Below are 72,089 nucleotides of genomic sequence, written 5' to 3'. Positions count from 1 at the left end.
ATCAGATATTTCTTCTTTCACCACCCCGAAATCATCGTCCATAGACTTGAAGAAGAACTTTGTAGTTGGGTGTAGTTTGATTGTGGCTTTAAGGGGGCATTATTACTTAAAGGGGATACTCAACGGTATTTGTTGCTTGGAGGGAACACTTCAGATATTGAAACTTTCATAAGAGCATATCTGGCAATATTACTTGCTAGGTAGCACAGTGGGGTCTTTACTACTTTCTATGGGACGCTATTATTTTGATAGGTCCCCTCTATCTGGCACACAGTGTTTGTAGCATTAATTGGTGGAGGGTAATCATAGTAATGACATAATTTTTGAAGTCTTGAGGTTCCTATTCCACGTGGGAAGAGCAGGCAGCATGGGGAGGTTGTGCAGGGTGGGAATAGATGGGGACGGTGCTGGAAATGTGAGAAGTCAGATGGTCTTTGTACAGGGTGTTTTTTATGTAGAGGCAATGGTCATATCATAATACTATGTACTCACTGTGTAGTGTTGATGGTAGAGGGCATTGTGTAGCGGGATTATTATTGCCTTGTATAGAAGTAATTTTGGGAATATTCTTCTTTCAGTTGTGTATTTTAGGTTAGCAACAATGGTGTACTGTAATTATATATGTATAGGTCCTCTTTTAAGTGGCGGGGAGGTTGTATGGGGAAACACCTAGTTTGGGGCTTTGGCCCCTGATCTTTTAGGACCCCAGCAACGTCCCGGCATACAAGGGATATCGGGGGGCACAAAGTGTTCTGGACGTTTCCTTTACAGTATGAAGCATTTTCCACACAGTATCCTTCCTCTGTAATATACTCCAGGACTGGTGAGGCGCACTGTCGCTCCCTATTTCGCCATAACTCGGCCTCAGCTCTGCAGTGCTGATCAGCAGGTCTGCTTACTTGTTCTTCGGTTTCGCGCACTATGTCTTCCACTTGAACCCTTGCACTCGTGACTCCCACTAGTACATCATATTCAGTGCTGCTTTGGGGTCCGTAACTCGGCGTCCAATCCAAGGACCCTTCTCTGTAAGGCCACTCTGTCTCATCGGTCCAAAAAAGTCGGGCGCACTTCATGGCCGCCTCATATAGAATGAATGGAGCAGCATTTTAGCATGCGGACCACCGTTCCAATCTAAAGGGGATGAAGGTTCCTGTAGATTGGAGCTTGTTTTCATTGGACAACCCCTTTAATCTTTCACACACTGTTTCTGCATTAAGTCTATTTTTTGGTAAATATTCGATGACCTGGTGTAATTTGTGATGTGTTGTTGTTCACCTGAGGTTGTATTGACCTCATTTTATAACTTCTAAGGACCGGACTTTTTTTTAATATATCCTGAATAGAACACAATAGAATTGTATGGAAAACATTATTGTGTTCTTCACAATTCAAGGCAACGTGTCCTTATGAGATCTTTTTCTTGAAGGTATATGGCCCTCAGGTTCTTTATCACCATGCAATCTGAAGAGCCAACTTAGACTAAGAGTGGCCACCACTGGGCATACACCATGGTGCAACAAGGGCTAGCAATCTGTCCCTCCAATTGTGCGGGTACTTATTGCTTAGGGAATGTCAGTCCAATTCTTCTTTTTAAGAGGGTTCACTGTCTGTGCATCTCTGTGCCCGAAGAATATTAACCAGGTGTTACTGTATTGCTGCTGTTCCAAGTGGCAAGCACATGGTTCTCTTAGAGACAGGACCCTTGTTTAAACCCAAGTAGACTTGAATTGGAAAGGCCACTGGTCTGGACCAGGACTCTGGTTGTGGACGGTGATGGCGGCATGCACGGTTTCTATGGACGTGTCTGTGTGTAGTCAGAAAAGCATTTCAGTGGTGGCCTAATAACTGCCAGGAGCGACGGAGGTGTTGGACAAAGGTAAACGAGTGGCTGCAGAACGGTTGGTAAATGTGGCCACTTCATGCGAATATTGGCCACTGATGACTGAGGCCTCCCTCCTGGTTTGGTCCTGGAGCCCCCCGGCCACTTGTTGAACATCTTTCCTGTTTTTTACTGTTACACAAGACCCTGTGTCTCCTGTATTCTGCGGCTGCGTCCCGCTCTTCAGTCTTCTTTCTGTAGCATGGTGTGTACGACGTCCTGGATACAATGTTACTGCTCCATCACAGACTGAACCCCAGAACAATTGTCATGGAATTTGGTGCCAGAGTTCTCTCTGTGTATGGAGCCCCCATATTTTGTGATTACTCTTATCATTCTCACTGTGTAAGGTGAAATCCAGGAAAAAAACACACAAAACAATATATATATATAAAATAAATTTTTTTATTGAAATAGCAATAAGCAACATTGTAATGAAAATATTACTGGTCCTTTAAGAAATTAAACTATGGTCACAGTCACTCTCAGATTGGCCCTGGTGGAGACCACAAAATGAGCTGCGGTCATTGGGGACCACCTGAGAGTCATTGGGACCCAAAGATCCAGAAGAAGGCAAAGAAACCCCCCCAAAAGAATTCTGATTCAGGGGGGAAAAAAATTCCTTCCTGACCCCATTTCTGGCGATCGGATATTTCCCTGGATCTCGTGTGTCCTGCTGCATATCGCTGTATATAACATAGGCTTACGTCATGTGAACAATGGCCAAATAGCTGTTGGCTGAGAACTCGTCCTGTATGATAAAATCTGCGATGGAGGTTCCTAATACGGCTTCCAACGAAGATGTGACATCATCCAAATGTGTATAAGAACTAGCGAGTGATAAAGAGACAATGGCTGGTAGGTAATAAGTCATTACCTGTCTGCCAATATCTTCTTCTGGAAGACTTCAAGATATCATGTATTACATATTACATATTATTTTGAAAGCGAACCATGTAATACCACATGTGTCCTGGAGAGGCCGCTACGTCCAGCAAAACACAGCTGATTGCTGAGGGTGTTCACTGCCGGACCCCCGACTATCAACTGATCGCCTGCAAGTCCTCATTTGGGGGCAGGAGTTGTTCACACTTGGCATATTTTGTGATTCATGAGGGGAGGACAGTAGCCGGATATAGACTTTTTCTATAAAGTCAGATTAAAGGGGTTTTCAGGAATGTTTTTATGTAATATATAGGAGGTTCCCAGTGGTGGAGAAAACACACAGAGCTTTACTTTCTCCTGCTGCTCCAGCTCTGGATCTTCAGTGCTTCCTGTGCTCTATTGTGACAGGCTGCAGGGGTGATGGCTCAACTTCAGCACACATCATTGCTGCAGCCAATCACTGAGCTTAGAAGCTCTGTCAGCATGGCCCACTGAGCCAAGTGATTGGCTGCAGAGCTGCAGTCATGATGTCACCCTTGAAGCCTGTGACTAAAGATCAGCGGCAGCGGTGAAGTGCTGGAGCTGGAGCAGGAGGTAGTAAAGCTTCATCTCTTCTACTTAAGTGACGATTTATAGGATTTATATTTAAGTGATGAAAAATAATTTGCTTGTGTCGCCACTTTCCGAGATCTGAAAGCCGCGGCGTTTTCATGTTTCGGGAATGGGGCTGCGTGAGGGCTAGTTTTTTGCCCCACAAACTGATGGTTATATTGATATCATTTTGGGGTATATACAATGTTTTGATTGTCTGTTATTATATATTTTTTTCTTGTTGCAACGACTGAAAATCTGTAATTCTGGCATTTTATGTAATGTTCTAGTTACGCCGTTTACTAAATGGATTAATTTATTTTAGATTTTGATGGATCTGACTTTTACAAACGCAGCGATACCAAATATGTGTATTGTTTAAATGTTTTATATTTCTTAATTTTTAATGGGGGAAAACTGGGATGATTTGAACTTTTATACTTTTTTCATTTTTTTGTTACTTTTCACTGTATTTGTTCGTCTCTTTAGGGGGCTTGAACCTGCGATCATCTGATTGCTTGTGCTATATACAGCATTGCTATATATAGCAGAAATCACGGTCTCCTATGAACACTAGCAGCAGGCTGGCTGTCACAGGAATACAGTGATGACAGACACAGGGATCTTCAGTGATCAAGTCACGGGTGCGCCAATGAAGAGATGGAATGGTGCGCCCCCTGCTGGCGCACATTAAATGCCGCTGTCACACACTGATAGCAAGATTTAATAGGCTAACTGTCGTGGGCAGAGCTCCGCTCCACCTGCGACTGTTAGAGGCATATGATTGCTGAATAACACAGCCATCATCTGCCGAGAAAGATGCAGACTCGGCGTGTGATCCTGCAAGAAATGCGGGGAGCAGAATTATGACGGATATAGTCCTTCATAAGTTAAGATGCATTTCTTAGTTAAAGAGTGACCGTCATTAACTGTATTTTCTAGACTATATGACGCACTTTTTAACAACAAAAAATCTTGCTCAGTATTGTGTGCGTCCTATAGACCAGAAGCAGCGTCCTATCAAGTATGCTTATCATGTGCCTGGCACCTGCCGGAGCAGATTTCAGCTGATCGTGGGGGTGCCAGGTGTCAGACCCTCCGATCTCATACTGATCAGCTATCTTACAGATAGGTCATCAATTCTTAAGTCCCAAATAACCCTTTAAGGGGACTGGGAATGAAATCACCACCAAGGCACCAACAGAATAATAAATATGTCCTTGTATAAACTGTTGGATCATTATAAGCTCATTGTCTACACAATGCAGAAATGAATGATTTATACAGGGGCATCTTTATAAACTCATTACACAGTGGTATTTCACAATGGTGGTGGTTTAGGGGCCTGAAATGAAGTGATGGGTTACCTTTAATACATACGTGAACATTCACACACATACACACTCACCTCAACACACACATACAGACACACACAGACACAAATACACACTCACCTCTATACACATACACACACATACACACACACAGACACACACACACACACACACAAACTCACACATACACACACATACATACACACACACATATACACACACAGACACAAATACACACTCACCTCTATACATATACAATAAACACACGTGCACACTCACCTCAACACACACATACATACACACACAGACACAAATACACACTCACCTCTATACATATACAATAAACACACGTGCACACTCACCTCAACACACACATACATACACACACAGACACAAATACACACTCACCTCAACACACACACACATACATGAACATTCACACATATACACACTCACCTCAACACACACATACACACAAACTCACACACATACACACACATACACACACACACACACACACATACACACACACACACACATACACACACTCATTAAAAAAATAATCTTCATGGGAGGGCTTCTTAAATTCTGAGGAGCAAGAAGTGATTGTTTCCTCGCAGTCCGCTGTTCCTTTTTTGATCACCTCTTAGATTTGTAAGTGGACCCACTAGTCTAGTGTCCATAGAGCACCATACAAGTTTTCTGCTGGGGATTTGTTTTCAGGGCCATGTTCACACACGTCCATGTTGCCGGACACTGCTGTTTCTGTGGCATGTGCATGGATTTATACACTCGCTATTCTCATCAATCTGACTGTGACATAGAAGCTTTCATGAAGCCCGCACCTACTAATTCTCCGCTTTCTCTCTTTTAAGGTCTCTTAGAATAGTTCACATAGAAGACGTTGGTTGTTGGACCCCAGGAAGCACATTTTCTGTATTTCTGATTGGAAGGTAACAATGATTGTTCTCCGTTCTGTTGATAGATTATCTGATCTGGTTTTTTTTTGTACAATTTAACTCCTATTGTTCATTTCGCATCGACTCAACTCTGTATCTGCTGTAGGATACTTCTAATATTTGTTGCTTTCTGTTACCCATATTGGAATGGTTTATATTAAATACTTCATTTCTGTGAATTGAGCCTTTTACTCAGTAAATGAATGATTTGTGAATTCCTCATTCCTGACGTCATTTCACGCTTCTGTACATACAGAGCCTTTCAGAAATGACAGCGTGTTGCTGTACTCGATGCCCATGGACCATATGATGGAAATACACTGAGCACAAGCCGTAGCAATAAACTTGTGGCTGCTTCCTTTTGCTGAACTTTCGCTAACAATTATTTGATATTGATTTATTGCCTTTAATGAGAGCTACCTATTGACAATTAAAAAAATTACTGGGTACGGAAAGTATTCAGACCCCTTTACATTTTTCACTTTGTTTCATTGCAGCCATTTGGTAAATTCTAAAAAGTTCATTTTTTTCTCATTAAAGTCCACTCTGCACCCCATCTTGACTGAAAAAAACAGAAATGTAGAAATTTTTGCAAATTTATTAAAAAAGAAAAACTGAAATATCACACGGGCATAAGTATTCACACCCTTTGCTCAGTATTGAGTAGAAGCACCCTTTTGAGCTAGTACAGCCGTGAGTCTTCTTGGGAATGATGCAACAAGTTTTTCACACCTGCATTTGGGGATCCTCTGCCATTCTTCCTTGCAGATCCTCTCCAGTTCCGTCAGGTTGGATGGTGAATGTTGGTGGACAGCCATTTTCAGGTCTCTCCAGAGATGCTCAATTGGGTTTAGGTCAGGGCTCTGGCTGGGCCAGTCAAGAATGGTCACAGAGTTGTTCTGAAGCCACTCCTTTGCTATTTTAGCTGTGTGCTTAGGGTCATTGTCTTGTTGGACGGTGAACCTTCGGCCAAGCCTGAGGTCCAGAGCACTCTGGAAGAGGTTTTCATCCAGGATATCTCTGTACTTGACTGCATTCATGTTTCCTTAAATTGCAACCAGCTGCCCTGTCCCTGTGGCTGAAAAACACCCCCATAGCATGATGCTGCCTCCATCATGTTTCACTGTTGGGATTGTATTGGGCAGGTGATGAGCAGTGCCTGGTTTTCTCCACACATACCGCTTAGAATTATCACCAAAAAGTTCTATCTTCGTCTCATCATACCAGAGAATCTTATTTCTCATAGTCTGGGAGTCCTTCTTGCGTTTTTGAGCAAACTCTATGTGGGCTTTCATATGTCTTGCACTGAGGAGAGGCTTCCGTTGGGCCACTCTGCCATAAAGGCCCGACTGGTGGAGGGCTGCAGTGATAGTTGACTTTGTGGAACTTTCTCCTATCTCCCTACTACATCTCTGGAGCTCAGCCACCGTGATCTTGGGGTTATTCTTTACCTCTCTCACCAAGGCTATTCTCCCACAATTGCTCACTTTGGCTGGACGGCCAGGTCTAGGAAGACTTCTGGTCGTGGTCCCAAACTTCTTCCATTTAAGGATTATGGAGGCCACTGTGCTCTTAGGAACCTTGAGTAATGCATAAACTCTTTTGTAACCTTGGCCAGATCTGTGCCTTGCCACAATTCTGTCTCTGAGCTCCTTGGGCAGTTCCTTTGAGCTCATGATTCTCATTTGGTCTGACATGCACTGTGAGCTGCGAGGTCTTATATAGACAGGTGTGTGCCTTTCCAAATCAAGTCCTATCAGTTTAATTAAACACAGCTGGACTCCAATGAAGGAGTAGAACCATCTCAAGGAGGATCACAAGGAAATGGACAGCATGTGACTTAAATATGAGTGTCTGAGCAAAGGATCTGAATACTTATGACCATGTGATATTTCAGTTTTTGTTTTTTTAATAAATTTGCAAAAAATTTCTACATTTCTGTTTTAATCACACGCTGATGACCTATCTTATGAAAAGAGTCAAGTCCCAGACAACCGTCTTTTACTCTTTACTGCCATCTTCCCCATATTTAGGGTGGATAGTGTAGGGCGCCCATTGTTCATACCCAGAATCTATGCCTGTTCCATGTGCAGGAGGTGTGAGTTGTATATATTACACAAAGGCCAACATTGGAGATGAACTCCAATCCTGACCTTTTTAACCCCTGTGATCAATAATGACTTTATTAGTCAATAAAGACTCATTCAGACGTCCGTGGTAATCAGTCCATGCACGGACTTTCCCGACCCTAACGTGACTGCTTTATATATTTCTATGAAGCTGTAGACACTCCTGACCCGAGGGCATGTCATTCTGTACGGGGAGTTGGGGAGGAGCGTCAATGTCACTTTGTAACCGCACAGATTTATGTGTCATTTATGTCCATTTTATAGTATTGGGGTAATTCACCTGGGGGATCTAATAAATTCCAAATCATCAAATATTCTGAATTATTACATATCCGTCATAAAGTATACAAACCTCCCTTGATTGGTATAGAGAGCCCAAAAACAAGCTGCTAATTCAAAATGTTATCAGGGTAATTTCCTAATTTTCTGCTCAGTTTCTTGCTTCTGATCTTGTAAAATTCCCCATTCCATTGCTGATCTGTGCCAGATTATCTGCTTCATTAACCCTCAACTGGTGAGGTGGGGTTTTTGTCACGCAACTGGTGAGGTGGGGTTTCCTATACCCCAGTGTTTAGAAATCTCTTATTTTTACAGAAAATGCGAAGATCACGTTTGTTTTAATCGTTTTCTTATTGGCGATTGATTGCATATGAGTGTAACAAATTTTTGACACCCACAAATGGATGGAAGCTAGTGAGACACGTATCCTCATACCAGCATTTTTCAATGAATGGCAGCCGAACAAAAATTCCCTGGGGTGTGGCAACCCCCACCTCACCAGTTGAAGGTTAAAGGGATTTTCCTTTAACCCGTTGGTGCAGCTGTTTTTTGTTTTTTTTTGTAACTGTGCACTAGTCACCTTCCTTGGGTCCAGCACAGGGTCTCTGCCACTGCTCCCAGTGTCTGTTACTGTCCTTTGGCCTCACGTCGACAGCGCTGCAACCAATAACTGAGATCAGCAGCTTTGCCCGAGTTAACGGCACTACTTGCTCAGAGTCACTGAACTCACTGACTGGCTGCAGCGCTGTCAATGTGACAAATAGCTGACACTCTGCATTAGACCCAGAGAGGGTGAGTAAAGTATTGCTTTAAAAAAGAAAAGAAAATTGTATTAAAAAACCTGTAGTGTAATTCTTTAGCATCTTCTATAAGTGCAGCACAAATGACTGTAATGCTATGTCCGTAAAGGACAGAGGCCCAATCTAATCTATACACACCAGCACACACAACACAAGGGAGTTTACAAAAATATTCTAATTGCACATTACGGAATAAACTACTTTACATACGTACTTTGTACTGATATAGTCACAATTAGGGTAATATTGCTTGACAACATATTTTAAAATATCTTAAAACAAAAATCAATTTCTGCATATAAATTACAGCCAAAATATGCAACACAAAATAAAAAAATAGATCATGATTTTATTATACTCGTCACAAAAATAAGCGATGATGGCATCAATAAATAAACCATAAATAATATATATAAAAAAACACACAAAACCCTTTGCAATCAAGGAGAACTCCCAAAAGACCTGCGGCTCCACCGTTGGGGTTTGTTCACACACAGCGCTTGTGCGGAATTTTTTTTTTTAAATCTTTGTACCATAAATAGCCACAAAATCTCATTCACATGTTGCAGATTTGTTTATTGACCCACGGTGCGTTCTCAATTCAGGAAGAAGCATGCACCTTTTCATGAAGCGTGAGCGTCTGTCTGACTCCAGCACACCTCCTCATCAAGACCAATGTGAACAGCGCCGCTCTTGATGACTCTGGCCCCATCTCTTTTAGGATCATGTTGAGACTGGACAAGAGTAAGAGCTGCTATATTTTTTGCCCTCATTCATTTGGAGGATTAGTGTCCCTTTAAGAGGCTTTCCCTTTCATTGTTTTTGGGAGTTCTACTTTTAAAAGGGTTGTCCTGGATTAGAAAATGAAAACTCTATTCCCCACCTTCCCCCGCAGACACGGCCCCATGTCTGTTACTGCGGCTCAGCCCCTACATGGCTGGGCTACCACCCCAGGCACCGATCATGGGAAGAAGACGCTGCTTCTGACTATCACGGACCTCACTTATAAGCTGCATCTTCAGGAGATTTTGGAATCTGCAGTTGGGAGGGACGGTCATTTTATGATGATCTTCCTATTACATCTAGGAGCTTTGTTCTTGTATTGTAGCACTACAAGCGCTTGTAAACTCCTCTATAAAACCAATATGATATTGGTCACAATGAGCCGACAAGTCAAGAAGTGAGAACAATTATTCTGGTAAGATTATCCATGCAATTTACAAAAAATACTAATAGCAGCTTCAATGAGCATTCAAGATGGCAGCCGTCCGCTATGCAGCAGGCAGACACGTAAAGGATGGCGGGGGGATACTACACAACATTGACTCGTACCATATTAGTACTAGCCCAGTAATGTGACGCTGAGACCCCACATGGAACTACCTTGCAGCACGAATATAAAAGGATCAGTACGTTTCCTGAAAACCAGTGTCGGAAGCACTTAGAGAGACCCCTATGGCTCTTAGCCCCCAGATAAGATGCAAGGATTCAAGTACGCGGGACCCCGCTAATCCGCTGATGGGCCGGATATCTGCAACGTACAGAGCTGGAATTCCTACAGAAATACAAAAGTGACCAGTAAATTCTGGACTATAAATTCTTATTATCTGCTTTTATTTTCGCTTTTCAAAAGTGGTATCTTATTTTTCCACCCCAATGTATTCTCAAAAAAGTGATGGGAAATGCAATGTGTAGGGCCATCCTATAGGGACCACAGCTGATTTTTCAATTTCTTTGGGGTTACTGCTCTACCTCACTTATATAAGTCAATAAGAAAGTCTCTCCCCACTATATTATGGAGACCTACATAAAAGTGCCAAAGCTTTTTGTTTTTTTTTCTTTATTTCCTCCAATATTGTATTCATACAGGAATGCTTCCATTAAAGTTTGCAACATACTGTACTTTTTGGCATCTGTTTGAAGGATGGACCTATTTTGAAGTTCTGAAAAGTCTAATAGATCTGTACCGATACCGATTAATAATTAAAGGGGTTGTTCCGGACTTTAACATTGATGGCCTTTCTTTAAAGAGGTGGTCCACTACATTGTATAATGACCCCATCGATTTACACATGTTAACTAAATAAATGTTTTTGTAAATACCTCCTGCTTCCATATGTACCTGTGGGTGGCGCTATTGCTGACTGCTCAGTCTGCATCACGTGACCCCGGCTGCAGGTATTTAAAAGGTGTCATTTGATGGGGGCATTATACAATGTAGTGACCACCTCTTTAAGATAAGTCATCAATGTTTGATCAATTGGGGTGCTCATTAGCGGAGCTGCACTGCGGAGCTCTGTGGAGGGAATAGTGGCTGCGGCTGCGTACTACACATCTGCCCCCTAATGATTTGAATGGGTGGGCGATATGTAGTACTCCGTCAACAGAGCTCGGCACCTGAGCATTTCTGGCCACCATTCACACAGGAACAGCTACAGCACGCACTATCAATCAGACATTGATGATCAAGTATAGGCCTTCAATAAAGTCTTGGACAGCCCCTTTAAAGTCTCCAAATGAGATTCTGAAGTTTTGTTTCATTGGCAGTCTATGTGGAAACAGTATAAAGTTACAGAAGATCGGACCGATGCTATACCATAGCACAAAACATTAGTCTTTAAGGGATTATTCAGCCATAGACATTGGGTCATGGTTTTAATCATGTGACGAAAATCACATTGTTTTACTGTAAATTGCTGTGGTCACAGGCCAAACAGTTTATGCTTGCGTCCTTTTTTTCGAACTTTTCTCGGCCAGGTGGCAAGAACCTTACATGTGATAGTCATGCCTAACATAACTAGGAGGTAGGGAATTAATACCCAATGTCAGATCCTGGATGACCACCATTAGTCTACCAGCAAATTACACAGAAGCAAAGCACATTCAGATCTTTCACACAGTGGACCTAAACCCGAAAACCATGTAAGTGTCCATATTTCCAGTACAGGGCACCTTTGTCAATGGCACACCTTAAATATACAAATATATTGGGACAGGATTCATGCTCCACGGACATGTGGTTTGAAATCATGAAAGGAAACAAAATGCATTATAAGGTTGGCTCTTAAAAAAAGATAACTGTTTCTGAATATTCCCGGAGGCTGCAGACACGCACTTAAGGCGTAGAGCCAATAAACGATGAACGAGCGCTCATAGGAATCATTCCAACATACGATTATTGGCCCATCTAACCAGGACCACAATCGGCAGACAAACTAGGAAAGCACCGTTTCATTGGGTGCGATACATTTTATGCATTCATTAAAATTCTTAACGGCAGCACATTACTCAGTGTAAACAGGAGACGTGCTGCTGATAACATGATACCAGATTATTAGCGATCATTGTGTCCCCGTCATTGTTTCATCAACCTGTGTATGCACTTTTCCAATTGTCAGTCGTTCAATTGCCTGGATCAGACCGACTATATAGGACATTAGTATCTGGTCTCCGCTGCACAAACTACCACTGATACATGTGAACAAAGTCGATATGTTTTTTTTTCCCCCAGTATATCCCTCCCAGCTTACATCACTCCCTATAAATAAATAGAAGCACTAATATAATAGCAAGTGGTTAATAAGACCTCTAAGCAGTCAGGAACACTGCTTCATCTGAATCGGGATCCTTCCCACTGTCCTCGCTGGGTAACGAGTCTCCACCACTCGGAGACCGGCAGCTCAAGTCCTCCACCCCAGATTCCTGGTCACTGTTAGCCGACAGGTCGGGGTCCGAGCTCTTCAAATGGTCCTGGGTTAGGATCAGGGCCGAGTCCTCCTCACCTTGGGATGGACTACGAGAGGGATACGGCTTCAGGTTGGTGCTGTAATCTTGGGGCGTATTACCCGGAGAGTGTTTGGTGATGCATATCTGGAAGTTGTGGATTTTTGGCTGGTCATTGAGATTCTTGTAGGTTTCATTTGACTCTCGAGTTTCCAGTTTTGTTAATCTCTAAAGGAAAAATTGTTAGACAAGAGCAAAAGTTACATTGGGTTAGGGCATGTTAATGTAACCTCTACATGCAAGTCGATCAGCAGTGGTTTAATGGTCTGTTTAGTAAGGCCGGCCGCACTTATGTTATCGTCAGCACATTTCTCGTTTACACAGGACAATGTGCTGCTAATGATAATTTTTAAACTTGCTCAAAAATTATCACACCAATGAATGTTTTGCCCCTCCATTGGATGTTTGATGGCCTGTTTAGGCAGCCAACAGTTGGGAATGAGGGAACGCTCCCTAACCCAATTATTGGCCTGCCTAAATGAACCTTTACTTGAAAACTTTATACCAATGAACAAACTTCTCTGGTGCAATAAGAAAGCCATAACGCCACAGTGCTCAGGCATTACTGACATTGAAAAGACACAAGGTAGAGACCCTGGTTACAGTGATGTGTCACTTAATGGTCTGATTGCTGTAGTTTTTATAAAATCACTATTTTATCAGCAAGCAGATTATCATTGGGGACTAGTAAACCTGCTGCCAGGTAGTCCTACATATTCATAAGCTCTGTACAACCCCGCCCCCATCACTGATTGGCAGCTTTCTGCAAATGTAGTATACACAAAGTGGCCAATCAGTGGTGTGGGCGGGGTTATACAGAGCTCAGCAGTCAGAGAACTGCCAATCAGTGATGTGGGCGGGGTCTGCTGCAGATAACACAGTAATTTTATCAAAATGACAGCAGGTAGCCCAGTAAGTGACAGATTGTTGGAATCAGGGCCTCTGCCCCTATATTGCGCTGCAATCAGATGGGTAGCAAAAATCTGGTAACAGATTCCCTTTAATGGTGCTCTCTTCCAGTTATTGTGTTGGAGAACACCAAAGACGTAGGGCATCGGCTAAAAATGATTGCCTCTTTTTTATCTTGTGCAGGGTTTCTATATATAATCATTTAAAATTGTTTCTCAGTCACCATTAAAAGCTGAATTGGTTTACACTGAAACCTAAGCGGAGGTATAAACATCAAAAACATATAGGCCAGGAAGCTGGATTTTCAGTATTTCTACCACACCTTCTCCATGAACTCCATTTCCTCCTCCAGCTGCTGCGTCTCTTCTTTTACTGCCTGTAGAAAATCAGTGACTGACTGGCGAGGGTGCATTCCTTTCTCAAATCGGTTATAGAGGCCCCTCCAAAACCTTCCATGGTGAAAAATAAGTTTGAAGAGTTAGTATATGCACAAGTACAGAAGATTATCATCGAGCAATTCTCATGATATATGTTCTTAAGACGTGCTAGCTCATGGTACACACATGAAGGGCTAGCTCACAATGCTGTATATTCTCCCATGCCAGAGAATTGGGCCGATTATGCTATTGACACTCTGCTTTAACTCTGAGTGTGATCCAATTTTCTCGCATGGAAGAATTGCAGCACAGGTGTGGAGAAGATGGAGGACTTAATTTTTCCATCTTCTCCATTGTCTCTGTGCACATACATCAGACTGCACTCGGATAACATAGTATATTATTGGTCCGAGTGCTATCCGATAAAACATCTGTGGCACCCCAGGGGTCTGGTTTCCACAGTAACAGCAATGTTATGTCTGAGAGCAGGTGGGAGGTCTCTTGGTCAGGAATCCTATGCATGCCACACCTCCTGCCCAGTCCTGGGAGGGGAAGAACTTCCCCTGTATAAACCTGGGGCTGAGGCAGGGTTAGAGAGTTGAGAGGGAGAGTTCAGCCAGGAGGGCTGACAGGGAGCTGTGGCTCCGGCTGGGCCCAGCTCCTGGGCCATGCCAGAAGTAGAGAAGAGAAGCAGCATAGGAAGAAACAACAGGAGCTCTGTGGGAGCAGTGTTACAAAGAGTCAGGGGCTGGCAGCTGCAGAGCTCGCCCTGACTGAGAAGATTTCTTACCGGACCCGGAGTCCGAGGCTGTGGGGACTAACTCCTACCCAGCAGCAGAATCCGTCAGGCAGAGGATTTCAGGTCCTCTGGCCAAGAAACCCGAAGGCACGGTCACACGCATGGGACCAGCACCGCCGTCGTGGAGCGGAAGCTACTAGAAGGCCCCGAGTCACCGGCCATACGGGTGAGCACCACACGGTACACTCAGGGACGTGGGCTACTTATACTCGCTTCTAGCAAGGTAGCCAGAAGAGTATCGTTAGTTTGGGAGGCCTACAACTCCGCCTGGCCAGGGGAGATCCCATCTGCTCAAGGACTGACCAGGCCCCAACCGCTAGCCAGTACTCCGGGAGGGTCTATCTTTGTCACCAGTAAAGACCCTGAACTACACCGCATCGTCTCTGAGTGGTTCCTGCTACCCCCATCATCCACGTCGGCTGCCCTGAGGCCATACCCCTCCCGTTGGGGGTTATACCATCCACGCTGCACCATCCTTCCACCGGCCTCAGCGGTCTGCCCTGCAGCGGCAGCTCCATAGCTGCATTCAACGGGTGGCGTAGTCGTCCATCATCTACCGCTGATACAGCGCCACTTAGTCTGACTCCCTGGGCACGGACCGGATCACCGCCACGAGACTACAACCCTCAAGAGATCCGGCTTCGGGTAAGCTCCCGCGTGCGCAACGCAGCGCGACACAGGCCCAGGGGCGCGTCACATCACATAGCACTAGCACTCGGCCGTGTTACGTGGCAATGTGAGCGAGTCCTAATGAGTCCCTCAGTGGCTGATCTATGGCTGGTGACTTCAGATCAGTGAAAATATGTGGTGGCAAGTTGGGCCTCAATACTCGGACAGCACACTGACACATCCTATCCTTACACTATTCACATGTCCGTTCTGTTATTTTGCTGACTGATGGTCTGTATATAAACAGAGACATCCCCTACATTGACCTTATTTGCGGACATCCAAGCTGCATCCTACTGCTATTCTTCATTTTCACTGACTGGGTACTTGATGAAGCTTGGGAAACCTCTGTCACGTTGTTTTTGCATATGGCAAAACCATTGATAAAAACGGACATGTGGACTAAATATGCCCGAAAATTGGATCTAACACACTTGCAAAATTGGTCTGTTTTGTACAGGCAAACAAAAAAAAAACAGCTTTTGCCTGGATTCACACGTGTGTTTTGCGGTCTGAGTATGCTTCAATGCAAAGACTGGCTTCAGGTCTCCTGACCCAAACTCGACTTTATATTATGAGTTTATATAGAAAGTTCCCGATCAGGGACATCCGCATGCCCTATTAAAGGGGTTGTACCAAGTATATAAGTAATCCCCTATCAACAGGATTTAGGAATTGATCGCTAGGGGTCAGTTCCACAGAGAATGAATGGAGTAGAGATGTACATGCTCCCCCTCTGCTCTGTTCAAAGCTTGCTCTACAGAACCTCCTGGGGATTGTTGGGGGTCCCAGCAGTCTGACCCCCAAAGATCAATACTTTATCGCAGTCTAAATATGTGCAAAATGAATCACCGTGTCACAAGCTGTCATAGATGTCAGTAAATCTGTCTAAAGTGAATTGATTTGTGCCAGGCAGAAGATAGAACTGACGAGTGAGCTCTGACGCAACCCCTAAATGTAGACCATGGTTACAAGTGGGAAGAGTGTTGGGCCTTGGATTTCACCACTGAAGGACACATTGGGCTCATGATACGTCACCCCGCTTCTTTCACCTGTAAAGTTAGGGTTGATGTTTCTATATATGAATGATAAGTATATGGTGTGTTAGAGTTCTGCTGCTTTATTCAGTGCAGAGGAGGAATCAGAATAACCTCTTACCTGAAGTGGCATGGAGTGGTGTGTGGTCTCAGAGTTCCTTGGGTCTGACTGTGATCTGCTCTGTACAGAGGGTTCATGTAATCCAACCGCTGCTTCCACAGGTAAGACCAGAGGGAGTAGGTCCTCTCCTGAATTCTGGAAGATGATGATTGCATCACTGATATATTGAGATTATGAGAGCTGCAAGTATACCCGTCACCACTGCCACCTGCACTAACACTAAGGGCTCATTCAGACGTACATTTTTTGTGTACGAGTCCTATTTGTGTTATTTCCAGATAGCACTTGTACCTAGAAGAGTGAATGGGGCCATTCACATATCTGTGATTGTTTGAGAGACGGAAAATCGTGGCAAAATGTACGATAGTTATCTGAGTGTCAGGTCAAAATTAACAATGCACATCCATGGGTCAGTGGAAAAAAAAAATCGGCCAACAATTAATTGCCATCTGAGCGCTGTCCAGTTTTCCAGGTCTGTTTGATGGAAAAAGATGAAGAAACTGAAGCTCAGGCCAAACTCTAATGATAAAAACTGACACTGACCAAACTGGTGAAACTGTGCCTGATTCTCTTATATGAATGAGCCACAAGTTCTATAGCTTTCAGTGTTTCTTTGCATAGTAGCTGTGTAGCTTCATAGTCAAAATTGGAAAATCCGGTTCCAAAAAGTAGATGGAAAGATGCACTGAACTGCTTGGCCCCACCACGGTGCACCGAGCGCCTGTACTTGATTTGAACAGTCCTTCTGTACTGACAGTCCCTTTACAGCAGTGTTCCCCAACTCCAGTCCTCAGGACCCACCAACAGATCATGTTTTCAGGATTTCCTTAGTATTGCACAGGTGATGGAATTATTGCCTGTGCAGGTGATGCAATTATCAACTGTGCAATACTAAGGAAATCCTGAAAACATGGCCTGTTGGTGGGTCCTGAGGACTGGAGTTGAGAACCACTGCTGTAAAGGGTTAGGAGATAACTTTCTGAATGCTGGAGGTCTGACCGATGGGACTTTTAGCGATGCTGAGAATGGGGCTCTTCAGTGATCAGCAGAAGGCCTCATTCACATGTACAGGTTTAAACAGGTATGTGAAAAAATGGTATCAGTGTGTCCATTTTTACCATCATTGTGTTATCAGTGTTCTTCTCGTATGGATAAATATGTTATAAAGTTTCTCCAATGCTTTGTAATGTTAAAGAAGTAATCCAGTACTTTATATTACCCCCCCCCAATGTATCCCCCCGGGGCCCCTAAGACTTCTTGTAATTAGCTTGCGTTGCTGATAATGCCTGTGAGCTTCGCTATCGGTGGCCGCTCACAGTCATCACGTGACCCCACGCTGATGTCACGACAAGTGAGGCGTGACTCAGCGCTGGGGTCCCTACGGTGGCTGCTGGGTTGTGGGCAGGGTTACACCTCCTCCCCACGCGTCACACCCAGCATCCACCGCGCTTTCCCAATGAATGGGGAGAGGCAGAGCGTGCGGTGGATGCCGGGTGTGATGTGGGGGGGGGGGTAACCCCGCCCACAGTCTGGCATCCACCTGGAACGCGGAAGACAGAGACCCCCGGCTGCTGCCAGCGACATCGGCGGATGTCAAAGCCGGCTGCAGCCGGGGGTCACGTGATGCCTGTGAGCGGCCAGTGATAGCGCCACTCACAGGCATTATCTGCAACGGAAGGTAATTACAAAAATCCTTAGGGGCCCCGGGGAGACACATTGGGGGGGGGGTAATATAAAGTACTGGACAACCCCTTTAATCTCGGACAGCACCATGATGCCATCCGTGGGCTGTCTATGTTCTTCATGGACCCATAGACTTGTATAGGTCTTTTTCATCTGTGATATTGGAAGATAAAACAGACATGTCTCGGTGAGTTTTGCACAGACACATAGTCCATGAAAATACACAGGCATGTGAATAGCATTAGCATTAACACGTACATGTGGATACGGATGTCTGAATGAGGCCTCAATGAGAGCTTGATATTTTAAGAATATCTCTTTAAAGCCATGATCCTCTAGTTACAAGGATGTATCTCATGTCCTTGGCTACTGACCTGCAGGTTAGGAAATTTTGTGACTGGGAAAGAAGATCTACAAGATTTCAACATTACTCAGGACAGAGAATATCTTCAAGAAGTATCTTCTAGTGGACCATTGGTTACATCAGGAACTGTGCAATTCTTAAATCCATGTACCCATCTTATTTTATTATTGGCATTATGATTTCACCATTCTTATGTTTCTCTGTACAGTGGCACTGCCAGCGATGCCAGCGACCCAGATGGGCAGGAAAAAACTGAAATGGTTTAGGTTCACATACCCATTCAGTCTCCGGATATGTGGGAGTCCCTAAGGTCTGACACCCCCACCAATCCTGAAGTGATGGCATATCTTACCAATATGCCATCACTTTATACATTTTTCTCCTGCACAGTTATTGAAAATTTTTTGCCAAGGTTCAACCTTCACAGTTTATAAGTGATTGCTGTTATCCAGACTGTGGGGCACCGTGTGATCAGATCAGCATCAGGGACACGTCAACCATCCATATTCTATTTCTGTTACAAGTCTATAGTGACCATACACAGATCACATATTCTCTCACATCAGTTCCTTCCTCTCCTTCTCGCAGTTGCACACAAAGTTTCCATACTGACAGGAGTATATATGGTGTTGTATGTGGACCAAGAATCTCTCATTAAATTCAAACGCACAGGGAAACTGCTCCATGAGCTGCCAGACACATTCCAGGAACTGGTCTATCACTGGGGACACCTCCTTGGGATCCCCATCTAAATTTCCATACCTTAAAAAAAAAAATATGCTGAAGCAATGCAATTGGGGTATATGCATGCAACATCTTTTTCAGGTGGACTGCACTCCCAAAACCGCCTGAGACTGGGAATGGCACAGAAAAACTACAGTAAGTATATTATATTAGAATGTATGGCGTTTTTTTTTTGTCTCTTTTGCTGAGAGGAGGAGAGCTGATGGAAGATTTGGAAAGTGACACAGCTAAACTCAGCTGTGCTGACCCTAGCCCCACACTGACTGCTGGGCCCATATCTGAAATGTGTTTGACGCGCCCCCTGGGACATATTCCTTTTTGAGGGGAATACCCGGCACCGGATCAGATGGGGGGGGGGTTGTAGTCTCCGAGCGGCTGTGACCCGGTCCCGTGCCCAGGGCGTCAATCTCAGTGTTATGTGGCAGTCCTACAGATGTTATTAAAGTTCTTTTGTGTCGACTACGCCACCCGTTGTAATGCGGTCACTGTGGCCGCCGCTGCAGCAGGGTCCGCTGAGGCTGATGGTGGATGTGCAGCTTGGTGGGATAACCCCCAACGGGAGGGGTATAGCCTCAGAGGGGACAGGCGCAGAGGATGGGGGTTGTGGTGGTGCGGTGCAGCCGGTAATGATGACAGACTCGGGTTGTGCAGTTAAGGGTCTTTACTTACTGCAGATGTTCCTGGTCACTCTAGCTCCAAGTGACCTCCCGAGCCGTGCTGCGTCCACCAGGTCCTGGATCCGGCCAACCCCCAAACAAGTCCGGAGCGTGGCCCTGAGCTCTCCCTCTGTCCTTACTTCAGCCGTCCCCACCAGTGATTCACCTAAGTCCAGCTCCCTCGGGCCTTCTGTTGGGCAACCTTTGGCCTTAGGTTCCCTGACCCTTCCTGTGGTGTGCCTTCAGGGTGAATGTAGTGGGTGACCGTGACAGACACTGCCCACGGTCTCCGGTCTCTGGCTGGGGAATGTCTTTGCCCCCACCAGCTTGGGTTCCGGTACCCTCTTGCTGACTCCTCACCCGGTGTTCTTATTTGGGTTCTTGGGTCCCTTCTTTGTCCCCCTCTGGGTCTTTCTTCACTCCACTCTCTCTCTTCAGGGCCTCTCTTTCTTTCAGCTGCTCCTCTGCCAGCTTCCGCTCCTCCTCTTCTGCTGACTTGTCCTCTGCACTGACTGACTCTCTGCGTCTGACAGGCTCCTCTGCGTCTGACCCTGATCTTAGTTGGTGCCCACCTTATATATCCCTCTATGTGTGAGCTCAGGTGACCAGCACCCAATGAGCTCCTATCACTACCCAGACTGCTCCCCCTATCTGCCCCTACACTACATGGGATGTACCACCCCCCTCCCACTCCAGCCAGGAACAGGCTCGGTCGCACCTGCACATTTCTAAGTGGGAGTGCCGTCGGCCTGCTCCTCTGGAATGGGATGTATGTAGTGCATGCAGTCTATCTGAGCTCAGTTCCACACTCCATCCTTACCCGGGAGTGGAATATCACACCTCTGGGTTGAGGTGCAATACTCCTGTAGCAGCCGAATCCTCAGGGTGCTACATTCCCCCCTGGTAAATCACAGCACGTCCTCGGGCTGCAAAGACAAAAACACCAAAACATACAAATTTTTATAAACATATAAAACATATAAAATATTATATATATAAACTTTTTCATATAAACATCATTATAACATTCTCGTCGTCTCTTCCTTTCTTCCTCCTCTGGTCACCGTGCAACTCGTGACCAGGTAAAGTGCGACAGTCTTTTGATAAGCAGTTTCTCATAAAACCAGTAGGGGGCGCCTTAGGAAGCGCAACTATGTACAGGGAAGTTTTGGCCGTTCTCAGTCCCCGGCCAAGTAAAGGGAAAGGGATGGCTGCTCACAGTCCTCAGCCTGGTTTGGGTAGGGGACACACGGGTTAAACTGTTCACTGGTCCCAACGGGGACTAAACTTTAAAGCAGCCACGGTTACTTGGGTACCCCGACAGGTAACTATATACAGTCCTTTGTACTATTTCAGTCATAGTACCTTCTAGCCTTGAACCCGTCCGGGTCTTCTGGCTCCTCCTCCCTACACCGCAACTCCTCCTCTGTCAGGCGATGCACGTGGAGGGCGTAAGGTCCCTTGGCACACTTGTGCCGGGTGAACGTTACCTCGTCACCGACGTAGAGGTCACGGCCTTTGTGACCCTCTGGCAGGTGGGACTCGACATCCCGTCGGGTAACGAAGACGTCACCCATGGTGTTCCGGTCCTTTATGAAGCCCCACCCATGCTGCGCATTAAACTTTATTACCGTCCCGATGGTACGGGGACGATCTGCTGCATAGGGGTCCCTTCTGGTCCGACTCTTTTGCTCCGCGCTGCGGGTCCGGGCCCATTGCTCTCTGGCCCGCCTCTCCTCCCGTTCTCTCTTGAACTCTGCCAGCTGTTGACGGCAACACTCGGTACGCTCTGCTGCAGCTGCCCGAGTCTCTCCGGTGAACCCCATCAAATCTTCTCCCGTGGGGTCCCACACGAATTGGGCTTCTTCTAGTGGAGGCGAGACCCGAGTCACGGGCTTTGGAGCCGGGATCAGGGGCTCACACAGGGGACCTAACTTCTTTTGTCGCTCCAGTTCCAAGAATTCTTTGGGCCAGATGAAAGGCCGCCCGTCCGGCCACGTTAGCTGGCTGAAGGGGTCCTCTCCCAGATATGGCACCCTTGGTGTTGCGGGTGCGATGGTGGGGGCGCCCAGGTTGCCCAGGCCTTGCGGCCAGGCCGGGGGCATCTGGAAGGTAAATGGAACTGTTAACACGGCGGCGCCCTGGGCTACCTGGCCTTGCGACCAGGCCGGAGGCTCCGCGGAGGTAGATGGCTCTGCTGGGGATGCGGCGCCCGGAAACGCTAGGCCCTGCGACCAGGCCGGAGGCTCCTCCTCCTTCGCCACGCTCCGGGTCACGACGCGTGACGTCACCGGGGTCGCGACGGCGGCTTCCGGTCGGGGCCTAGTCGGTGGCGGTGTCATGGCGGTCTCGGGTACGGCCGGGGGACCTTCGGGCTCTGCGACGGGGAGCTGGGGCAGGTAAGCGGTCTTCCGGTATGGGGTATAGGCGTCCCCCTTACCTGCTGCCATGCGTCTCGCTCCCTCTTCTGCGCCGTCTCCGGCCTTGGGTCCTCCCGCGTCATCCGCAGAGGCAGTCGATGTCTTCTTCCATGGGAGCGGGTTCCGTGGACGGGTTCCAGCTTGCTGGGCCATCTCCCGGCCCCACTCCGCCAGGATCTCCCTCTGCACTCGGGCCATCCTTCCCGCGAGGCCCTCCAGGGCACTCCGCGCGCACTCCCGATCTCGGGGAAGCTGCGCCAGGATCTCCGCTAAGCCTAGCGGGGTTGTTGACTCTAGCAGGCTCCTGACCATCGGGTCGGTGCTGCTCTGCTCTGCTTCCGGCAGGCTCCTGGCCAGCGGGCCGGTGCTGCTCTGCTCTCCTTCTTCTTCCTTTTGCAGGCTCCTGGCCAGCGGGCCGGTGCTGCACTGCTGCCGCTCCATTCCCGGGTCTGCTCTTTCTCTTCTCGACTCCGGGTGCTCTTGCTCTGGACACCTCGCCTCCGGGTGCGCTCGTTCTAGACTGCTCCAAGCGACACCCATCTTTTCTCTTCTCTTTCGTCTCCTCCCACTTCGAGGGCGGTCCCGGGGCAACTCGGTGACTGTCAGCTCCAGGGGTAGTTCTTTCACGCTGACAGACACCTCCAGCATCACAGTCTCTGTTGGTGGGGGCGGTTTCCACTTTTGGCGCCATTTTCTGTCCCGGCCCACGATGGGAGGTGGCCTCTTGCCCTCCTTTGGCACGCCCATAATGGCGTCCGCTGCTCTTCCAAGGCGGGAAATCTGCGGTTTTGGCGGGAAGCGTCGCCCAGTGGCGGGAAACTCGGCAGATGGCGGGAACAAGCTGGAAATGGCGGACAATCGGCGGGAAACGACTGGTGATGGAGTCCGATGGCGTGGACCCTCCGGAACCGGCGGGAGACTTCTTTCTGAGGTAAACTTGCACTTTTCTTCAGGCACGCAGTACCCGGGTGTTGCGGGCACGTAATCCTGCCGACTACGCCAAAGTTGACGCGCCCCCTGGGACATATTCCTTTTTGAGGGGAATACCCGGCACCGGATCAGATGGGGGGGGGGTTGTAGTCTCCGAGCGGCTGTGACCCGGTCCCGTGCCCAGGGCGTCAATCTCAGTGTTATGTGGCAGTCCTACAGATGTTATTAAAGTTCTTTTGTGTCGACTACGCCACCCGTTGTAATGCGGTCACTGTGGCCGCCGCTGCAGCAGGGTCCGCTGAGGCTGATGGTGGATGTGCAGCTTGGTGGGATAACCCCCAACGGGAGGGGTATAGCCTCAGAGGGGACAGGCGCAGAGGATGGGGGTTGTGGTGGTGCGGTGCAGCCGGTAATGATGACAGACTCGGGTTGTGCAGTTAAGGGTCTTTACTTACTGCAGATGTTCCTGGTCACTCTAGCTCCAAGTGACCTCCCGAGCCGTGCTGCGTCCACCAGGTCCTGGATCCGGCCAACCCCCAAACAAGTCCGGAGCGTGGCCCTGAGCTCTCCCTCTGTCCTTACTTCAGCCGTCCCCACCAGTGATTCACCTAAGTCCAGCTCCCTCGGGCCTTCTGTTGGGCAACCTTTGGCCTTAGGTTCCCTGACCCTTCCTGTGGTGTGCCTTCAGGGTGAATGTAGTGGGTGACCGTGACAGACACTGCCCACGGTCTCCGGTCTCTGGCTGGGGAATGTCTTTGCCCCCACCAGCTTGGGTTCCGGTACCCTCTTGCTGACTCCTCACCCGGTGTTCTTATTTGGGTTCTTGGGTCCCTTCTTTGTCCCCCTCTGGGTCTTTCTTCACTCCACTCTCTCTCTTCAGGGCCTCTCTTTCTTTCAGCTGCTCCTCTGCCAGCTTCCGCTCCTCCTCTTCTGCTGACTTGTCCTCTGCACTGACTGACTCTCTGCGTCTGACAGGCTCCTCTGCGTCTGACCCTGATCTTAGTTGGTGCCCACCTTATATATCCCTCTATGTGTGAGCTCAGGTGACCAGCACCCAATGAGCTCCTATCACTACCCAGACTGCTCCCCCTATCTGCCCCTACACTACATGGGATGTACCACCCCCCTCCCACTCCAGCCAGGAACAGGCTCGGTCGCACCTGCACATTTCTAAGTGGGAGTGCCGTCGGCCTGCTCCTCTGGAATGGGATGTATGTAGTGCATGCAGTCTATCTGAGCTCAGTTCCACACTCCATCCTTACCCGGGAGTGGAATATCACACCTCTGGGTTGAGGTGCAATACTCCTGTAGCAGCCGAATCCTCAGGGTGCTACATGTTGATTGATGGGATTTGAATACAGTTGATATTCTAATCATGCAGGAGGTTAGACCAGGAGATCCGGCCTTTCATTATAACCCACACACTGAGAAACCTGCTGTAAGATATGGTGTGGAAGTGTTCTTTTTCTAGCATCTTGCTGCCTGTTTATAATTGGATAGCATCGTACAAGGAGAAGTACATGCCCCACAGTGAAAGCTCTCTGATAACACCCACTTGGATGTAACGAAAATTAACTCATTAGGTGACAAATACTTTGATTGTTAATATCCCTGCAACAGAGATGCAAAATAAAAAAAGAACTAACAAAAATTTTTTTTTTCTGCTCTGAAGCTACAACGTGTTTTCAGTTCAACATGAAACATTTGGTAAAAGGCCCTCTGTAAATAAGTGACTCTGTTTGACTTTTCCAACATATGTGCAGTGACCAGGGTTACCTGTGATTAAATTTGTGTCCAAATGAAATCCAGTCTTTTTCAATTAACACCTAATAGTAATTGGGAAAAATAAAAGTTACACTATGCAAAAAATATCAACTCCGTAAATCTCCACCAGTACATAGAGTATATGAAATAAAACCTCTTACCATAAATCCTCTGATGGTTCGGTAATAGGGGTCAAGTAACAGACTGGATACAGAGCAGACCTGAGCGGTGCGGTCCCATCCATCAGAACAATGAACGAGCACGCTGGCGTCCTCTTCTGACACGGCCTAAATGTGCAAATTAAATGTAAAATATTACACATTTATATAATTACAAATCTCGTTTATTCTCAGCACTAAAAGGATCATTTTTGTACAGTCCGTGCCTAGAATAGTACAAATCAGACAAGCAGCAGTAGAATATGAACAGATACAACACATCTTACCTTTGCAATGAAGATACCAGCATCTAGGATTGTTTTCACGTGTTTTAACCAGCCAGAGGATTCAAGACCCCAAAGAAATTCACCCATAGAAGGAGATCGGAGCTCACAAACTGCAATCATGAACAGAACAATAAGCTCACTATAGCAACAGATTCTGTATGTGAAGTATTTCTGCTCCAAGACTTGAGATAGAGAATATATATATATATATATATATATATATATATATATATATATATATATATATATATATATATATATACAGTCATGGCCAAAAGTATTGAGAATGACACCAAAATTATATTTTCACATGATCTGCTGGCCTCTGGTTTTTATTAGTGTTTGTCTGATGTTTATATCACATACAGAAATATAATTGCAATCATATTATGAGTACCAATACGTTATATTGACAGTTAGAATGAGTTAATGCAGCAAGTCAATATTTGCAGTGTTGCCCCTTCTTCTTCAAGACCTCTGTAATTCTCCCTGGCATGCTCTCAATCAACTTTTGGACCAAATCCTGACTGATAGCAGTCCATTCTTGCATAATCAATGCTTGCATTTTGCCAGAATTTGTTGGTTTTTGTTTGTCCACCCGTCTCTTGATGATTGACCACAAGTTCTCAATGGGATTAAGATCTGGGGAGTTTCCAGGCCATGGACCCAAAATCTCTATGTTTTGTTCCATGAGCCATTTAGTTATCACCTTTGCTTTATGGCAAGGTGCTCCATCATGCTGGAAAAGGCATTGTTGGGCGCCAAACTGCTCTTGGACGGTTGGGAGAAGTAGCTCTTGGAGGACATTCTGGTACCATTCTTTATTCATGGCTGTGTTTTTAGGCAAGACTGTGAGTGAGCCGATTCCCTTGGCTGAGAAGCAACCCCACACATGAATGGTTTCAGGATGCTTTACAGTTGGCATGAGACAAGACTGGTGGTAGCGCTCACCTCTTCTTCTCCGAATAAGCTGTTTTCCAGATGTCCCAAACAATCGAAAAGGGGATTCATCAGAGAAAATGACTTTGCCCCAGTCCTCAGCAGTCCACTCCCTGTACCTTTTGCAGAATATCAGTCGGTCCCTGATGTTTTTTCTGGAGAGAAGTGGCTTCTTTGCTGCCCTCCTTGAAACCAGCCCTTGCTCAAAGAGTCTCCGCCTCACAGTGCGTGCAGAAGCACTCACACCAGCCTGCTGCCATTCCTGAGCAAGCTCGGCACTGCTGGTAGTCCGATCCCGCAGCTGAAACAGTTTTAAGAAACGGTCCTGGTGCTTGCTGGTCTTTCTTGGGCGCCCTGGAGCCTTTTTGACAACAATGGAAGCTCTCTCCTTAAAGTTCTTGATGATGCGATAGATTGTTGACTGAGGTGCAATCTTTGTAGCTGCGATACTCTTCCCTGTTAGGCCATTTTTGTGCAGTGCAATGATGGCTGCACGTGTTTCTTTAGAGATAACCATAGTTAACAGAAGAGAAACAATGATACCAAGAACCAGCCTCCTTTTAAAGTGTCCAGTGATGTCATTCTTACTTAATCATGACTGATTGTTCGCCAGCCCTGTCCTCATCATCACCCACACCTGTGTTAATGGATCAATCACTAAAACGATGTTAGCTGTTCCTTTTAAGGCAGGACTGCAATGATGTTGAAATGTGTTTTGGGGGTTAAAGTTCATTTTCTGGGCAAATATTGACTTTGCAAGTACAGTAATTGCTGTTAAGCTGATCACTCTTTGACATTCAGAAGTATATGCAAATTGCCATTACAAAAAATGAAGCAGTAAACTTTGGAAAAATTACTATTTGTCTCATTCTCAATACTTTGGGCCATGACTGTACTTAACGTGTGCACATACAGTACAGACCAAAAGTTTGGACACACCTTCTCATTTAAAGATTTTTCTGTATTTTCATGACTATGAAAATTGTACATTCACACTGAAGGCATCAAAACTATGAATTAACACATGTGGAATTATATACTTAACAAAAAAGTGTGAAACAACTGAAAATATGTGAAATCGAAGAAGGAAAATTATATTATCCAAAAGATAATAGTCCTCTTAATATAGATCAGCCTGAACAATGTACGGCCATAGTCAAATTAGACATCCTTACAAAGGGTTTTACTCTAAACATGGGAGATGTCTCAGGTAAGGGTCATGAATGTGAATGTTTATGGTGTTATCAAAAGAATGGACCACTGGAAGGCGATGTGAAGTATATCCATAAAATACCCCCAGAATGTGCAAAGTATGGGGACAGATGGTAGAAAAGGTTTGGATTTGATGATAAACTTAGTTTGATGAAATGTGAAAATTTGGTGGAAGAAATAGGAAAGTGCAGTGAGAAATTAAAAAAGTATGGACTTACAAGTGCAAATATATGGTTGTGTGAAGCCTGAAAGAGAGAAAATGGCAGACATGCCGAAAAATATTATAAAGACAAAAAGAAGGATAAAAAGGGACTGGTGTTAGTAATACAGGATGGGTGTGATATTGTCCTCACACAGAAAGACTTGAATGAAGAACAGGGTTACAGAGGTAGGGGAGAGGTAGAGGAAGAGGTAGGGGAGTGGGCCACAAAACATCTTGTTGGCATTGCAGGAAGATTGGGCATTTTCTTCGAGAATGCCCTGACAGACAAAAAATAACCCAGATGGCACAAATGCCACAGAATATGCAGTAGTAACTCAGGATAAAGTCCTGATGGCCAAAGCACTCCGAAACACCTATCAGCACAAGCAGCCACCGCAACATACTGACATTACATGAGACTAGTCTTATTGACCTACAAATCCTCAAAGAGATGCAACAAGCATCCCCAAAATCTGAACAAACTACATGGGTAATAAAAGGTGCTATCTTCAAAGATGGCATATATGTATCTGCAGAAAACAAATATATATTGCCCAGTAACCTCTTTAGATATGCTGCAGTATTGAGCCATAGCACAGGAGAGATGGTAAAGATCATAAAGTATTTACAGCATGCGACTTTACTAACTACTCAAAGTTTTGTCTCACCTGCTTTCTTGTCCATTATTGGAAACATTGTCTGTAGTAAGTGTTGAAGTAGAATACACCTGAGTGTTATTGTCACCTGGCATGTTATATCTTATACCAAATCTCTTAAGATGCCTGATTGACTCATTTCACAAGTTATTATATAATATTGGCTAAGTGTCTGTATGTCAGTGTTCATGATAGATATTGATTTTTATAGTTGTTGGCTATATGTGTGATAGGCAGTTAAAGAACTTACGTGGTGTCTCCCATGACTGAGGGCATCACCCTACTTAAGAGACTTTGCCTTACTTAAGAGACTTCACCTTACTTAAGAGACTTCACCGTACTAAAGAGACTGCACCTTACTTAAGAGACTTCACCTTACTTTGAGAGGCTTCACCTTACTTTGAGAGACTACGTCTTATTTTGAGAGATTTTGCCTTTTGATGATATATTGAATTACTGTTCATTACCCTTGTTACTAATCCCTTGTTCAGAATACCTGTTGCATAAAATTGTTTATTTTCATCTCAGACTGTTCTCGCCTTGTGTCTCTGTGCGTTGCATTCCCGCACCTGCATTACATGATTGTATATGGGGGATAAAGGAAAGTTGTGTGTCAAATATGACTCCAAGACATCGAGCTTGCTGCTTGGGGGTTATGGTGGCGCAACCCAAGAAAATTGAAAAGTCAGGTATAGGTAGGTTAGTAGAGAGAGAAAAAACAAGGAGTTCAGTTTTGGAGAGATTCAGTTTCAGATAGAGGGAAGACATGATGTTAGAGACAGCAGACAGACAATCACTGGTATTTTGTATTAGAGTGGGGGTGATGTCAGGTGAAGAGGTGTATAGTTGGGTGTCATCAGCATTGAGATGGTACTGGAAATCAAATCTGCTGATGGTTTGTCCAATAGGAGCAGTATACAAGGAGAAGAGGAGGGGACCTAGGACTGATCCTTGTGGAACCCCGATAGTAAGAGGAAGATTAGAGGAAGAAGAGCCGGCAAAAGATACCGTGAAGGAGTGGTCAGAGGTAGGAGAAGAACCAGGAGGGAGCGGTGTCCTTCAGGCCTATACAGCGGAGCATAGTGAGGAGGAGCTGATGATCTACAGTGTCAAAAGCGGCAGAGAGATCCAGGAGAAACAGCAGGGAGTAGTGACCATTAGATTTAGCTGTTAGTAGATCATTAGAGACTTTAGTGAGGACAGTTTCAGTAGAGTGTGAGGAGCGGAAACCGGATTGTAAAGGGTCGAGAAGAGAGTTATCTGAGAGATAGCGGATTAGGCGGGAATGGACCAGGCGTTCCTGGAGTTTAGAGATGAAGGGAAGATTAGAGACCAGTCTGTAGTTAGCAGTGCAGTTCTGGTCCAGGGATGGCTTTTTCAGTAAAAGGGTTATGATGGCATGTTTAACCCCTTAACAACATCTGACGTACTAATACGCGTCTGTGCCCTGGGACTTAAGAACCAGACCCGTATTAGTACGTCATGGCGATCGCGCGCGCACACAGGCTGTGCGGGCGCGATCGCCGCCGGGTGTCAGCTGATTGTCACAGCTGACACCCGATACTATGTGCAGGGAGCGGTCCTGCACCGCTCCCAGCACATTAACCCCCGCGATGCTGCGATCGAAGTCGATCGCAGCATTGCGGGGCAAGGGGAGGTGATCGCAGATACTCACCTCCTCTTCCGGCTTCCAGCGCTGTCTGCAAAGGCTTCCCGGGTGTTGCCATGACGACCCGATGTCGTCATGACAACATCCGGGTCACTAGACAGCAGGAAGATTGTTTGGACATGCGCAGTGCATCTCCAAACAATCTTCTGCCTGTCCGGCGCTGACAGCCTGCATGGCACAGGGATGGTGCTGCATTCCTGTGCCATGCAGGCGATCAGAGAAAAAAAAGTGAAAGTCCCAGAGTGGGACAAAGTAATAAACTATATAAGCTTCCAGAAAGTGAAAAAAAAAATAAAAAAAAAAAATTACAAAAATATAAAAAAATAAATAAATAAATAATCCACCAAAAATAAAAATATAATGTACCCATCAATAAATATTATTATAAAAAAAAAAAAAAAAAAACAATAAAAGTACACATATTTGGTATCGCCGCGTCCGGAACAACCTGACCTATAAAACTGTCCCACTAGTTAACCCCTTCAGTGAACACGGTAAAAAAAACAAAAAAAAACAAAGCAAAAAACAATGCTTTATCACCATACCGCCAAACAAAAAATGGAATAACACGCGATCAAAAAGACAAAAACAAATAAAAATGGTACCGCTGAAAACGTCATCTCGTCCCGCAAAAAACAAGTCAGCATACAGCTCCATCAGCCGAAAAATAAAAAAGTTATAGCTCTCAGAATAAAGCGATGCTAAAAAATTTTTTTTTCTATAAAATTGCTTTTATTATGTAAAAGTGCAAAACATAGAAAAACGATATAAATGTGGTACCGCTGTAAACGTACTGACCCAAAGAATAAAGCTACCTTATCAATTTTACCACACGCGGAACAGAATAAAAAAAAAAAAAAAAAACAATTCCTGAATTGTTGGTTTTTGTTTATTCTGCCTCCCAAAAATCGGAATAGAAAGCGATCAAAAAATGTCACGTGCCTGAAAATGGCACCAATAAGTCATCCCGCAAAAAACGAGCCGTCACATGACTGTCTGCCAAAATCTGGAAAAATTATAGCTCTCAAAATATGGCGATGCAAAAACTAGATTTTACAAAAAATGCGTCTTTTAGTGTGTGACAGCTGTCAGTCATAAAAACCCCATATGATTCTGGTATTGCTGTAATCACACCGACCCGAAGAATAAAGTCGTCTAATCACTTATACCGCACAAGGAGCGGCGTCAAAAATAAACTCTTGGGTTAGGATTGGGCTAGGGTTAAGGCTGGGTTTGGGGCTAGGGTTGTGCTAGGGATAGGGTTGTGCTAGGGCTAGGGTTGTGCTAGGGTTAGGGTTGTGCTACGGTTAGGGTTGTGCTACGGTTAGGGCTTGCGTTGGGGTTAGGGTTGTGATGGGGTTGTGATTTTTTTCAAAAGTAAGAAAAAAAGATGACGATATGGCGACTAGTGTTGAGCGCAAGTGCTCGCTACTTGAGTTTGCATCGGATGCTCTGGTATGCATTGAGTATCGTGGGTATTTGAGTGACATGCTTGAGTCTCTGCCCCATATGCTTCGCGGCCAAAAAAACTTTACAGGGATTGCCTGCCATGCACGAGCGATCCCCGCATGTTTTTTTTTGGGTGTCTAATAACCGTGAAACATGCGGAGCAGGGACTCGAGCATGTCACTCGAGCACACGCTGTACATGGTGCATACCTGAGTACCCGATGCAAACTCAAGTAGCGAGCACTTGCGCTCAAGACTAATGACAACTTATTCAATATGATGACCTAATGTAAACAAATTCTGTGTCGTACCTCTGGTTTCAAAATGTTCACTATACACCTTAATAAAATCCTTGGGGGGTATAGTTTCCAAAATGGGGTCACTTGTGGGGGAGCTCCACTGTTTAGGCACATCACAGGCTCTCCAAACGCGACATGGTGTCCGCTAACAAATTGAATGGAAAATCGTCTCAAATTGTTAGCGGACGCCATGTTGCGTTTGGAGAGTCCCTGCGTGCCCAAACATTGGAGCTCCCCCACAAGTGACCCCATTTTGGAGACTAGACCCCCCAAGGTACCTATCTAGATGCATAGTGAGCACTTGGAACCCCTAGGTGCTTCACAAATTGATTCGTAAAAATGAAAAAGTGAAAAAAAAAACACTTTTTCATTTTTACGAATCAATTTGTGAAGCACCTGGGGGTTCCAAGTGCTCACTATGCATCTATATAGGTACCTTGGGGGGTCTAGTTTCCAAAATGGGGTCATTTGTGGGGGAGCTCCAATGTTTGGGCACACAGGGGCTCTCCAAACACAACATGGCGTCCGCTAATTATTCAAGTAAATTTTACAATCAAAAAGTCAAATGGCGCTCCTTCCGTTCCGAGCCCTGCCGTGTGCCCAAACAGTGTTTTTTCCCCAAATATTGGGTATCTGCGTGCCCAGGGGAAATTGCACAACAAATTTTGGTGTCCATTTTTTCTTGTTACCCCTGTGAAAATAAAAAAAATTGGGTCTAAAGTAACATTTTTGTGAAAAAAGTTAAATGTTCATTTTTTTCTTCCACATTCAAAAAATTCCTGTGAAGCACCTGAAGGGTTAATAAAGTTCTTGAATGTGGTTTTGAGCACCTTGAGGGGTGCAGTTTTTAGAATGGTGTCACTTTTGGGTATTTTCTGTCATAAAGACCTCTCAAAGTGACTTCAAATGTGATGTGGTCCCTAAAAAAATGGTTTTGTAAATTTTGTTGGAAAAATGAGAAATCACTTGTCAACTTTTAACCCTTATAGCTCCCTAACAAAAAAAAATTTTGGTTCCAAAATTGTGCTGATGTAAAGTAGACATGTGGGAAATGTTATTTATTAACTCTTTTGTGCGACATATCTCTCTGATTTAAGGGCATAAAAATTCAAATTTTGAAAATTGCAAAATTTTCAAAATTTTCGCCAAATTTCCATTTTTTTCACAAATAAACGCAAGTGATATCGAAGAAATTTTACCACAATCATGAAGTACAATATGTCATGAAAAAACAATCTCAGAATCAGGGGGATCCGTTGAAGCGTTCCAGAGTAATTACCGCATAAAGTGACAGTGGTCAGAATTGTAAAAATTGGCCTGGTCATTAACGTACAAACCAACCTCGGGGCTTAAGGGGTTAAGTGAGGAGGGAAAGATACCTGAAGAAAGAGAGAGGTCAAATATTTTAGTTAGGTGGGTAGTGATGTCAAGGTAAAATATATATATTATAGAAAATCAATTAGTTTATTTTAATAGATTACCTAATCAGTGTGAATTAATATAGAGATGATGGAATAATCTATGTGTATGTATGTATGCAAATGTGTATATGCACATTGATTATGTTAATAGTTAATGATATATAACAGTTTCTGTTCTCAGGCTATGTGCCCACGATGCAGAAATACTCCGGATTTTTCCTGAGCGTTTCTGCATCTCCCTGGCAGAAAAAATGTATGCGGATTTTACATGCGGATTGTACATGCGGATTTTACATGCGGATTTTACATGCGGATTGTACATGTGGATTGTACATGCGGATTTTACATGTGGATTGTACATGCGGATTTTACATGCGTTTTTCCTGCCAGGGACAAGCGGATGTGAAGCTTTCTTCACATGCATTTCCGCATGCGCGTTGAAAAGTGCTTTCCAATCGATTTTAACATCACTTGGAAAGTGCTTGACAACTTGGTCACACTATATAAATCCATGCAAACGCCATGGATTTATATAGTGTGTCCGAAAGAATGTTAAAAAATAAAAAATAAATGTCATACTTACCTTCTGATGGCCCCCGGTGTCTTTATCCGATGCGTCTCAGCTTGCCGGCAGCTCGCGGTACGCTGAAGGACCTGCCGTCACATGACTAAATGACGTCAGCGCAGGTCCTTGAGTCTACCGCGATCTGCCGGCAAGCCAAGACAAGCACACCGGGGCCCATCAGAAGGTAAGTATAATATTTATTTTTTATTTTATTCTTTTTTTACAGGTACTATGGTACCTGGGTCCGGAGGAGAGTCTCCTCTTCTCCAGACCCGGGTACCATCCGCACATTGAAACGCATGGAATGCGCATGTACAGATCCAGTGATGCGGATTCCATGCGTTCCAATGCAAGTCAATGGCGGCGAAAACGCTGCGCTTCCGCAAAATAATTGGTCATGCTGCGTTTTTTTCCGCAATGATAAGACGCAGCGGAAATTTCCGCAGCATGTGCACAGCACATGCGGATTATCATTGGGGAACATGGCAGGCCTTCTACCAAGCGTTTTTTAAGCGTTTCTGCAGCGGAATTGCCGCTGCGTAAACGCTTAAAAAACGCATCGTGGGCACACAGCCTTATTGTAGACATGAACAACTAAATGATTTCCTGGGAATGACATATGTATGTGCATGGCTGATAACAGAGAGATTCATGTCGAGTTGGCAAAGATGGCGCTGAGAGACAACTTCACCCCTCCCATCAGAATTCCTAAGGTGTTACTGAGGCCAGGAGATACATGGATGAGCAAATTGCAGTGTGCCAAGTTATCAGAAGGAGCAATGAATTTTACTAATCCCACCTAGAAGTAGAATACTATATAACCCCATGTCTACATAATAAAGTATGTCATTTTGCGTGGTTTAGTCTCTGAGTGAAGTTTTTCAACGATATTAGCAAATTTGGTTGATTTGCATTCACTCTGACATCTTTAATTAGGAGGAGAGCAGTTACTTAGTGTATCTTAAATTGGTGAAACCTCCACAGTGACAGCTGGGAAAAGGAACTGAATGAGCTGTGAGGGAATAGGGTCACTGTTGCAGGTTGTAGGGCGGGAAGAAGTGAGGAGTCTGGTCACTTCTTCTTCTGTGACCGGCTCGAAGATGGAAAGTGAACTTGAGGTGCGGGAGGGAAGGGAATCCAGACTCTGAGGGGATTGTGTAAAAATGTCTTGACAGATATGATTGATTTTTTGTAGGAAATAAGTGGCCAGATCGTCAGCGCTTAGGTTGGTGACGGGGTCTGTATTTTAGAGCTCAGGAGGGAGTGGAAGGTTTCAAAGAGTCGTTTAGGATTGTTGGCTAGAGATGTGATGAGAGTGGTAAAGTAGACTTGTTTAGCCGGATGGAGAGCAGAATTATAAGTTTTGAGCATGAACTTATAGTGGATGAAGAGAAACCAAAAACAAGAAAAATACCCAAATAATTGAAAGTAAATGTATAGTGGATGAAGTTTTCTGTCAAAAGAGATTTTCTCCACAGATGCTCCACTCACAAAATAAGAATACTTTGTATGGACAATAAGGCAGGTACATAACTCATCATAGCTCAACATTTCCCGCTCATAATAGAATAACAAAATAGATTCAGGGATAGGCATTTTTTCATAATGGTATATGAAAAGTGCTTGGAGAAAACCGCCTCAAGGAGAAGTCTCTCATCCAGCTCCATTTCGCAGAGATCTCTTTTTGGCATCCATTCATGATAAAGCATCTGGAAGGGAGTCAAACATATGAACTCCACCCTAAGCCGAGTAGGGTAGATTATAGAATAGGAAAATTGCTATTCACAGAGCCTCCTTTTTCTATCCCAGAACTTGACCCTCTTCTTCTGAACTTCTGTTGAAAAGTCAGGATAAATAGATATTTTTCTTCCATCAAGGGTAAATGAAGAGTGGTCCCTGGCCTTTCGTAGGATAAGGTCTCTCTCTTTAAAATTTTGTAATTTGATGAGTACAGGTCTTGGTGGAGCACCCGGTGGCAAAGGACGTGTAGGAACTCTGTGAGCTCTTTCAATTGCAAAAAATTGAGAGACAGTGTCTTTGCCGAACATTGTAGTCAGCCAGGATTCAAAAAAAATAAACTGAATTACGACCCTCCGCTTTTCATGAACCCCGACTAAACGTATGTTATTTCGTCGATGCCTATTCTCTAGGTCATCAACCTTCTTGAGAAGGGCATTGATATTCTGAAGACCTCTCCTGAGATATTTATGTATAGTAGGCATTTGGTCCGCAACAGAACTCACTCTTTCCTCCAACTCATTGACTCGGCTGTTTATTTTCTTCATGTTTTGTCTGATGAGATTAATGTCCTCTCTAAGCCCTCCCATGTGTTTGTTGAGAATTTCTAATGAGAAGCTACAGGATTTTCCAGCAGAGAAAACATCTTGTCGTGTAGGCTCTTGCCCAGAATCATTGACTTCTCCATAGGTGTTGTTAGTGCTCTGCATTTCCTGCACTTCTCTGTTTAACTGTTGCTGTGAGAGTGGTGCCACATTGCCTCCCCTGCACAGTCTCTGTATCTCTCTTCCTCTGTGAGCATACCTGATCAGGTTGTAAATCATCTGAAGGGTCAGAATCTAAGGTCAGTCTGGCAAATCTCCCCTGCTTTGCTGCAGCAGCCTCAGCATCTCTCACTCTGGCTGGTGTGGGGGAGGAGGCGCCATGTTGGAAGGCCCACTATCTGGACTCTGCTCCTTCTGATGCTTGCTTCTGGTCATGTCTGAGTGCACTTTAAGCTTCTCTGTGTACTTTCCCCCAGCCTTTGGTGTGAAGGAATCATTATTTCACTGCTAATAGGTGGAAATGAAAGGATGCAGAGCAGGAGCAAAGCACAGAGCTTCCATGTGAAGAGGCTGTCAGCAAAAGGTCCTTTTTAAAGGGGAATCTGTAACATTCCCATCATCTGCTCCTGAGCTCACATCAAAGACAGTCTGTATTATATGTATTTTATATGAGCACTGCACTTAGCTTTTTCTGGCAAAGAAGATGACACACCCGATCTGCCGCTCCATTTTACAATAGGAATAAAAGTGCCCTGTCAGGGATAAAAATTCCCCATTCTTCCAATCGGTACAGTCCCAAATGGTCAGACCAATCAATCACTGACCAATAAGATATCACCTCTCCTGTGGATCCTATGGAGTTATCACCTCTCCTGTGGATCCTATGGTCATAACTTGTTTTCACCAACAAAGTCCTTTACTGCAAATTACCGTAATTGTACATCCCAGTTATGGTATCGCACAGTAAGAGGTGCAGGAGCCTCCTGTATTTTACAGCCGACGCTCCACTATAATCGGGATAATGGCTAACAGGTTTTCATATACAGCTGTAGTGTGAGCCCCTAGAATCAATTCCTATTGGGGCCCCAGACACCCCAGTTTGATCCTGGTTGGGGGTGGGGAGGGTAATTTTGCACCCCGTCGTAAAGAAAAATTGTAAAATCCAAAAAGACATCGCTGGAGAGGGGACATATCACCCTCACATTGAACATATAGGATTATAACTAGAAAAGTGAGAAAGAGCTGACACTTCAACCTCTATTGACGTAGGGCCTCCTGCCGTGGTCAGGTAAATTCAACAAAGAATCTGATGAGAACCAGCCAACAAGTCTAGAATTTGCATACTCAGAGGCGGATAAGTACATTTCCGAAGCAAGGGCTTCCTCTTTTCAAAGGACTTGTCTCAGACACTCTGAAGACTGTGGTCAGTGATGAATATTGGGGTTTGCATCGATCCAATATTCATGGGAGATGTATTTTCGACATCGTAGCAAAGGGACGATCATAACGCATTCACTCACATCATTGTAAGGCCAGCCGAACACCCCCAACTTAATATCGTTTAGATGGATAATGCTATCCATGCCATGTTTCATCTCTATAGAAAGGTAAAATCATGATAGAAAACATGACCATGATATTTCCCGCCCGAGACCTCCATGGGCGAAGATATCCTGAAAGTTGGGGATCTCATAAACTTCTAAAAGATCTAGCACCCCTATGACAAGTCCTCATATGAGCTCACCAATAGAAGGTATGTGGGTGTAACCGTGATCTTATTAAATCAGAGCTTGGATTTTGGTCATTGGTCAGTCCTGGAAGGTACAGCTTGCTGTAGTTGTATCTGTTTTCCCAAGGAGTTCTTCTAAGGAGTGCTTCCTTGCGCTAAGCTCTGAGCTATTTCTCTGACACAGGTTTAGCACTTTTCTTTTACTATCTTTTTGATTTTATGTTAATGTATATATCATATTATTTGCATCATTTTTGTATATTTTTTATACACACTGCCTACTTTTCAAGATTAGATCACTTGTTTTTATTCTGTTATTCCCACACCCTATCATTTCTTTACTTAGAAAATTGGGCGTGAGGAACGATCAACACGCCCATATGATGGCGCGGTCGAGCATGTAAATTGTAACTCCCTACATGTATTTCTATAGCAGGACGAAGAACGTTTGGCGTTCGAAACGTGTAGGTTTCACAGAGGTCTCCACCTTTATTTATTTTATTTTTGCAATGTGTATATTTTTTTAATGGATTAACAATAAAATCATAATTTAACTGAAATTGGATCTGGAAGCTGGCGCATCACAATGTCGGTGGATATGCACCTTCTCTTTTTGGTTGAGGAGAAGGTGACTTCTACAGGGTGAGATAGAAAAATGCAATGGGCCTAAGAACTATCAGGCAGGTAATTGCTTATTACGTGCTTGTTCTACCCTGTGGTGGCTCAGATCGCTCCTGGACCGCTCCTAACAGCGATTCTGCTGCTTCACGTCAACAGAACAGCTCTTCCTCTTCCCGACTGCTCTGTCAAAGAGGCGTGACTGCCAACTTTATGCTGATTGACAGACGGCTCCCTGCAGTTAGGCAGCAGGGAGCCAGCTGTCAATCAGCATGACACCGGCAGTCACACCCCATCAACAGATCAGAGCGGGAGCTGAAAAATCACTGTCAGGAGCACTCCGTGACCACTCTGAACCAGCAAATATCGGCACCTGGCACAACAGGCACATAGTTAGCAAATACTTGCCTCTTAGTTCTTAGGTCCATGGTAAAAAAAAAAAAAAAAGTCCCGGACAACCCCTTTTAATATTAAGGAGCAGGAATTCTCCGCATGATGCTATAATCAAGAAAACATGAAATTCTCTCCTGCCCAGTCAGTCTGCCCGATCTGTTACACCATGATTACCAAAACCTCGACTCATTCCACTGCCCACTTGTATTACCACTTACCCGGCTCTGCTTGGCCCCTGTTACCAGGCCATTGGCTTGTGTGACTGCAAGTGCACACTTCTGAACCGGGAGTCCCTGTGGATTTTCACATCCCCTCAATTTGACATAATGAATTTCAGTGACACAGAGGATTGTTCGGCTAGACTGAACAAACTAGCATCTATTTTTGATAATAAACCGTCAGTGGTGACAACAGAACCGGATGAATTTAACGATCTCATGTTCCAGATGGAAAACAAAATGACCAGAGAACTTAAAGTTTGGTGGGATCTCACAACCTTGGACACATATATAAAAAAGGAAATGATCCCTAGAGGTCTGCGTTTAAATTAAGGTCGCCACCACTATATACAATGACGGTTTTCAAGAAGATCAGAATGCGATTCTTAGTCAATGTTCACTGAATCTTATGCTCCTCATAATCAAACATGAGGAACTGGAACTGACTTAAATTAAATTGGATATTAAAAATATACAATCGTCTTTGGGAAAATATGTGCAACTAAAAGAATTTAATATTTGTAATGACAAACTGAAATCTAATTTGGCCAAGTTGGAGAACACCATTATGGATATAAAAAGATCCAAGTTCAAAAGGGACAGTGAGGACTATGCGCAGAACAAGATTTATAGCTGGAATGAACAATTACCATCCATATTAAAAAAACGCTCCCACAAACGTTTTCAGAGATCTGGAAGAGGGAGTTTTAAGGACCATGATGATGTTACGGATAATTCTTTTGCTGCCACCTCTGATGATTACTCATATTCATCTATGAGTTCAATGGGAGAAATGCAACAATTGTATTTTGTCAAAAATAAATTATCTAGTGCTGGTGGAGCGATTACAAAAAACGGAGGAAGAGGGTGTGGCGCCCCTGAGGGTTCAGTCGCCACAGGGGGGTACTGCATCTTGTGAAAGAGGTGTGGTATCTCCTCTCCCAGGTTAGGATGGAGCACCTGTCAGGACCCCACCTCATCACTCAACACTACACACTCCTGTCCTATGGGGGGCTAGTATGCACTAGGGTGCTGCCCCAGCAGGATAATGGAGATGGGGGAACCAAAGATAGGGGGAACCATGTAGTGGGTGAGGATGGAGGATGCACTTTTAGGTTACACTTGTAGATACATATTTGATAGCCAGCCATCTTAAGTTCAAGGTTGTTTGATTGTGGTCTTCACAGCTGACAGTGGCCTTGTGTAGGAGCCTGCAGCCTGCTGGAGATGCACGGTCCTCGTGCTCTGGCCTTGAGACAAGGAGCAGGATAGAGTTAACGGAGGTCTCTACCCGGTCAAGGTCCCTGCTTAAGAAGGCCTGGAGGGGAGCTGAGGAGGAGAGCTCTGCAGGCAAAAGGATCCCAGGGAATACAGACGGATCGGCATACGCCACCTGTGCTCTCCATTCTGACCTAGTCAGAGGGACTCCTGCTGCAAGAGGGGTACCGGCCCCCGATATCTGACTTTGTTACTTCACGTCTCAGTCGGAAAAGCTCGGAGGCTAACTGGTTCCCACCGGGTAACGGACGGAGTGGAGTCGCCACCCGTGCCCTTGTTCTGTGTATAGCCAGAGGGAGACCCAGCCTTGCAACACGCACTGCACACGGACAGGAGAGACCCAAGGGGGAGATTTCTAGGAACACACTGGTGCTGGGGGTCCTGATAGACACACCTGAACTACCGGGGTGTGCCGAACCCCCTTCTCTGGTGGCCGCAGCACGCCGTGAGGAGCAAGGAGAAGCCTTGCAGCTGACCTCTAACAACGTGAGTAAAGCTTGGAAGACTACATCCATTGCCTCCGGTCCATTATTGCAGCGGGACACGACACCGCACCACTGCATCCTCCTGTTTCCTCTGCCTTGAGGCCCTGCTCCGCCTGTGGGGAGTAGTACTACCATCGGCTGCCACAACATCCCGCCTCAGAGGACTGCAGCAGCGCTGGTGGCGCATCACCAGACACCACAGGTGGCGTAGTCGTTTATCCACTCATAATTGCCACTCATCAACTAGCCCCTATTTTTAATGTGTGCACCCTGGGCACGGACCGGGCCGAGGCCGCGACTGCATCCCCATTCTACCAACTGGGCCCGCCGTCCGAGTACACCCCTTTCCCAGGGAGTGCTAGCCGCTACTGAAACAGCTAGTGGCGAGTCACACAAGGGCGGGACGTAAGCGTAAATGCAAACAAGTACCCGACACAGAGCAAAAAACGCCATTATTAGAGTCACCTGTTTGGAATCTCTCTAGCTACATCTTATCTGAGAGTCAAATCTCTCTCCTGGCTAAAGGCCTGAGCTTTTCACCTTCTAACGAATTCGACATTTTCAGAACAATTCTGGATGTTAACAAACTAGCACGTAACCTCACCATCCGATGTCATTTTATGGACATGAAAAATCCACAGAATACAGCTTCAGAAGAAGTTTCTCCTAGGACAAGCCAGGATTCCATGTTATTATTCACAGAACAACAGTCTTTATTACAAATGAAACAATTCGAGACGGAATCTTTAATTCCAAATGTAAATGTAAATGACGACTTTCGGGCTGGTAATCCTTTCTTTTACCTACTTCAGTCCAGACCATTGGTTCTGGATCAGTTCCAGGACTTAATTGAAAAAGAACTAGTGGAATTAAAGAATGAATTATCTTCTACTAATCATTTGGACTCTAATCTGACATATAGAGAAAAAGACGCTCTGAAAAAATTAAAGGATAATTCAGACATACTAGTCCGCTCAGCGGATAAAGGTGGCACTATAGTACTGAATGCAGGATTGTATAAAAAATTGAATTTGATGGATTTAGAAAATAGGGATGTTTATTTGGAGTTAGCTAGAGATCCTACTGTTGAGTTTAATGCTGCTATGTATAATCTATTAAACGAAGGTTTGCACTGAGGGGCCCTAAAAAAAAAATTAATGGAATATTTATACGTAGATCACCCAATTGTTCCAGTTTACCATTCGCCTCCAAAAATACATAAAAATATTTTCCCACCACCTTTAACCCCTTTACTACCCAAGGTGGTTTGCACATTAATGACCAGGCCAATTTTTACAATTCTGACCACTGTCACTTTATGAGGTAATTACTCTGGAACGCTTCAATGGATTCCCCTGATTCTGAGATTGTTTTTTTGTGACATATTGTACTTCATGATTGTGGTAAAATTTCTCCGATAACTCTTGCATTTATTTGTGAAAAAAACTGAAATTTGGCGAAAATTTTTGAAAATTTAGCAATTTTCAAAATTTGAATTTTTATGCCCTTAAATCAGAGAGATATGTCACACAAAATAATTAATAAATAACATTTCCCACATGTCTACTTTACATCAGCACAATTTTGGAACCAAATTTTTTTTTTTATTAGAGAGCTGTAAGGGTTAAAAGTTGACCAGAGATTTCTCATTTTTCCAACAAAATTTACAAAACCATTTTTTTAGGGACCACATCACATTTGAAGTCACTTTGAGGGGTCTTTATGACAGAAAATACCCAAAAGTAAGACCACTCTAAAATCTGCACCCCCAAGGTGCTCAAAACCACATTCAAAAAATGTATTAACCCTTCAAGTGCTTCACATAAAGTTTTGGAATGTGGAAGAAAAAAATTAACATTTAACTTTTTTCACAAAAAATGTTACTTTAGACCCAATTTTTTTTATTTTCACAGGGTTAACAGGAAAAAATGGACCCCGAAATTTGTTGTTCAATTTCCCCTGACCACACAGATACCCCATATGTGGGGAAAAAACACTGTTTAGGCGTACGGCAGGGTTCGGAAGGGAAGGAGCGCCATTTGACTTTTTGAAAGTAAAATTTGCTTGAATAATTAGCGGATGCCATGTTGTGTTTGGGGAGCCCCTGATGTGCCTAAACAGTGGAAACCCCCCACAAGTGACACCATTTTGGAAACTAGACCACTCAGAGAACCTTTACAGAAGTTTAAACATGGAGCCATGAAAATAAATAATCAAACTTTTTCCACAAAAATTATGTTTTAGCCCCAATTTTTTTATTTTTCACAAGGGTAAGAGGAGAAAATGGACCCCAAAAACTTTTTGCAATTTCTCCTGAGTACTCCAATACACTATATGTGGGGATAATACAGTGTTTGGGTGCACGGCAGAGTTCAGAAGGGAAGGAGCACTGTGTGACTTTTTGAACGCAAAATTGGCTGGAATTGAGGGCGGACGCCATGTCACGTTTGAATAGCCCCTGATGTGCCTAAATAGTTAAAACCCCCCACAAGTGACCCCATTTTGGAAACTACACCCCTCAAGGATTTTATCAAGGGGTATAATGAACATTTTGAACCCGGTACGACACATAATTTGATAACATTAGGTCATCATATTGAATAAGTTGTCATTAGTCTTGAGCACAAGTGCTCGCTACTTGAGTTTGCATCGCGTACTCGGGTATGCACCATGTATCGCACGTGCTCGAGTGACATGCTCGAGTCCTGCCCACATGTTTCACGGTTATTAGACACCCAAAACAAACATGCAGGGATTGCTGGTGCATGGCAGGCAATCCCCGCACATTTTTTTTGACTGTGAAGCATATGGGGCAGAGACTCGAGCACCTGCGATACTCAATGCATACCCGAGCACCCGATGCAAACTCAAGTAGCGAGCACTTGAGCTCAACACTAATCGCCATATCGTCATCTTTTTTTTTTTTTTGCTTTTGAAAAAAATCCCAACCCTAGCACAACCCTAACCCTAGAGTTTATTTTTTACACCGTTCCTTGTGCAGTATAAGTGATTAAACGACTTTATTCTTTGGGTCGGTGCGATTACAGCGAAGCTCATCAAGAGAATGCCAAGAGTGTGCAAAGCAGTCATTAAAGCAAGAGGTGGCTACTTTGAAGAACCTAGAATATAAGACATATTTTCAGTTGTTTCACACTTTTTTGTTAAGTATATAATTCCACATGTGTTAATTCATAGTTTTGATGCATTCAGTGTGAATGTACAATTTTCATAGTCATGAAAATACAGAAAAATCTTTAAATGAGAAGGTGTGTCCAAACTTTTGGTCTGTACTGTACGTATTAGTACGCCCTGGACTGTAAAGGGGTTAAGACCCATAGTGGTGGGGATTGGTTCCCATGGTGAAAAATTAAGTGCCTGGATGGATTTTTACCTACAGCCTCTGGTTCAGGAATCTCCGAGTTACATTAGGGATTCAAAATTCATAGTGACCATTTTTGATAAATTTGAATGGCCAAAAAACTTTGGATGATTGTCCTGTGATGTGGTGGCATTATACCCCCTCAATTCCACACCATATTGCTTTAGCATGTTTAACCTACCACCTTGACACATACAGTTCGTACACTATAGAAATAAAAGAATTTCTGGTCATAGCAGTACAGTTCCTCTTAGAGTGTAATTATTTTAGCTTTGATAAAAGTTTTTTTTTTTACAGAAAAGAGGAGTCAGCATGGGCAGTAAATTTTCTCCTTCGCTAGTGAACATAGTGATGTGTAGGTGGAGGAGCTTTTCATTTACCATAATGATAACACATATAGTGGACACATTGTGTGGTACGGTAGATTTATTGATGACCTCCTCCTGGTGTGGGGGGCACACAGGAGGAGGTGGTACAATTTGTACAGTACATCAACTGCAATCATTTTAATCTTAAATTCACTTAGTTCTACCATTCATCCAAAATTACTTTTTTGGATCTCGAACTTGAGGCTACCAAGGAGAAAGAATTGGTCAAAATTAATCCCCACAGAAAATCTACAGCCTCAAATTCTATTCTATCAGCTAAATGTTGTCATCCGCCACATATTAAGAGAAATATCCCTTACGGTGAGCTAATACGAACAATACGAAATTGTTCAGATAACATCACTTTTCAGAAGGAATCAGAAAAAATGTGTAACAGACTATCCAATAGGTGCTATCCCGAGTGGTCTTTAAGAAAAGCGAGTAGAATTGTCTCCAATATAAATCGGAAAGATATACTCCGAAATAAACAGAAAAATAACATTAACACATTGGATACTAGGGTAACGTTTTCTACCACCTATAGTCCTCAGTATAATAAAATTACATCTAGAATTAAAAAGTATAACCCTATTATATATCAGAGCAAGAAACTAAAAAACCTACTTTCTAATGACATCCGCTTTGTAGGCAGGAAAGCGCCCGCTCTGGGAACCATCCTTTCTCCTAGCTTATACACCAGTGAGACTAATACTGTACAACCAAATTGGCTCAGCACAAAAGGTTTCTTCAGATGTGGAGCCAATCGGTGCAAAGTGTGTCTACACGGGGTTAAAACAGATAGTTTTATGTCCTTAAGTAATGATAGAGAATATAAAATTCATGATTTCCTCAATTGTAATTCATCAGGGGTTATATACCTTATAGAATGCACCTTGTGTAAGGTCCACTATGTGGGTTGTACCACAGGTGCGCTGAAAGTCCGTATCAGAAGACATCTTTCTGATGCGATTCATTTGGAAGCCATAAATACATCAGCAGTATCGAGGCATTTTGCGAGAGTTCATAAAGGTGACACCTCATTCTTTAAATATATGGAGATAGAGAAGGTATATAGATCCACACGAGGGGGGATCATAAGTGCAAATGTGGCACCCCAGGGGTCTGGTTTTCCACAGTAATGTAATGTTATGTCTGAGAGCAGGTGGGAGGTCCTTTGGTCAGGGATCCTGTGCATGCCACACCTCCTGCCCAGTCTTGGGAGGGGAAGAACTTCCCCTGTAAAAACCCTGGGCTGAGGCAGGGTTAGTCAGTCAAGGAGAGTAGAGACAAGAAGCAGCATAGGAAGAAACAGCAGAAGCTCAGTGGGAGCAATACTACTACGAGTCAGGGGCTGGCAGCTGCAGAGCTCGCCCTGACTGAGAAGATTTCTTACCGGACCCGGAGTCCGAGGCTGTGGGGACTAACTCCTACCCAGCAGCAGAATCCGTCAGGCAGGGGATTTCAGGTCCTCTGGCCAAGAAGCCCGAAGGCACGGTCACACGCGTGGGACCAGCACCACCATCGTGGAGCGGAAGCCATTAGAAGGCCCCGAGTCACCGGCCATACGGGTGAGCACCACACGGTACACTCAGGGACGTGGGCTACTTATATCCGCTTCTAGCAAGGTAGCCAGAAGAGTACAGTCAGTTTGGGAGGCCTACAACTCCGCCTGGCCAGGGGAGATCCCATCTGCTCAAGGACTGACCAGGCCCCGTTCGCTAGCAAGTACTCCGGGAGGGTCTATCGTTACCAGTAAAGACCCTGAATTACACCGCACCGTTTCTGAGTGGTTCCTGCTACCCCCATCATCCACGTCGGCTGCCCTGAGGCCATACCCCTCCCGTTGGGGGTTATACCATCCCCGCTGCACCATCCATCCACCGGCCTCAGCGGACTGTCCTGCAGCGGCAGCTCCATAAGCTGCATTCAACGGGTGGCGTAGTCGTACTACATCTACTGCCGTCCAGTTTGACTCCCTGGGCACGGACCGGGTCACCGCCACGAGACTACAACCCTCAACAGATCCGGCTCCGGGTAAGCTCCCGCGTGCGCAACGCAGCGCGACACAGGCCCAGGGGCGCGTCAACTTTGGCGTAGTCGGCAGGATTTCGTGCCCGCAACCACCGGGTACTGCGTGCCTGAAAAAGAGACTTTTAAAACTTACCATCCGTGAAGTTTTCCCGCCATCTGTGAAGATTCCCGCCATCCGGCGCCATCTTCAGCCTTCTTCCCGCCATCCGTGGAGTTTTCCCGCCGTTGGACGCCATCTTGAGGACGCCGCGCGGGAAGAAGAGGGGCGTGGACTCCGAAAGCGCGCGAGAACTGAAGCCCCGCCTCACGTCCGGACGTTGCGTAAGGTCCTGGAAGGAGCCCAGCAGACGCCGACGTCACAGGAGCGCGACGGAAGGTCCTCAACCCTGACGATCCACTGCGGAGCCGCGGCCTACGGAACAGGATCATCGCAAGGTAGGCCACGGTCCACTAGGGGGGAGGAAGATGTCGGATACGGAGGAGAGCTTCACTGCCTCAACCCCCGCCAGCGCTACCGCTGCTGCAGTTATGCCCTTCACCATGCCCTATATCCCGGGAGCAGCTTGGCTACCCCAGTACTTAGGGGAGTCACATACCCTGCATGACTTTAGAGAAAAGCTGGATAGCCTCTTCCAGGTGTACCCCCTCACAGAAGAGCAAAAAGTGAGCATCCTGGTGGCCCAACTAACCGGGGCAGCCAAAAGAGAAGTAAAATCCTGGCCACCTGGGAGGAAGACTGTCGCAGGGATACTAACCCGGCTGAAGGACACCTTTGATACCCGCACCTCAGCCGAGATTAAGCTTAGATTCTACGGGTGCAAGCAGCGAGCGCATGAGAGTATAAGGGACTATGCACTAAACCTACAAGAGGCCCTGAGGGCCATTAAGCAGACCGACCCTGATGGAGTGGGAAACGAGGACAGGCTGTTGACCGAACAGTTTATAGAGGGACTGTATTGTAATACCCACCGAACCCAGTTGCGGGCAATGGCCTTACAGGATCCCCATCTGGGCTTTGCACAGTTCAAGGACAGAGCCATCCGGGTGCTCCGAGAACCGGCACCGGGTGGCGTTGTGACCCACAGGCGCCCAGCTATCACTTACCACCAGGAGGCGGCGCCCTTGTCGGCAGGGCCTGTGGGAGCTGATGCGCAGGCTTTGGACAATGACCCGGCTCCAGACCTACACCATCAGGTCCAAGAGCTAGCTAAGAGCGTTGCTGCGCTAACCCGAACTGTGCAGTCTTTACAGGTTTCCACCCCAGGGAAGATCCAGCTGGCATCCGGACCGGAGGACATCCCGTGGCGTCGACCAAGGAGGACCCCACCGGCCAGAGGAAGACCCAGTGACCGATACAGCGAGGACGGACGACCCATCTGCCGCCGCTGCAATCAACCTGGACATATGGCAAGGTACTGTTCTTTAAACGGGCACAACCTGGGGTAGAGGGCCAACCCCCAGGAAAAAGATCACCAGGCCCATCGAACTGGCGCGACAGATATGTGGGAGGACGTCCAGTCTTGCCTGTGGTACTGGATGGCATTCCCATGAGTGCCCTACTGGACACCGGGTCACAGGTCACCACCATCCCGTACGTGCTCTTTAAGCAGTACTGGAATGACTCGGATATTACCCGCTACCCTGACGACGACTTGAGTATCATCGCCAGCAATGGCCAGTCCATGCCACAGATCGGATTTAAAGAGGTGACCATCAAAATCGGTAGAGTCGAACTGGCAGCACAGGGACTGATCATTGTAGATATTGACAAACATGAGAGTCACCCAAAAATAACTCTAGGAACTAATGTAGTTGAAAATTGTCTTGCAGAGGTGATTTTCCTTTTACAGCAGGTTGCCAAGAACGCCAGCTCCGGCGAGCAGCGGGTGCTCCAGAAAGAGATCCGGGCACTGATGCGACGGCAACAGGTGGAACTCTCCGGCGGTGAGATTGGTAGCGTAAGAATGTGTGACCCTTTTCCTATTGCCATGCCCCCAAAAAGTGAAATGATGATTTGGTGCCGGGCAGCTATTGGTCTGAGAGGTAGAGATTACCAGGCAATGGTAGAACCAGTTTACTCGGACAGTAGGCCCACCATTTTGACAGCACGGGGGGTGGTTGATGTACGCCATGGGAGGGTGCCCGTTCGCATAATAAATATCGGGGAGAGGGAAGTGTACCTGCCCCGGTATGCCACGCTAGCCAAATTATATACCATTAACCAAAATTCTATACAATCTGTGGAACCCTTGCCTCCATCTCACCCGGAGGAAGGTAACGGCTCTAAGAAAAACATGGAGGACTGGTGTCAGCAACTACATCTGGGTACTGACTCCACTCCCGCACACCAGAAACAAGGAGTCTATCGGGTGGTTCAGGAGTACGAGAGAGTGTTCAGTAAACACCCGTTAGACTTCGGGCGAGTCAAGGGGGTAGAACACCACATCCCCACGGGAGACCATCCTCCTATAAAAGAGAGGTATCGACCCGTACCCCCTGCCCACTACCAACACGCCAAGGGGATGCTTAGAGACATGAAGGAGGCTGGGGTGATCAGGGATAGCTGTAGCCCCTGGGCAGCTCCACTAGTCTTAGTCCGAAAGAAAGACAACACCATGAGGATGTGTACCCCTTACCAAGGATAGAGGAGTCATTGGCTGCTTTAAGATCTGCTAACTTCTTCTCTACCTTGGATCTCACTAGCGGGTACTGGCAGGTTCCTGTAGCAGAGGCGGACCGGGAGAAGACCGCATTCACCACCCCGATGGGACTTAGCGAGTTCACCTGCATGCCGTTCGGACTCTGCAACGCACCGGGAACCTTCCAACGACTAATGGAGTGTTGTCTGGGCCACAGAAACTTCGAGACGGTCCTGTTATACCTGGACGATGTCATCGTATATTCCAAGACGTATGAGGACCACCTGAAACACCTGGCGGAAGTGTTCGAAGCTCTGGCAAGTTACGGCCTAAAGGTGAAACCCTCCAAGTGTCACCTCCTGAAACCAAAGGTGCAGTACCTGGGACACGTGGTGAGCGCTGACGGAGTGGCTCCCGACCCTGATAAGATCACCATCCATCCACCGGCCTCAGCGGACTGTCCTGCAGCGGCAGCTCCATAAGCTGCATTCAACGGGTGGCGTAGTCGTACTACATCTACTGCCGTCCAGTTTGACTCCCTGGGCACGGACCGGGTCACCGCCACGAGACTACAACCCTCAACAGATCCGGCTCCGGGTAAGCTCCCGCGTGCGCAACGCAGCGCGACACAGGCCCAGGGGCGCGTCACAAACTTCTGAACCGGGAGTCCCTGTGGGTTTTCACATTGGATACCACAGGGGTTAAATTCAAGACAGGATCTGATACTGCAGTATTAAGAAATATAATTCTGCATTTATTTCCATGCATGTACACTGGGTACGGAAAGTATTCAGACCCCTTTAAATTTTTCACTCTTTGTTTCATTGCAGCCATTTGATAAATTCTAAAAAGTTCATTTTTTTCTCATTAAAGTCCACTCTGCACCCCATCTTGACTGAAAGAAAACAGAAATGTAGAAATTTTTGCAAATTTAATAAAAAAGAAAAACTGAAATATCACACGGGCATAAGTATTCAGACCCTTTGCTCAGTAATGAGTAGAAGCACCCTTTTGGGCTAGTACAGCCATGAGTCTTCTTGGAAATGATGCAACAAGTTTTTCACACCTGCATTTTGGGATCCTCTGCCATTCTTCCTTGCAGATCCTCTCCAGTTCCGTCAGGATGAATAGTAAACGTTGGTGGACAGCCATTTTCAGGTCTCTCCAGAGATGCTCAATTGCGTTTAGGTCAGGGCTCTGGCTGGGCCAGTCAAGAAAGGTCACATAGTTGTTCTGCAGCCACTCCTTTGCTATTTTAGCTGTGTGCTTAGGGTCATTGTCTTGTTGGAAGGTGAACCTTTGGCCAAGTCTGAGGTGCAGAGCACTCTGGAAGAGGTTTACATCCAGGATATCCAGTCGTCCTGTCCCTGCAGCTGAAAAACACACCCATAACATGATACTGCTGTTATGATCTGCTACAAGAACTAAGGAAAGAGAGGAAATCTGTCCATACGATAGGACTAAGCTGATTCTCTACGATGGCGCGGGCAACCTGTTCCTTGTGAACAGACCCACCTTCGTCCGCGGCTAGTCTGAACGCAGACCTATAGATTAAAGGGAGGGGTCCCTAAAAGAACTAAGGACTGGGACAAAATTGGACACCTCCTGGCAGAAGTAGTAGCAGAAGAAGACAAACAGACAAAAGTACTTAGTGGTCCAAGGACCAAACAAACTAGAGAGATACAGAAGGTACAAAGCACCTGGCTAGATTAAGAGTCAAAGTAACACTGAAGTCCAGCAAAGTCTGAAGGGCGGAGCTGGAATAAATAGGCAGAAGGTCACGTGACCACAAAATAGAAAAAACTAACAGGAGGATTCTAACAACTTCCACCACCATGTTTCACTGTTGGGATTGTATTAGGCAGGTGATGAGCAGTGCCTGGTTTTCTCCACACATACCACTTAGAATTATCACCAAAAGTTCTATCTTTGTCTCATCAGACCAGAGAATCTTATTTCTCATAGTCTGGGAGTCCTTCATGTGTTTTTGAGCAAACTCTATGCGGGCTTTCATATGTCTTGCACTGAGGAGAGGCTTCCGTCTGGCCACTCTGCCATAAAAGCCCAACTGGTGGAGGGCTGCAGTTGACTTTGTGGAACTTTCTCCCATCTCCCTACTGCATCTCTGGAGCTCAGCCACAGTGATCTTGGGGTTCTTCTTTACCTCTCTCACCAAGGCTCTTCTCCCACGATTGCTCAGTTTGGCTGGAAGGCCAGGTCTAGGAAGACTTCTGGTGGTCCCAAACTTCTTCCATTTAAGGATTATGGGGGCCACTGTGCTCTTATGAACCTTGAGTAATGCAGAAATTCTTTTATAACCTTGGCTAGATGTGTGCCTTGCCACAATTCTGTCTCTGAGCTCCTTGGGCAGTTCCTTTGAGCTCATGATTCTCATTAGGTCTGACATGCACTGTGAGCTGTGGGGTCATATATAGACAGGTGTGTGCCTTTCCAAATCAAGTCCTATCAGTTTAATTAAACACATTTGGACTCCATTGAAGGAGTAGAACCATCTCAAGGAGGATCACAAGGAAATGGACAGCATGTGACTTAAATATGAGTGTCTGAGCAAAGGATCTGAATACTTATGACCATGTGATATTTCAGTTTTTCTTTTTTAATAAATTTGCAAAAAAATTCTACATTGCTGTTTTTTTCAGTCAAGATGGGGTGCAGAGTGTACTTTAATGAGAAAAAAATGAACTTTTTAGAATTTATCAAATGGCTGCAATGAAACAAAGAGTGAAAAATTTAAAGGAGTCTGAATACTTTCCGTACTCACTGTATGTATCTATATACACTGCTCCAAAAATAAAGGGAACACTTAAAACTACAGAATATAACTCCAAGTAAATCAAACTTCTGTGAAATAAAACTGTCCACTTAGGAAGCAACACTGATTGACAATCAATTTCACATGCTGATGTGCAAATGGAATAGACGATAGATGGAAATTATTGGCAATTATCAAGACACCCTCAATAAAGGAGTGGTTCTGCAGGTGGGGACCACAGACCACATCTCAGTACCAATGCTTTCTGGCTGATGTTTTGGTCACTTTTGAATGTTGGTTGTGCTTTCACACTCGTGGTAGCATGAGACAGACTCTACAACCCACAGAAGTTGCTCAGATAGTGCAGCTCATCCAGGATGGCACATCAATGCGAGCTGTGGCAAGAAGGTTGGCTGTGTCCAGAGGCTGGAGGCGCTACCAGGAGACAGGCCAGTACACCAGGAGATGTGGAGGGGGTCGTAGGAGGGCAACAACCCAGCAGCAGGACCGCTACCTCCGCCTTTGTGCAAGGAGGAACAGGAGGAGCACTGCCAGAGCCCTGCAAAATGACCTCCAGCAGGCCACAAATGTGCATGTGTCTGCACAAACGGTTAGATACCGACTCCATGAGGGTGGTATGAGGGCCCGACGTCCACAGATAGGGGTTGTGCTCACAGCCCAACACCATGCAGGACGCTTGGCATTTGCCACAGAACACCAGGATTGGCAAAGTCGCCACTCGCGCCCTGTGCTCTTCACAGATGAAAGCAGGTTCACACTGAGCACATGTGTCAGATGTGACAGAGTCTGGAGACGCCGTGGAGAGCGACATCCTTCAGCATGACCGGTTTGGCAGTGGGTGAGTAATGGTGTGGGGTGGCATTTCTTTGGAGGGCCGCACAGTCCTCCATGTGCTCGCCAGAGGTAGGCTGACTTCCATTAGGTACCGAGATGAGATCCTCAGACCCCTTGTGAGACCATATGCTGGTGCGGTTGGCCCTGGGTTCCTCCTAATGCAGGACAATGCCAGACCTCATGTGGCTGGAGTGTGTCAGCAGTTTCTGCAAGATGAAGGCATTGAAGCTATGGACTGGCCTGCCCGTTCCCCAGACCTGAATCCGATTGAGCACATCTGGGACATCATGTCTCGCTCCATCCGCCAACGTCACGTTGCACCACAGACTGCCTTTTTGTCATTCTAGTAGTAGGGCAATAATTAAGACATGGTTTGTTGAAACGCGTAGGTCTGTAAGCTATGATAGTTGCACATTTGCTGTATTCTTTGTGGAGCAGGGTTTTATATGGCTAATAAAAGCTAAGTTTTAATATTTTTTCTACTAAACAAACCTTTACGCTGGATCATTTGCACTTTTCCCTTGTCTGACTACACTTACGTTTCGCCCTGGTACCACTTATCTGCATCTCCAGAAGCTTCCCATTTCTCTATTATACTTTTCAAATTACATTTTGAGACTTTCTCCTCCTGTTGTTGCACATATTTTTTTCCCTTCATCTGCACAGGTATCATTAATCTATCAACTATAATGGCCGTACCAGGTCCTGCAGGTCCTGTATCCCGTACACATGACGTGGGCAGTGCACGGCATGCTGCTAGTTTATATTCTAGGTGCTCTTATATACGGTGGTAGTTTTACACAATGTTGAGCCTGTGATTTGCAGAGTGAAATGTCTGACTGCTAGAACAGAAGTATATGGCAGATTCTGCATCATGGATACTTAAAGGACGTCCTGGGGGAATATACCTCCCTCCAACACTCGTCCAGTCCCTGCCTCACACTAGAGACATTTATAATAACTCCAGGACTATGGAGCTGGTCATTTTCTCATAATCTGTGGCCATTATTAGTGATCTCGCATTGTACGGTAATATCACCCTGGAGGTTGTGATGTATTTAGTGTAATAGCGCCATCTAGAATATACAGTATATATAAGGCGATACCATGCTTTCTATAGTTAGTCATCTTATGTGCCTTCTATAGCTATCTATTATACTTTATATTTCTTTATAATAATTTATAATAAATTACTCGATAGTTTTACAGCTTTATGATGTTTATTAATCTGCTGTAATTATAAAAGAAAGTCCAACCTTACAGTGGACACAGGTGGAAGTGTCCTCCATGATGGTGTAGGCTGAGGTGGAGCAAGTATATAGTCAGTGGGGGATCAAGATGACCAGTATTCCCCAAGGTTCCTTGTTATCAGGGAGGGACCCGGTGTATGCAATCAAAAGATCTTATCCTCTGACCGGCTGTGTGCCATCAACAGGTAATGATCCTCTGTCCGGCTGTGTGCCATCAACAGGTAATGACCATCCGGCAGTGCGACATCAACTGGTCATCACCCTCCAGCTGTGTGCCATCAACAGGTAATGACCATCCGGCAGTGCGCCATCAACAGGTAATGACCATCTGGCAGTGCGCCATCAACAGGTAATGACCCTCTGGCTATGGCCATCAATAGGTCATCACCCTCCGGCTGTGTGCCATCAAATGTTTTTATCTTCTGTCCAGTTTTGTGCCATCAAGAGGTAATGACCCTCCAGCTGTGGGCCATCAACAGGTCATCACCCTTCGGCATTTAGGCTTCTTGTCTTCTGTAAGATGCGATTCTTGAGTCTCCTGATGTTAAAAAATATTTAAAAAATCACTGATTAAACTAATAATCTATCTAGTACATAAGCATCACAATTTATAATCTATCTAGTGCATAAGTATGACAATTTAGCTCACAGAACATACACTATGCTAAAACATTAGACCCTACAAGCAGAAATTTGCTAAACTAACATAAATATAACTGACAAATCAGTAGAAAAATCGCTACCAATGGCACAGCTCTCTTCACATCAACCTGTAACCATAGTAGATAAGAAATAGAGGACAATGCTCATAGTCAGTTATCAACAATTCGGCATGGGGCATCCCACCAGAGACATTATAATATCTAGTAGATTATAGATGGCAATAGAATTTACCAACAAGCACATAGTACGCCAAACTCAAGTACATAGTATGCCAAACCTCGACACGTTTTCCTAAAATAGGTTCATCAGAAGCACATACTAGACAGTGATACTTAGCAAAGCGTTCATAGATATATGCGCCATATGATAAGGTGCTAAAGTGCAAGTGTGTGACAAAATATCCATTCGATTTCAGGTGCAATGCTGCATTTTTATGTAGTAAGATGGTGCCCATCAGACAGCATGTATAGGACTAACCTGTGATGAAAACACGAGCAATGGGAAAGTTCAAGCAGTTGCCTTCTCAATCTTCCTCGCCTCTAAGACATCTAAGGAAACATCTTCTCCTCTTGATTTTGGGTTGAGGTGTTGTAGGCATTTCTGGCTCTGGCATTCTAGGTTCTGACATACTAGGTTCTGACATGCTAGGTTCTGGTGTTCAAGGTTCAGGTGCTCTTGGCTCTGGAATTCTGGGTTGTTGGCTTCTCTGAAAAATCAGTAACCTCTCTTTATGCTCCGTGGAACTTCGAGCTCTTCTTCCTATATTGTTGTGAGGGATCGTTCTGACCCAGGCAATATCACTGAACGCCACTTTATAGTTGCAACTAGGAACCTTTTTCGCATCCTGCGGTGCAGGAGCCATGGATGGAGTAGAACATTTGCCATTGGGCAGGACAGGTGTTCTCCTGGAGTCTTGCTCCTGAATCTGAGGGATGCAAATCGGCTCCTTACAAGCACTTTGTTCCTTCAGAATGGTTTTGTTCTCAGGAGTTTTCTAATTGTTTCACCAGGTTCAGACATTGCCCACTTGCTGAGGACAAGACTTAAGGCCAAATACTCTAGTATTGTCAGTAGTGTCATCACCGCAACAAAAACTGCGTCACGGAAGAGCCAAAGAGGAAGATTGATGGAAGCTTGATAGGTGCTTCTCCTGAGATCCACGGGTAGTGGGTCATCCTATTATAAAGAAAAAAAACATAATAAAGTCCTGTATATTTATACCCAATCCAGTCAAACAGAGAGCCCTTATTATTATACAGTGATGGATACATTATCAAGCAACTTTCAGAAATATCCCATTGAGAAGATCAGGAAGAAGTTTGGGATTCACCTCCAGGGTCCATGGAATATTATTTACAGTTGGACTTTCATATGACGGATGGTCACGTGTCCAGTATGAGAAGTCCTGCAAGAGGCGATATTCTCATTAGCTGATCCTTGTGACCTCCATATTGATGAGAACATACTCGCCCTCAGTGTACTGTAATGTGGGGGGTAGAGCAACGTAAAGCACAGAAATGATAGGATGATACTCATCATCTCCAGAGGTCTCTCAGCACCAAGGTATGGTCAATGAGATACAAGCTGCAGATGGGCCGAGGCTTCTAATATACCCAGGGGTGACATCACAAAGCCCTCTGTGACATCATTGCACAGTTCTATCCATCATGTCACTGATACTTTGGACCTAACTAAATGTCTAAAAGAGAACCCTTCCACATGATTTCCAATCACGGAGCAGCTTCAGTTTTTCAAGAAAAGTTTAAAAAATATAATCTGTGCTGTGATTGGTCACAATGGCACATGAAGCAGAACATCTTTAGATCTTTTAAAGGGAAAGTGTCAGCAATTTTTTTACAATTGTAAAATTGTAAAGTATTTATATTTATATATAAATACACATATATATTTAAAAATATTTCAATGGTATAAAATCTGAAAAAAATATTTTAACTCTTTTGATGTTTTCATCTTGTAAACACTAGGGGGAGCAGCTGCTGACATTTCCATGAAAACAGAATACAGCTAGCTCGCATTACGACTGCAGTAAAAGTGGGCGGGATCTGCTCACATGGGTGTGATGTCACTCCTCCCCTTCTGGGCGTTTGCAAAAAGGTAAATTAGACTGTAGTTTAGGATCACAGTGCGGAGCGATCACTGGTGACTGCAAAGTGATATATAAGGGACAACACCAAAGTCATTAATCACTACAAGGACAAAGCAGGAATGTGGGAGTCAGAGGGGTCACCCCACACTTATATCCCCTCTGACTGTCACTTCCTAAGCTCCTTTCCCTGCCATAACCTCTTATTCCCGCAGGTAAATTCTTACAGGACCCCCCTCCCCATCCCCTTCCCCTGCCGCAGCTGATTCTAAACGTCCTCCATATGTAATAATAGACAGGTACTCACCGGCAGCCTATGGTAATTCACAGGGTAGAACAGGGTACAGCACAGAAACAATATGGCGATCCTCATTGTCTCCAGGGGGTATCTCAGCACCAAGATATGGCCAATGAGATATGAGCTCCAGGTGGATGGAGCCCCCTTATATACCCCAAGGGTGACATCACAACGCCCTCTGTGACAACATCACCCACAACATTCCGTCACATGACATCACCCAGCACCAGCATCATGTGACCCAGCATAAATAGAAAGTCCTTGTTGCCTATAGCAACTATTCAAAACTAAGTTTAAACTTTTCCAACAGCTAAAGGCGGCTCTGTGATGGCAGTTTCTTCTTGTGGACGGTTGTGATAAATCTGCAGAACATCTACATAACGCGACATGTAGAAAATCCTGTCTTTTCCCCTCTGTTCTTCCTCTGGTGCTACAGAGACCGATAGAAGGAGCTTTTCCAGACCTTACAGTGCACAATATGGGACCTAATCACTGATATCCCAGATCTCCTCAGTACAAGCATACCGCCAACCTATGAGGACTAGAAAGAGGGCGAAACCATGCGGCACGCGTAGTCTGACCACGCCCCTATCCACACCCCAAGCCACGCCCATTTACCATGTCTTTTCCCCCGGCAGGAAGAGTTATCAGAGGGGCGGTGGCAGTGAGGGACATTCAGCAGAAACTCGGGACTGCAGGGCATAGACCTAAATCCGGGACTGTCTGCTGTATCCAGGACGGCTGGGACTAGAGATGAGAGGATCGACTCATGGGACTCAGGTCCACATCCAGGTCAGTGGTAATTGGTGGCTGGACGGGAGGCCCTGTCGCGGCTTTAGATTAGCCCGGGCTGCTGCAATATCATCTGTGCGTCCTGCTCTTCTCTAGTTGGGACCTGTGGATTATTTTTTGTTCCCTCATTCAGTCGGACCCTTCAGAACTTTCTCATCTCTGTGTAGTTTCACTATATGACATCTGGCTTTTTTGTGTCTGTAAGGCCGTGTTCACACGTAGCATAAATACTGTGCACCAATCTACACAATAACAATCTCCTCTGGTTATTGCATCTTTGGTGCACTATTTTAGGCTTTTTCCCCCTTATTTGATGCATTTTGGTGCAGATGTGAAACCGCGTTTTTAATTGTTTTTTACAGTACAGAAAAGCTTTGATTCTGCACTTAAAAAAGTATCTGCAGTTTCTTACAGACGTTTTTTTATGCTCCACATAGAAGTCTATAGAGGAAAAAAATCACCAAAACCGCACAGGGTGGGGGCAGGGTGAGGGACACTGAGGGCAGAATGGAGGCATGGGGGGGTCGAATGGGAAACATGGAGGCAGAATGGGAGACATTGGGGGCAGAATGGAGTCACATTGGGGGAGAATGGAGTCATATTGGAGGCAGAATGGAAACACATTGAGGGCAGAATGGAGACATGGGGGGCAGAATGGAGACAGGGCAGAATGGAGATAGGGGGGCAGAATGGAGTCACATTTTGGGAGAATGGAGTCATATTGGAGGCAGAATGGAAACACATTGAGGGCAGAATGGAGACATGGGGGGCAGAATGGAGACGGGGCAGAATGGAGACAGGGGAGAAGAATGGAGACAGGGGGGCAGAATGGAGACAGGGGGGCAGAATGGAGACAGGGGGGCAGAATGGAGACCGGGGGCAGAATGGAGACAGGGGGGCAGAATGGAGACAGGGTAGAATAGAGACCGGGGGGCAGAATGGAGATAGGGGCAGAATGGAGACATGGGGACAGTATGAAGACATTGGGGGCAGAATAGAAACCAGAGGGCAGTATGGATGGAGACAAGGGTGGCAGAATAGAAACATGGGGGCAGAATGGAGACAGGGGGGCAGAATGGAGATAGGGGGCAGAATGGAGACAGGGGGCAGAATGGAGATAGGGGGCAGAATGGAGACATGGGGACAGTATGGAGACATTGGGGGCAGAATAGAAACCAAAGGGCAGTATGGATGGAGACAAGGGTGGCAGAATAGAAACATAGGGGAAGAATGGAGACAGGGGGGCAGAATGGAGACGGGGCAGAATAGAGACCGGGGGGCTGAATGGAGATAGGGGGCAGAATGGAGACAGGGGGCAGAATGGAGATAGGGGGCAGAATGGAGACGGGGCAGAATAGAGACCGGGGGGCAGAATGGAGATAGGGGGCAGAATGGAGACATGGGGACAGTATGGAGACATTGGGGGCAGAATAGAAACCAGAGGGCAGTATGGAAGGAGACAAGGGTGGCAGAATAGAAACATGGGGGCAGAATGGAGACAGGGGGGCAGAATGGAGACATGGATGGAAGAATAGAAACATGGGGGGCAGAATGGAGACGGGGGCAGAATGGAGACATTGGGAGCAGAATAGAAACCAGGGGGTAGTATGGAGACAAGGGGGGCAGAATGGAGACAGGGGGGCAGAATGGAGTCACATTGGGGGAGAATGGAGTCATATTGGAGGCAGAATGGAAACACATTAAGGGCAGAATGGAGACATGGGGGGCAGAATGGAGACGGGGCAGAATGGAGACAGGGGAGAAGAATGGAGACAGGGGGGCAGAATGGAGACGGGGCAGAATAGAGACCGGGGGGCAGAATGGAGATAGGGGGCAGAATGGGGACAGGGGCCAGAATGGAGACAGGGGTCAGAATGGAGACAGGGGGGCAGAATAGAGACCGGGGGGCAGAATGGAGATAGGGGGCAGAATAGAGACATGGGGATAGTATGGAGACATTGGGGGCAGAATAGAAACCAAAGGGCAGTATGCATGGAGACAAGGGTGGCAGAATAGAAACATGGGGCAAGAATGGAGACAGGGGGGCAGAAAGGAGACGGGGCAGAATAGAGACCGGGGGGCAGAATGGAGATAGGGGGCAGAATGGAGATAGGGGGCAGAATGGAGACGGGGCAGAATAGAGACCGGGGGGCAGAATGGAGATAGGGGGCAGAATGGAGACATGGGGACAGTATGGAGACATTGGGGGCAGAATAGAAACCAGAGGGCAGTATGGATGGAGACAAGGGTGGCAGAATAGAAACATGGGGGCAGAATGGAGACAAGGGGGACAGAATGGAGACATGGAGGGAAGAATAGAAACATGGGGGGCAGAATGGAGACGGGGGCAGTATGGAGACATTGGGGGCAGAATAGAAACCAGGGTGTAGTATGGAGACAAGGGGGGTAGAATGGAGACAGGGGGGCAGAATGGAGGCAGGGAGGGCAGAATGGAGACAAGGGGGGCAGAATGGAGACATTGGGGCAGAATGGAAACATTGGGGCAGAATGGAGGCAAGGGGGGCAGAATGAAGAAAGGGGAGCAGAATGGAGACATTGAATGCATAATAGAAACATGGAGGCAGAATAGAAACATGGTGGCAGAATGGAGACGGGGCAGAATGGAGAGACATTGGGGACAGAATGGAGATGGGGCAGAATTGAGACATTGGAGGCAGAATGGAGAGACATTGGGGGCAGAATGGAGACATGGGGCAAAATAGACACATGGAGGCAGAATGGAGACGTGGGCAGAATGGAGAGACATTGGCAGAATGGAAAGAAATGGGGGCAGAATGGAGAGACATTGGGGCAGAATGGAAAGACATTGGGGCAGAATGGAGAGACATTGGGGGCAGGATGGAGAGACATTGGGGGCAGAATGGAGAGACATTGGGGGCAGAATGGAGACTGTAATGCACACGCCCGGGCTGAGTGCCGTGTGCGTGTGTATGTAATGATTCCACTGTGCCATGAACCGGAGAGTGCCTGGAGAGGCGTAACTAAGTATCTGCCCGATCCGACCAAGGTCGCACGACGGCATACGACGCCAGTGCACCATGGAGGAACCGGGCAGAGGGACCAGGTGCTACTCCAGGTCAGAATCCGGACACGGCTGTTGACCCACACAGGGAAATACTGGTACAGGCAGGTTAGGCTGGCACACAGACTGGTGGGTATAGGCAGACACGGCTGGAATACAGACAGGTGGATGCTGGAGAGCACGACTGGTATGCAGGCAGGGAGGTACTGGCTGGTATGACAGGTTGGAGCACAGAGTGGATAGGACCCAGTTCAGACTGGGACTCAGGAACAGAACCCCAGATGCAGCGGACAAACACAGCAGAGTGAGACCGCCCGGAGCGGCGAGCAAGAGCAGAGCAAGACGAGACCGCCAGTAGCGGTGAGTGAGAGTAGAGCAGGACAAGGCCGCCTGGAGCGGTGAGCAAAGGGTCAGAGCAGAGCGAGACTGCGGGAGCAGTGAGCAAAGGGTCAGAGCAGAGCGAGACTGCCGGAGCAGTGAGCAAGGGGTCAGAGCAGAGCGAGACTGCCGGAGCAGTGAGCAAAGGGGTCAGAGCAGAGCGAGACTGCCGGAGCAGTGAGCAAAGGGGTCAGAGCAGAGCGAGACTGCCGGAGCAGTGAGCACAGGGGTCAGAGCAGAGCGAGACTGCGGAGCAGTGAGCAAAGGGGTCAGAGCAGAGCGAGACTGCCGGAGCAGTGAGCAAAGGGTCAGAGCGGAGCGAGACTGCCGGAGCAGTGAGCAAAGGGTCAGAGCGGAGCGAGACTGCCAGAGCAGTGAGCAAAGGGTCAGAGCGGAGAGAGACTGCCGGAGCAGTGAGCAAAGGGTCAGAGCGGAGCGAGACTGCCGGAGCAGTGAGCAAAGGGTCAGAGCAGGCCAGAACCGCCGGAGCGGTGAGCAAAGGCAGAGCAGGCTAGAACCGCCGGAGCGGTGAGCAAGGCAGAGCAGGCTAGAACCGCCGGAGCGGTGAGCAAGGCAGATCAGGCTAGAACCGCCGGAGCGGTGAGCAAGGCAGAGCAGGCTGGAACCGCCGGAGCGGTGAGCAAGGCAGAGCAGGGGGGACAGGGCTCTGTACACACGGAACAGACAGGAAGGGAAAGGCAGAACCAGATACCCACAGGGTACTTGCAGTGAAGTAGCGAGTGGACCACAAACTCACAAATGGAAGTACAGTGACAACGAGCAGGAGTTAGGTACGAGTTCAGACTCTGCAGAAAAAGGGAAGGTACGGACATAGAGAAAAACAGGAAACAGGCTAGGAGAGTATTCAGACAAGAACAGACACAGCAGCAAGATACAGGAGCGGGTCTAGGTATGCAGCCCCTAGAAGGCGGAACGAACAGGCTAGGAGCGTGTTCAGACAGGAACAGCCAAGATACAGAAACGGGTCTAGGTATGCGGCCCCTAGAAGGCGGAAAGAACAGGCTAGGAGCGTGTTCACACTGGCCTGGAAATACAGCCTCCAGGATAGGCAGAAGACAACAGGCTAGAAGATAGTTCAGACAGGACACAGTTCAGACATGGAAACTGATACCGCGAAGCAGGAAACATAGACAGGACCTGGCACATCAGTGACTAGACGCCAACTGACAGAACACAATGCTCAGGCAGGGTTTCTTGGGAGGAGCTGGGTTAAAAACCAGATGACAGACAGCAATAGGCTGAGGACGCATCAGGGGTGTGTCTGCAGCAGGTACAAGAAACAGGAAGTGATCGGGCGCCGCCCTTAAGCAGCAGAAACAGAGGCAAGCAGACAGCATGGAGGGAAGCCAGGCTAGCAGACTGGACTGGAGATCAAGTGCTCGCTCTTGCACAGTGGGAGATGGACCACTATGCAAGGACGCCGCCAGGTATGTTACAGAGACATGGGGCAAAATAGACACATGGAGGCAGAATGGAGACGTGAGCAGAATGGAGAGACATTGGCAGAATGGAAAGAAATGGGGGCAGAAAGGAGAGACATTGGGGCAGAATGGAAAGACATTGGGGCTGGATGGAGAGACATTGGGGGCAGGATGGAGACAAATGGAAACATGGGGGCAGGATGGAGACATTGGGTGCAGGATGGAGACAATGGGGGCAGGATGAAGACAATGGGAGTAGGATGTGGGACATTATTACTGTAGGGGCTAATCAAAGGATATTATTACTGCTGTAATGTATTTTATTTTTGAGGATACTGTTTTCTGTGGGGGGTTCATGTTACTGTGCAGGGCGGCACTATATCACTTTTTTTCTTCATCTGGTGTAGTGTAGAAGTTGGGGAAATATTGGGGAATGTGCTCTGTAAGCTGCTCTAGATAACTGTGTTATTTTATGCAGAGATGAGTCCTGGCGAGAAGAAGTGATGGCGGTCTGCGATGGATGAAGAGGAAAAGTGGAGATGAAGGCCTTCAACTAGAGACATCACCAGTGAGTCAGTGTGTTATCTGTACACTGACACTATACACTGTGTACTATACACAGAGCTCCTGTGAATAATGGCACTATTAGTAATAGTAATATTAGTATTCTGTTTTTGTATTAATGCTCAGTATGGTAGTATTCGGTCACTATGTGGTGGTAATATGTGATCTGGTCATGGTGTGGCGGTATTTGTCCCTTGTCCACTACAGGATATTGGCCCCTCATGCCGTCCACATTGAGTTTGTTTCCGTCCTCTTGAGACTGTGCTGCGAGATATAGCAAACCTTCTTGTGACGGCACGTATGGATGCCGTCCTGGCAGAGCCAGACCACCTGTACAACCTGAATGGGCCGCCTCATGTTACCCACAATTACCAAGACACAACAGAAATGGAAAACTAGAGAAGTCAGGGAGGAGGAAGAGAGAGGGATTGTCTGTAGCAATGTCATGCTCCAGGATTTGATCTCTTCAGTTTGTGTTCGGTGGTCGGCTTCTCTTTCTGCCGAGCCACAGGACACACACATTTTCACTGGGTGTTTGGGTTCTGCTTTTCTGGCTGCAGCCTGCTTAGCTTTACACATTTCTATTTTTATTTGGATGCCTATCACATTTTGGGTGCAGCTTTATAGTCTGCGTTTCCTGCTGGTGATAGATTCATTTGGATATTCTGACATTCTGTTGATATTTGGAGCTAGGGTTTTTCGCTTTGCTGTTTATTTGCTATACTTTGCACTTTTCTTCTTTTTATCATTTGAAAATAGGCAGTATATTTGTTAACAGTACTTGCTGTATTCTTTGTTTGGTATTTTGTTTCTTACTTTACTTGCTTTGGGATTATTCCTTTGTTCAGCACACTTCTCTTCTTTTAGATAATTCACACCCTGCTCAGCCCTCTGGTTCTTTAGGAGGAACGTGAAGCAACTTGTCTGCCTTTTAGGCAGTTTAGGCCATAGTTGCCATCTCCTAGTCTGTGGTTAGGTCTATCTCTTCACCCGCAGGTACCGCTGGGGACTGTGTAGTCAAAGTATCTAGTCTGTACAGGAGCAAGCAGGGTCAGTTGTAGTTTTTAGTGTTTAACCTATTTTCCCAAGTAAGTTGCTACACAAGCATAGATAAACTAGGAGTTGTTAGGAGCATTCAGGGTGAGCCACTATTGATAGGGGGCGCCATTGCGTTATCTTAGGGTGCCAACCTCCACCATCATGTAGGGACAGACCAGGGTCAGAGTAGTGCTTCTACCAGTCTGAATTTGGATCTGCCAGGTTCAGGTATTTGTTCCCCTTGTTTGTACGCTACCAATGTATATGGGCTTGTGCAGTCATAATAGGCCACTATCTGCACCATTCCCTCTTTCGGGGTGTCTCGCTGTTCCTCTCCCGGGCTCCTGTTGTCACTTTCATCTCCACCAGAAGAGGTGACATTGATTCACAATCACTTCTGCCCCTAACTAGACAGATCGATGTCCCTGACATTTAAGTGACTCGTGGTTATACAGTAAAAGTGTGTGAAGATGTCGGACACCGTCCCAGAAGACTTTTACAGTTTGTGTCATTATAACATGTATAATGGTTGAGCAATGTTTAATGCTGAATTTAATGTAATATCTCCCATCAGAGCTGTAGTAGATTGGACAACTGGGTAAGGAAGACTTAACAGTCAGCTGGCCCTACAGATGGGAGGAGTGTTTGGAAGTAAGAAGAGAGTTTCTTCCTGCTTAGAGAAGTCAGCACTGGAATGAGTAGTGAGGTGACGCCAAATACAGAGAGTGTGACAGATGAGGCCGCATAGTGAGGAGTGTGAGACTGGAAGGAAGCAGAACAGAGATAGCAAGATTCTGTAACTGGATCCAGTGGCAGAGTAATATGGCCAGAGCAGCCTGTACCCTGTGTGGTGAAGTGGACTATAGACCGAAAGAGGTCAGCTGCACTGGATACGGCCAGGAGCTTAAGGAGGTAGAGCTGTGGGTTAGCGGGTAACCCTGAGACAGCACAGGCAAAGTAACATAGTAACATAGTTTTTAAGGTTGAAGGAAGACTAAGTCCATCTAGTTCAACCCATAGCCTAACATGTTGATCCAGAGGAAGGCAAAAAAAAAACATGTGGCAAACACTAAGCTCCACATTGGGGAAAAAATTCCTTCCCGACTCCATACGACAATCAGACTAGTTCCCTGGATCAACGCCCTATCAAGGAATCTAGTATATATAACCTGTAATATTATACTTTTCAAGAAAGGAATCCATGCCCTTCTTAAATTTTATTAGTGAATCACTCATTACAACATCATGCGGCAGAGAGCTCCATAGTCTCACTGCTCTTACAGTAAAGAATCCCCGTCTGTGATTATGATTAAACCTTCTTTCCTCCAGACGTAGAAGATGCCCCCTTGTCCCCGTCTCTGGCCTCAAAGTAAAAAGATCAGTAGACAGGTCTTTGTACTGTCCCCTCATATACTTGTACATAGTAATAAGATCACCCCTAAGCCTTCGTTTTTCCACAGTAAATAACCCCAAGTGTAATAACCTGTCTTGGTATTGCAGACCCCCCAGTCCTCTAATAAGCTTTGTCGCTCTTCTCTGCACCCTCTCTAGTTCAGCTATGTCTTTCTTATACGCCGGAGACCAGAACTGAACACAGTATTCTAAGTGTGGTTGCACTAGTGACTTGTATAGAGGTAAAATTATGTTCTCCTCATGAGCATTTATGCTTCTTTTAATGCATCCCATTATTTTATTTGCCTTTGCAGCAGCTGCCTGACACTGGCCACTAAACGTGAGCTTGTCGTCCACCAATACACCCAGGTCTTTTTCAGTTACAGTTTTGCCCAGTGTTTTACAATTAAGCATATAATTATACATTTTATTTCCTCTGCCCAAGTGCATTACCTTACATTTATCCCCATTAAAGTTCATTTGCCATTTATCAGCCCAAGCTTCTAGTTTACATAGATCCTCCTGTAATATAAAATTGTCCTCCTCTGTATTGATTACCCTGCAGAGTTAAGTGTCATCTGCAAATATTGAAATATTACTCTGTATGCCCCCTACAAGGTCATTAATAAATATGTTAAAAAGAAGGGGGCCCAATACTGACCCCTGTGGTACCCCACTGTTAACTGAGACCCAGTCTGAGTGTTTTCCATTAATAACCACCCTTTGTTTCCTATCACTGAGCCAATTCTTAACCCACATACATATATTTTCCCCTATCCCCATTGTTCTCATTTTATGTATCAACCTTTTGTGTGGAACCGTATCAAAAGCTTTTGAAAAGTCCATATACACAACATCCACTACATTTCCTCGGTCCAGTCCGGAACTTGCCTCCTCATAAAAGCTGATCAGATTAGTTTGACAGAAACGGTCCCTCGTAAACCCATGTTGATATTGGGTCATGAGGTTATTCTTCTTCAGATACTCTAGTATAGCATCTCTTAGGAAACCCTCCAGGATTTTACCCACAGTAGAGGTTAAGCTTACTGGCCTATAATTTCCAAGTTCAGTTTTTGTCCCCTTTTTGAATATTGGCACCACATTTGCTATATGCCAGTCCTATGGTACAGACCCTGTTATTATGGAATCTTTAAAGATTAAAAATAATGGTCTTTCTATGACGTTACTTAATTCCTGCAGTACTCGCGGGTGTATCCCATTGGGGCCCGGGGATTTGTCAACTTTAGTGATTTTTAGACGCCGCCGTACTTCCTGCTGGGTTAAGCAAGTGACATTTAATGGAGAATTTTTGTTATCACTGATCATGTTTTCTGTCATGCGATTTTCTTGTGTAAATACGGTTGAAAAAAAATCATTTAGCATATTGGCTTTTTCCTCATCCTCATCCACCATTTCCCCCAGACTATTTTTAAGGGGGCCAACACTATCATTTTTTATTTTTTTACTATTTATGTAGCTAAAGAATATTTTGGGGTTATTTTTACTTTCTCTGGCAATGATTCTCTCTGCCTCAATCTTTCCTGCCTTGATTTGGTTTTTACAGAATTTATTTAATTTTCTATATTTATTTAATGCCTCATCACTACCTACTTGCTTTAGTTCTCTAAATGCTTTCTTTTTTGTCACATATTGCGCCCCTTACAGCTCTATTTAGCCATAGTGGTTTCCTCCTATTTCTAGCATGTTTATTCCCATAGGGTATATATTGTGCACAGGTCCTATTCAGGATGCTAATAAATGTCTCCCATTTGCTTTGTGTAGCTTTATGTCTCAGGATATCGACCCAGTTTATTGCACTAAGATCATCTCTCAACCGTTGGAAATTTGCCTTCCTGAAGTTTAGTGTCCTTGAAACCTCTCTACTACACATCTTATTAAAGGTTACATGAAAATGTATTATTTTGCGATCACTATTACCCAAGTGACCCCCAACTCGTATATTTAATATGCGGTCTGGCCTGTTGGTTAATATTAGGCCTTGCAGTGCCCCCCTTCTTGTTGGGTCCTGAACCAGTTGTGAAAGGTAATTGTCTTTCATAGTTGTCAAAAACCTATTACCTTTGCTTAAACTACAGGTTTCTGTCCCCCAATGTATTTCAGGGTAGTTGAAGTCCCCCATAATAATGACTTCTCCTTGAGTCGCTGCTTCATCTATTTGCTTTACGAGGATATTCTCCGCTGCTTCCATTATTTTTGGAGACTTATAACAAACCCCTATCAGTAATTTATTATTTTTTCCCCCTCCCCTTATCTCCACCCACAGGGACTCTACATTTCCATTAGATTCACATATATCCTCCCGCAAGATGGGTTTTAAGGATGATTTTACATATAAACACCCCCCCCCTCGATTGTTTGTACGGTTATTTCTGAACAGACTATAGTCCTGTAAATTAACTGCCCAGTCATGGTTCTCGTCCAGCCACATCTCAGATATCCCCACCATGTCATAATTATTTTCCAACAAAATTAATTCTAATTCCTCCATTTTGTTGGTGAGGCTTCTGGCATTAGTGTACATGCATTTTATGTATCTCTCTGTGCCTCTATTCCTTCTTACTTTATTGACTGTTCTAACCCCACCCTCAATTTCTTTTTTTGTGCCCAGGTCACTATCTGCACTATCTTCCCCACCTATAAAATGAATAACCTCCCCCCAATCCCTAGTTTAAACACTCCTCCAACCTTCTAGCCATTTTCTCCCCCAGCACCCATTGAGGTGCAGCCGGTCCCTAGCGTAGAGTCTGTAGCCAACTGAGAAGTCAGCCCAGTTCTCCAGGAACCCAAATCCCTTCTTCCTACACCAGTTCTTGAGCCACTTATTTATCTTCCTAATCTCCGGTTGCCTCTCTGGTGTGGCACGTGGTACCGGTAGTATTTCAGAGAATACCACCTTGGAGGTCCTTGCTTTCAGATTGCAGCCTAATTCCCTGAAATCATCTTCAAGGACCTTCCGCCTACCTCTAACTTTGTCATTTGTTCCAATGTGCACCACGACCGCTGGGTCCTCACCAGCCCCTCCCAGTAATCTGTCAACCCGATCAGCGATGTGCCGGACTCGAGCGCCAGGTAGGCAGCATACTGTTCGATGATCCCTGTCTTTGTGACAGATTGCCCTATCTGTTTCCCTAATAATTGAGATCCCCACTACCAGCACCTGCCTGGCCTGCCCTGCTCTCCTATTTCCCTCCTTACTGGAGCTGACACTCCTCTGGCTTTCAGGGGACATGTCTTGCTGCAGCAGTGCTACCCCTGTACCGTCACCCCCCTCATATACCAACTTTGCAAACTTATTTGGGTGTGCCAGATCAGGACTAGCCTCCCTGGTACACTTCCCTCTACCCCCCCTCACTGTCCTGCAGCTCCCTACTACCACCCTCCCCCACATCTACCCCAGTGAGCAGCTGCTCAGTGAGCAGCAGACTCCTTTCCATATTGTCAATGGACAGTACGACTGAAGAGAAGGTAACGTGTAGGCTACACCTGGGAGTCATAGTGAGTAAATTCTGGACTTTCCAGGCTGGGGCAAGGGAATTACTGGAAGAAAAAGGAATGGAGTTTTCAGGCCCAGCAACTGTACTGCTTTAAAGTCATTTACAAGTGAAGCACCACCACCAGGATATAAAATGATTCTGCCTCTATGTAAAACAGATGAAGATGTGAGTAATAAGTGTTGTGGCTGCTATCTCTTGTACAGGCGTTACACCAGTTTCATCAGTGTGAGGAGCTGGCCACAGACTAAAGACTATTGGACCAATGGACGTAGAGCAGAGTGCACGTCTCTAAGGGATACAGACTTTTTCCAGCACGGAGCACTGGTTATGTCGGTCTTATTGTTGTGTTTTATTGGAGATTTGCTTGCTCATGAGATTGAGGTGCATGGGTCTCTCCTGGAGAGCGTTCAGCATCGGGAATCACTGTTTCCATTCAGTAATAGTAAGCAGAGAAAGACATGCAAGCTGGATCTTATGTATCCATAAGGCCAGACACAAAATTGGTAATCAGGTAAATCAATCATTCCATTACTCTTGTTAGTCTCTCAGAGGCCTCAATTGAGTCATTGTTTCATATGAGACTGTACGTTCACTCTTGTGGTATGTTCATTTGTAAATGCCTGCTGAGTATATATTGCATCAGCCCACTGCAGTTTACTAATTACACAATTTAGGACAAATATGCTGGTTAGTTGAACAGTGAAGTATCACCTCCCCCCAACTTCTCCAATCCTGTGGAGGAATGTCCTGAATGGGAACTGTGGGTATAAAGTCTCTGACTCCCACTCCAGAGGGTCTCTTCAGTAACAGTCCAAAACACCATGGCTCCATCTGGTGGAATACAGGTCTGCTCCTCTGCCCAACACTGAACCCACAAATAAGTTTGGAGAACCCCAGTTGAGACTGTACTATATGTTGCTGGAGTTAGATAGATGTTCTACGGTCATGGTATCCATCGTCTGTATGTGATGAACTATGTATGTGAGGACTGTAGTTGCTGACTGGATACATGTGCGATGGACGTGATATCTGTTGTCTGGACCAGCATGAACTGTAACCAGGGCCAGACTGGAGCAATGGGACATCGGACAACTCTTCGGTGGGCCCAGATCTTTGGCGTGTCCCCGAGCAGGACATAGAGTGTGCCCACTGGTTTCAACTGAATGTACATTCGAGGACACACATTCAATTGAAATGTATTGGTGTTCCATGGGGGAAACAAAAGGGAGGTCCTGTTACTGTGCAGGGCTGCACTACATCGCCTTTTTTCTTCATCTGGCGTAGTGTATAAGTCAGGGAATAAGTGGAGACCGTGCCACCTGACGAAGGCTGGTTCGAAATGCGCGTCAGGGGCGGACGCACTAATAGTTAGAGCTCCTGCATCATTGGTGTCCAAAGTATTTCATAATGCTTCTTGTTTGGTGCATTAGCATAGCTCTAGTGGGATAATTTGTCACATATACCTTGATAATGCTATTTATTGGTATAACGGCAGGATTTCTTTTTTATGACATAGTATCCCTTTTTTATCTTATAGGGTTTTCTGCTTGCAAAAGAAAAGTCTGCAGTCTCTCTCTGTGACAGCTGAATTATGACTCAGTGCGATATGACAATACTGTATGCCCAGACATCCCTTTATATTTTGTCAAACTCAAATACCCGGAGGGCCAAAATGAAAAGCTTGGACAAAGTTGCAAGACAATTGTGATATTTATTTAAAAAATGTCTACAATTGAGGAAGTTTTCCCTTATCAAATATAACATTGAATAGTCCTCCATACAGTATAATGGCCCCGCATAGTCCTTCATACAGTATAATGGCCCCGCATAGTCCTCCATGCAGAATAATGGCCCACATAGTCATCCATACAGTATAATGGCCCTACATAGCCCTCCATACAGTATAATGGCCCCACATAGTCCTCCATACAGTATAATGTGTCCCACATAGACCTCCATGCAGAATAATGGCCCCACATAGTACTCCATACAGTATAATGGGTCCCACATAGTCCTCCATGCAGAATAATGGCCCCACATAGTCATCCATGCATAATAATGGCCCCTCATAGTCCTCCATGCAGAATAATGGCCCCACCTAGTCCTCCATACAATATAATGGGTCCAACATAGTTCTCCTTGCAAAATAATGGCCCCACATAGTCCTCCATGCAGAATAATGGCCCCACATAGTCCTCCATACAGTATAATGGCCCCACATAGTCCTCCATACAGAATAATGGCCCCACATAGTCCTCCATACTGAATAATGGGCCCCACATAGCCCTCCATATCAGAATAATGGGTCCCACATAGTTCTCCATACAGTAAAATGGGCCCCACATAGTGTTCCACACAGTATAGTGGGCCCCACATAGTGCTCCATACAGTATAATGGGCCCCACATAGTACTCCATACAGTATACTGGCCGAACATAGTGCTCCTTCAGTATAATGGCCCCACATAATCCTCCATACAGTATAATGGGCCCCACACAGTGCTCCATACAGTATAATTGGCCCCACACAGTGCTCCATACAGTATAATGTGGCGCCCCTGACCACCTGACCACCAGGAACCTGGAGTAGTGATA

This window comes from Phyllobates terribilis, unplaced genomic scaffold (genome assembly GCF_046119375.1).
Source record: "Phyllobates terribilis strain yellow unplaced genomic scaffold, ASM4611937v1 Scaffold_364__1_contigs__length_1914224, whole genome shotgun sequence".
In the NCBI taxonomy this organism is placed as follows: Eukaryota; Metazoa; Chordata; class Amphibia; order Anura; family Dendrobatidae; genus Phyllobates; species Phyllobates terribilis.
The sequence above is the reverse complement of the archived record's forward strand: the minus strand, read 5'-3'. Positions refer to the sequence as shown.